The 72,089-nt window shown below is 48.7% G+C and overlaps 1 protein-coding gene across 1 annotated transcript; it reads right to left on the bottom strand.

Moving 5' to 3' along the window:
* Positions 1-12,511: 12,511 nt before the first annotated feature.
* On the bottom strand, positions 12,512-54,227 carry LOC123484171 (integral membrane protein 2A-like). The gene is made up of 6 exons (XM_045214181.1): positions 54,002-54,227; positions 53,337-53,480; positions 53,046-53,231; positions 52,193-52,303; positions 18,780-18,924; positions 12,512-12,725 (listed from the first exon to the last, which is right to left on the bottom strand). Exons 1-6 carry the CDS (start codon positions 54,077-54,079, stop codon positions 12,631-12,633), a joined length of 759 nt encoding a protein of 252 aa, XP_045070116.1. The 5' UTR covers positions 54,080-54,227; the 3' UTR covers positions 12,512-12,630.
* Positions 54,228-72,089: the final 17,862 nt, after the last annotated feature.

The raw sequence follows: 72,089 nt of genomic DNA, 5'->3' as shown, positions 1-72,089 counted from the left end.
AATGACCAGTGAGATATACCTGCTGGAGCGCAGACTACGGGTGGGTGCTGCTATGGTGACCAATGAGCTAAGATAAGGCGGGGATTTGCCTAGCAGTGATTTATAGATGGCCTGGAGCCAGTGGGTTTGACTGACCGAACATGTAGTGAGGACCAGCCAACAAGAGCGTACAGGTCACAGTGGTGGGTAGTGTATGGGGCTTTGGAGACAAAACGGATGGCACTGTGATAGACTACATCCAATTTGCTGAGTAGAGTGTTGGAGGCTATTTTATAAATGACATCGCCGAAGTCAAGGATCGGTAGGATAGTCAGTTTTACGAGGGCATGTTTGGCAGCATGAGTGAAGGAGGCTTTGTTGCGAAATAGGAAGCCGATTCTAGATTTAACTTTGGATTGGAGATTCTTTATGTGAGTCTGGAAGTTGAGTTTACAGTCTAACCAGACACCTAGATATTTGTAGTTGTCCACATACTCTAGGTCAGACCCGTCGAGAGTGGTGATTCTAGTCGGGTGGGCGGGTGCTAGCAGCGTTCGATTGAAAAGCATGCATTTAGTTTTACTAGTGTTTAAGAGCAGTTGAAGGCTACTGAAGGATTGTTGTATGGCATTGAAGCTCGTTTGGAGGTTTGTTAACACAGTGTCCAATGAAGGGCCAGATGTATACAAAATGGTGTCGTCTGCGTAGAGGTGGATCTGAGAGTCACCAGCAGCAAGAGCGACATCATTGATATACACGGAGAAAAGTGTCGGCCCAAGAATTGAACCCTGTGGCACCCCCATAGAGACTGCCATAGGTCCAGACAACAGGCCCTCCGATTTGACACACTGAACTCTATCTGAGAAGTAGTTGGTGAACCAGGCGAGGCAGTCATTTGAGAAACCAAGGCTATTTAGTCTGCCAATAAGAATGCGGTGGTTGACAGAGTCGAAAGCCTTGGCCAGGTCGATGAAGACGGCTGCACAGTACTGTCTATTATCAATCGCGGTTATAATATCGTTTAGGACCTTGAGCGTGGCTGAAGTGCACCCGTGACCAGCTCGGAAACCGGATTGCATAGCGGAGAAGGTACGGTGGTATTCGAAATGGTCGATGATCTGTTTATTAACTTGGCTTTCGAATACTTTCGAAAGGCAGGGCAGGATGGATATAGGTCTGTAGCAGTTTGGATCTAGAGTGTCACCCCCTTTGAAGAGGGGGATGACCGCGGCAGCTTTCCAATCTCTGGGGATCTCAGACGTTATGAAAGAGAGGTTGAACAGACTAGTAATAGGGGGTTGCGACAATTTCGGCGGCTAGTTTTAGGAAGAAAGGGTCCAGATTGTCTAGCCCAGCTGATTTGTAGGGGTCCAGATTTTGCAGCGCTTTCAAAACATCAGCTGTCTGAATTTGTGTGAAGGAGAAGCGGGGGGCATGGGCAAGTTGCAGCAGAGGGTGCAGAGTTGGTGGCCGGGTTAGTGGTAGCCAGATGGAAAGCATGGCCAGCTGTAGCAAAATGCTTGTTGAAATTCTCGATTATTGTAGATTTATCGGTGGTGATAGTGTTTCCTAGCCTCAGTGCAGTGGGCAGCTGGGAGGAAGTGCTCTTATTCTCCATGGACTTTACAGTGTCCCAAAACTTTTTGGAGTTAGTGCTACAGGATGCAAATTTCTGTTTGAAAAAGTTAGCCTTTGCTTTCCTGACTGCTTGTGTATATTGGTTCCTAACTTCCCTGAAAAGTTGCATATCGCGGGGGCTATTTGATGCTAATGCTGTACGCCACAGGATGTTTTTGTGCTGGTCAAGGGCAGTCAAGTCTGAGGAGAACCAGGGGCTATATCGGTTCTTAGTTCTGTATTTTTGAATGGGGCATGTTTATTTAAGATTGAGAGGAAATTACTTTTAAGGAACAACCAGGCATCCTCTACTGACGGAATGAGATCTATATCCATCCAGGATACCTGGGCCAGGTCAATTAGGAAGGCCTCCTCGCTAAAGTGTTTTAGGGAGCGTTTGACAGTGATGAGGGGTGGTTGTTTGACCGCGGACCCGTTACGGACGCAGGCAATAAGGCAGTGATCGCTGAGATCCTGGTTGAAGACAGCTGAGGTGTATTTAGAGGGTATGTTAGTCAGGATGATATCTATGAGGGTACCCATGTTTAAGGATTTAGGGTTGTACCTGGTAGGTTCTGTCAGCTTCCTGCCTCCTGTTTGTCTCCGGGCCTCTAGAGGTCATCTGTGTTCCCCTCTGCCTTAGTTCTTCCTCGTGTGTCCTTATTAGCTTGATCCAGGTCACCTGTGCCTTGTTTCACCTAGAGTATTTTAGCTGTGTTTTTTCCCCTGTTCCTCACTTGGTTTTTGAGTCCTGGCTATGTGTCTCCTGCTTTGTCCCACCGTGTCTTTCCAAGTAAGCTTTTCTAAGTTATCTTTAGTTTGTTTTTCTCCCCTCGTGGAGTTATTTTGTTTTGCCTCCTGTTTTGTTACTCTACCTCTGTTAATATACCTCTTTCTGAGAAGAACTTTTGTTGGACTATTTTTGAAGTGCAAAGAACCTTTTTGTTACATTAAATCTACTTACCTGGAGCATTGCCTTGGGTGTTTCATTTGGGTCCAACTATACCTCCTCTGTGGCTAAGGGGTAGAACCCCCAGCTCCCCACATCTGAGACCGGAGTTCTAGCCCAGCTTGTGACAGGTTCGTTGATAATTTGCGTGAGGTTGAGGGCATCTAGCTTGGATTGTAGGATGGCTGGGGTATTAAGCATATCCCAATTTAGGTCACCAAGCAGTACAAACTCAGAGGATAAATGGGGGGCAATCAATTCACATATGGTGTCCAGGGCACAGCTGGGGGCTGAGGGGGGTCTGTAGCAAGCGGCAACAGTGAGAGACTTATTTCTGGAAAGGTGGATTTTTAGAAGTAGAAGCTCAAACTGTTTGGGCACAGACCTGGATAGTATGATAGAACTCTGCAGGCTATCTCTACAGTAGATTGCAACTCCACCCCCTTTGGCAGTTCTATCTAGACGGAAAATGTTATAGTTGGGGATGGAAATTTCAGAATCCTGAGCCAGGATTCAGACACTGCTAGAACATCAGGGTTGGAAGAGTGTGCTAACGCAGTGAATAACTCAAACTTAGGAAGTAGACTTCTGATATTTATGTGCAAGAAACCAAGACTTTTGCGATTACAGAAGTCAACAAATGATAGCTCCTGGGGAGTAGGAGTGATACTGGGGGCTACAGGGCCTGGGTTAGCCTCTACATCACCAGAGGAACAGAGGAGGACTAGAATAAGGATACGGCTAAAGGCTTTAAGAACTGGTCTTCTAGTGCGTTGGGTACATAGAATAAAGGGGGCAGATTTCCGGGTGTTATAGAAAAGATTCAGGGCATTATGTACAGACAAGGATATGGAAGGATATGAGTAAAGTGGAGGTAAACCTAAGCGTTGGGTAACACTGAAAGAGATAGTATCTCTAGAGGCATCAATTGAGTCGGTCTCTGAGTGTATGGGTGGAGGGACAAAGGAGCTAACTAAGGCAGGTTTAGCTAGGCTGGGGGGTCTACAGTGATATAGTACAATTAGAAATAACCGAAACAACAATAAACTAACCATGTTTGGGCTGAGGCTAAACATAAACAGGATGTAGTACCGTAAAAAGGAACAGTCCAGCAGATATCAGCTGTATAGCTGAGTTATCATAAGGTCCGGTGGTGAAGTGCTAGTGAGTAAGAGGCCACGGCTAGCGTGTGCTACGTCCGTTTTGTTGTAGCCAGCTGGTAGCGAAGAATCCGGAGTTAAAGGTCCAGTGATTCCGGCGGAAAAACTGATATGTTCTGGGTCGATAACGCGCAGTGCTGACTGGCGAATATCCGGTGATCAAAGTCCAGTGATTAAAATTAATCCCGCGGAAAAAAATCAAATGTTCTGGGTGAAACACTGCTAGCTGTGGCTAATAGCAAGTAGCTAGTCCAGTAGCTAGTTCAGTTTAGTGAGTAAGCGTGTGCTAACGGGCCAGGGCTAGCAGATGGATGGAATCTTCGTGGTTACGTCGTAACCACATCAGACGATTTCGTCGGCAGACCAGTCGTGTAGGATCGGCGGGGCTCCGTGTCAATACTATGTGGTCCCGTCCGGTTGATAGAGAGGTAGATAGCCGGAGATGGGCCTAGCTCAGGTTGATTAGCCAGACCACAGCGTCCGTTTTGTTGTAGCCAGCTGGTAGCGATGAATCCGAGTTAAAGTTCCAGTGAATCAGTGATTCCGCGGAAAAACTGATATGTTCTGGGTCGATAACGCGCTGTGCAGACTGGCCGAATATCCGGTGATCAATGTCCAGTGATTAAAATTAATCCTGCGGAAAAAATCCAATGTTCTGGGTGAAAACACCGCTAGCTGTGGCTAATAGCAGATAGCAAGTAGCTAGTTAGCTGGCTAGCTAGTTTCAACTGGAGATTCTAGATTCTAGATAAAGGTAAGTCAATAATAGAATCCGTTCCACATTGAGTGAGGCGGGTTGCAGGAAAGTATATCTTGTAGAAGGATGAAAAGTCTGATAGGGAAATATGTACGAAAAATGTACGAAAATAGGGTATTTACAGGCTATTTACAGACAGACGATAAAAACACAACTGCACTACTTCGCCATCTTGGTTAAAATGCTGGGGCAGCCAGCAGAAAATACGGAGCATAGGGGTTGGTAATGTTCTCTAGTTGCGACGTGATTGGCTGTGTTCTGTCACTCATGTGGACACTATGTCACCGCAAAATCTACGGGTAGAGCTTGGGTGCTGCCATAGATTTACATTAGAAGTGCCCATCCAAGAAGGCTCAAGGTCATTGGCCACAGATAAAATTACATCAAATCACGTTATATCTACCGTTGCTTTGATAGGACTGATCATGTCAACATCATACTTTCGAAATCTTAGCTAGCAAGCTAGACAAGCAATCATCATCATGAATGAAGTCGACAATCTACTGGCAAATACTTTTAAATCCTTGTCATATGAAGAGAAATTATAGATAAAACGTGTCTGTGCTCATCGGCCATTGGACATAAACATGAGTGGTTTGGAAGGAATCAGTGGCTAACTGCAAGCGTTGCAAAGCAATAACCAGCCTGTTATTCAGTGGAGTGGCTGTGTGGTCCAAGTCTGGGTTTAAGGGTCTCTTTTCCAAGCTCTAAAGGATAAACATTAACATGCAACACCACGGGCCAGAAAAGGTGGAATACATTGGCCATGCTGTTAATCCAGCATGACTTCTGCCGCATTCAAAACAACTGGAAACTCCGAACTGGGAAATCTCCGATTTATTGATGTAGTTTATAGGCTCATCAGAAATGTCCAGATCCTTACATTGGCAAAACTAGAAACTGTTCTCCATGGCTCATGACCAGGGGCGCAACTTTGGTTTTAGAAATTATTATTATATATCAGATAAACACTCCAAACAGCCGACCGCTCGGAAGCGTCCACATGGTCCTAAAGCGTCCACATGGTCCTAAAGCGTCCACATGGTCCTAAAGCGTCCACATGGTCCTAAAGCGTCCACGTGGTCCTAAAGCGTCCACATGGTCCTAAAGCGTCCACATGGTCCTAAAGCGTCCACATGGTCCTAAAGCGTCCACATGGTCCTAAAGCGTCCACATGGTCCTAAAGCGTCCACATGGTCCTAAAGCGTCCACATGGTCCTAAAGCACGCGTCCACATGGTCCTAAAGCGTCCACATGGTCCTAAAGCGTCCACGTGGTCCTAAAGCGTCCCACATGGTCCTAAAGCGTCCACATGGTCCTAAAGCGTCCACATGGTCCTAAAGCGTCCACATGGTCCTAAAGCGTCCACGTGGTCCTAAAGCGTCCACATGGTCCTAAAGCGTCCACATGGTCCTAAAGCGTCCACATGGTCCTAAAGCACGCGTCCACATGGTCCTAAAGCGTCCACATGGTCCTAAAGCGTCCACATGGTCCTAAAGCGTCCACATGGTCCTAAAGCGTCCACATGGTCCTAAAGCGTCCACATGGTCCTAAAGCGTCCACATGGTCCTAAAGCGTCCACATGGTCCTAAAGCGTCCACGTGGTCCTAAAGCGTCCACGTGGTCCTAAAGCGTCCACATGGTCCTAAAGCGTCCACATGGTCCTAAAGCACAATGATAAAACTATAATGGAATATCAAATGACATTCATGCTTTCCTGTAAAATCGAGTGGTTGTTGTCTAAGCTAATAGGCACTGAAGCTTGTTGTGGTCAGTTGCATGTTATTGAGCCTATCCACAATTATATAGACTACAGGTTAAAGTGCTTAAGGTTGTAAAAGTTGTGGAAGTGGAGGTTTCACTGACCTAGGCCAATTTGGACTCAGGACCCACTACAATGACTGTCAATCATCAAATCATTGGAATGAGAAACAAAAGAAAATCTATAAATAACATTTGTTTATTCATTACTTCATATGTAAGATCAAAAACATGAAGAATGACCCATTTATCATTTTCTGTGTCGTCAGGAAGCGACAACAATTAATTGGCCGAAAGGTTAGTTAGTACACAGGTTGGACCAGAACTGATTATTAAAAACACAACATTTGAATAATCAAATAATTATTCTGTTTCTCGTTATTTAATATTTCCTTTAGACAAAAACAAAACCGTTTGTGTGGTTTGATTTCAGATTCAAATTAAATAAACGACGAACAACCCTTTTTTTTATCTTGTCATCTAATAGGAAATATTAATTGGCCAAAAAGTACAGACCCAAAAAGAACATGGACCTAAAGCGACCACTAACCCTAACCCTTAACCCTTAACCCCTAACCCTAACCCTAACCCTAAACCCTTAACCCTTAACCCCTAACCCCTAACCCTAAACCCCTGACCCTTAACCCTAACCCTTAACCCCTAACCCCTAACCCTTAACCCCTAACCCCTAACCCTTAACCCCTAACCCTAAAGCGACCACTAACCCTAAACCTTAACCCCTAACCCCTAACCCTTAACCCCTAACCCTTAACCCCTAACCCCTAACCCTTAACCCTAACCCTAACCCTAAAGCGACCACTAACCCTAACCCTAACCCTTAACCCCTAACCCCTAACCCCTAACCCTTAACCCCTAACCCTTAACCCCTAACCCTTAACCCCTAACCCTTAACCCCTAACCCCTAACCCCTAACCCTAACCCTAAAGCGACCACTAACCCTAACCCTAACCCTTAACCCCTAACCCTTAACCCCTAACCCCTAACCCTAACCCCTAACCCGAGCATCAAGTCTCCTGAGTGGCGCAGTGGTCTAAGGCACTGCATCGCAGTGCTAGCTGTGCCACTAGAGATCCTGGTTCGAATCCAGGCTCTGTCGTAGCCGGCCGTGACCGGGAGACCCATGGGGGCGGCGCGCAATTGGCCCAGCGTCGTCCAGGGTAGGGGAGGGAATGGCCGGCAGGGATGTAGCTCAGTTGATAGAGCATGGCGTTTGCAACGCCAGGGTTGTGGGTTCGATTCCCACAGGGGGTATGAAAAATAATAATAATGTAAGTCGCTCTGGATAAGAGCGTCTGCTAAATGACGTAAATGTAAATGTAAGATACAGACAAACATTTTTCACTAACAATGTTCCCTGCACAGGAGGTTGGTGACACCTTAATTGGGGAGGACGGGCTCGTGGTAATGGCTGGAGCGCAATAGGTGGAATGGTATCAAATACATCAAACACATGGTTTCTGATAATGCCATTTAGCAGACGCTTTTATCCAAAGCGACTTACAGTCATGTGTGCATACATTTTTGTGTATGGGTGGTCCCGGGGATCGAGCCCACTACCTTGGCGTTACAAGCGCCGTGCTCTACCAGCTGAGCTACAGAGGACCACACTGTAATTTATCATTATTATGAACCGTCCTCCCCTCAGCAGCCTCCACTGGTTCCCTGTAATGTTTTCAGCACTGAGCAAATTTCAGGTCTGCTGAGCTCAAACTTGAACGTTGTGAAGATTCTGTGCAACTTCCGGCGTGCGTTTACTGTGAACACTGAGGCTGTAACCGCTTTCAGTTACCATTTTAATGTTTTATTTGATCATAATGTAGGCCAACCAGAGTGGCCTACCATCAAAAACAATGGAGAAAAACGCATCCCATAACATTTTAACATTTTAACATGGAAATAGCTGTTCTATCGTTCAGCCTACAGTAGCAGCCAATGTGTGGTGTTCAGTGTAGGCCTACATTCCATGAGACTTTTGAGAAGAAAATAAACAGGCCAGGCTTGACATTACAATACAATACAATATACAATGTGCCATTTAGCAGACGCTTTTATCCAAAGTGACTTACAGTCCAAGTTAATATGTACAGTGCTGAAAACTGATTTCAGTGGGAATTCCTTCACTGTGTCAACAGAAAAAAAGTGAATTCTGAAGATCATGCTCTGCTCCGATCTTTGTAAAGTAATAAATAAATATAATTAACCTGTTTATCCACTTGTCCTTCCGACAAGGAGGGGACTGAAAATGTTGTGGTTGATGCAATATACCACTTTACAAAATAAAATGCATTATTATCCCCATACCATTATTACAGACAATGAGACAAATGATGCTACGCTCTGCCTATTGGCTACTTAGCTTATTCAAGACAGTCTCAAAATACAACACTGCCCCTTTAACACATTAAAAAGCTTTTTACCTGACTGGTTTATAGAAGACGGCTAGGAATGCACATGTTGTGCTCTTGTTGAAAGCAATCACTCCCCAATTGTTGACTAGAAATTAGCTATAACTGGGCTAATAACTCACTAACTAGCAAAGGATATGAACTAAATGATCTATAACGGGGCTAATAACTCGCTAACTAGCAAAGGATATGAACAAATGTGCACAGGTGGCTACATGCAGCTTCCACTTTGATCTCAAAACAAGCGCATCTACTGACCCCTCATCCTGTACCCTAAACAAGTCCAAATGGCCTTCATCCTGTAGCCTAAACAAGTCCAAATGGCCTTCATCCTGTACCCTAAACAAGTCCAAATGGCCTTCATCCTGTACCCTAAACAAGTCCAAATGGCCTTCATCCTGTAGCCTAAACAAGTCCAAATGGCCTTCATCCTGTAGCCTAAACAAGTCCAAATGGCCTTCATCCTGTACCCTAAACAAGTCCAAATAGCACAGAACCATATTTGGCATTGGCTATTTGCATATAGACCTACTGCAGCTCTGATTGGTTATGCTGCACCAGTCCGTGTACGGCCTGAATCGTCATTCTCCAATGCGCTCTGCCTCCAGGAAAACATCTTGCAGTTAGTTTTGCATACTAAATCAGTTGGTTTCGCTTCGGTATGTTACAATTTAAAGTGGTTAATGTTGGGTTGATTCGATCACAATTCCCACAGTAGAGCGAAACGTTGATAGTGTTAACTAAAGGGGAAAACTGTTGAGTGAAGTTCAATTTCATGCTTCTCTGCGCAGCAGTCTGAGGGGAGCTGCCCGCCCTCACAGTTTAGAGGGAATGTTGCGCCATGTTGATTTTGTACACCCACACTAGACGCGATCAGGACACTAACATTTCTAAAATGCTTTGTCATTATGGGATATTGTGTGTAGATTGATGAGGAAAAAACTATTTAATCAATTTTAGAATAAGGCTGTAACCTAACAAAATGTGGAAAAAGTCAAGGGGTCTGAATTCTTTCCGAATGCACTGTATGTCTAAAAGATACATCTGGATTCAGAACATCATGATAATGTTGACGACCTAACCACCTCCGTCACCGGCTTCATAAAGAAATGCATCAGCGATGTTGTCCCCACAGTGAAGGTTTGCTGCTTCCCCAATCAAAAGACCTGGATTAACATTGAGGTTGGCACTAAACCAAAGGATAGGGCTACCGCACACAGGGCCATCGCAGACAACCCTGTGGCTACGGCCTCCGCAGAATCATCAAACAAGCAAAAGGACATTATAGGAATAAGGTGGAATCATATTACATGGCTTTGGGGGGGGTCGAGAGCTTCAAGTTCCTCGTGTCCAAATCACTCGTGCACAGTCACAAAGTTGAAAAGGCTTGTCATGGGCCCTCAAGAGGGCACGACAACACCTTTTCCCCCTCAGGACACTGAAAAGATTTGGCATGGGTCCCCAGATCCTCAAAAGGTTTTAAAGCTGCACCATTGAGAGCATCTTGACTGTCTGTATCACTGCTTGGTATGGCAATAGCACCACCCCTCGATCGCATGGCGCTACAGAGGGTGGTGCAGACAGCTGGGCCAAGCTCCCTGACATCCAGGACATCAGGCGGAGTAAGGAAGGCCCGGAAAATCGATAAAGACTCCAGCCACCCAAGATATAGACTGTTCTCTCTGCTACCACACGGTAAAGCGGTACCAGAGAGCCAAGTCTGACACCAGCAGGCTCCTGAACAGCTTCTATCCCCAAGTCATAAGACTCTAAATAGCTAACAGAACGGCTACACAGACTATCTGACTTGACCCTTGTATTTTGTTTTAATTTTTGCACTGTCTCTATGGACACTAACAGGACTCTAAACACTCACACACACTGACATTCGCGGGTTTATATTTCTTCTGCGCAGCAGTCTGAGCTGCGCGCCCTTACAGTTTAGAGGGAATGTTGCGCCATGTTGATTTTGTACACCCACACTAGACGCGATCAGGTCACTAAGGTTGAAATTTCAAAAAAACTCTGAACCAACTATATTAATTTGGGGACAGGTCGAAAAGCATTAAACATTGGGTTGTTATTTTACCTGAAATGCACAAGGTCCTCTACTCCGACAATGAATCCACAGACAAAAGGGTAAACATAGTTAGTTTCTAATAATCTCTCCTCCTTCAGTCTTCTTCTTCTTCTGACTTTATATGGCGGTTGGCAGCAACTTTATGGTGCATCACCAACTGGACTGGAGTGTGGACCTCAGTTCATCTTTCAATCACCCACGTGGGTATATGCTCCTAAAAACTAATGAGGAGATGGGAGAGGAGGGATTTGCAGCGCTTGCAATGATTGAATAACATGTGTGTGTACATTTATTTTGTTAACCCAACCCAAACTTATCACACACATCACCAGTCAACAACAACATCAGACGGACAACACTGTGTCATGTGTTCATCCCTTCCTCAAACCATACATCACTAAATTATACCATTTATGTAAAGGTTACCCATAGGTAAAGACATGGATCTTTATTGGACAACAAACAGAAGGTGAATTTTATTCAACACAAAGTCTAACATTCTAATATTTCTGAAAAACATCAACCCAGCATTTTCAAGTGCTTGTGTTCTGTAAAACACAGACACAGGCACGTGCACAGAGGTGTAAAGGAACTACACAGGCACAGACACAGGCACAGGCTTTAATCCAGAGGTGTAAAGGAACTAAGTAAAAATACTTTGAAGTACTTAAATAGTTTTGGGGGGGTATCTGTACTTTACTATTTATATTTCTTTACAACTTTTACTTTTAATCCACTACATTCCTAAAGAAAATAATGTACTTTTTACTCCTTACATTTTCCCTGAGACCCAAAAGTACTCGTTGAATTTCTAATGCTTAGCAGGACAGGGAAATGGTCCTATTCACGCACGTATCAAGAGAACATGCCCTACTGCCTCTGATCTGGCGGACTCACTAAACACAAATGCTTTCTTTGTAAATGATGTCTGAGTGTCGGTGTGTGCCCCTGGCTATCTGTACGTTTAAAATACAAGAACATCATGCTGTCTGCTTTGATTAAGGAACTTGATGTAGAGCATTTACTTTTACTTTGGATACTAAAACCTGTAGGGGTTAGGGTTGGGTCTGTTAGGGGTTAGGGTTGGGTCTGTAGGGTTGACCTCTAGGTCTCAGGGTTTCAGGCTTGTGGTTAGGGCTGGCCGGCTCTAGGTCAGAGGTTAGCGACCCTACAGCAGGGTAACATACTGGACATGGGTCAGACATGTTGTGGTATCCATGGTAACCACTAGGTGTCATCAGGAAAAGGAGAAACAGTGTCAGACCTCTAAGGCTGTGTTCACACAAGCAGCCCAATTCTGATATTTTTTCCACTAATTTGTCTTTTAACAAATCACATCAGATCTTTTTCAGAGCTGATCTGATTGGTCAAAATACCAATTAGTGAAAATAGATCAGAATTGGTCTGCCTGTGTGAATGCAGCCTAACAGTCAGCAGGCCAGACGAGGACAGCTAGCACAACCAGGTTATGGACTAGCTGAGGATGGGTTCTGTAGACTGGGGTCAGAGGGTAAAGGTTAATGGTGACATAGTGGAGGGGTTAACACTATAATCATAGAAACAAAACAGATCATTGGAAGTCTTCAGTGGGATGAAGCAGGGAAACATTACATTTAGGGTTTCATATAAAATTCTCTCTACTACCACATTCACTCCCTCCTTATATCTCTATCCCTCTCTCTCCCTCTATCCCTCACTCTCCCTCTATGCCTCACTCTCCCTCTATGCCTCACTCTCCCTCTATGCCTCACTCTCCTTCTATGCCTCACTCTCCCTCTATGCCTCACTCTCCCTCTATGCCTCACTCTCCCTCTATGCCTCACTCTCCCTCTATGCCTCACTCTCCCTCTATGCCTCACTCTCCCTCTATGCCTCACTCAATGTGTTTGGGTGTTCTCCCATTAGGCCTTGCAGATCTTGGTCTCGGTGACGAAGGTGTTCTCAAAGTGACGGATGGTGAAACACTCCTCTACCGAACGCTTATGAATCCCTCCTCCTAGAGAGAGAGACAGAGAGCGAGAGAGAGAGAGAGAGAGAGAGAGAATGAGAGAGAGAGAGGGAGAGAGTGAGAGTGAGAGAGAGAGACAGAGAGAGAGAGAGAGAGAGAGAGAGAGAGACAGAGAGAGAGAGAGAGAGTGAGAGAGTGAGAGAGAGAGACAGAGAGTGAGAGAGAGAGACAGAGAGAGACAGAGAGACAGAGAGAGACAGAGAGAGACAGAGAGAGACAGAGAGAGACAGAGAGACAGAGAGAGACAGAGAGAGAGAGAGAGAGAGAGAGACAGAGAGAGACAGAGAGAGACAGAGAGAGACAGAGAGAGACAGAGAGAGAGACAGAGAGAGACAGAGAGAGACAGAGAGAGAGACAGAGAGAGAGACAGAGAGAGAGACAGAGACAGAGACAGAGACAGAGACAGAGACAGAGACAGAGACAGAGACAGAGAGACAGAGAGACAGAGAGACAGAGAGACAGAGAGACAGAGAGACAGAGAGACAGAGAGACAGAGAGACAGAGAGAGAGAGAGAGAGAGAGAGAGAGAGAGAGAGAGAGAGAGAGAGAGAGAGAGAGAATAGCGAGGGAGAGAGGGCGAGAGAAAAGAGAGAGAGAGATTAGACCAACAAGAACAGGTCCAAGTACAACAACAATCTATACACACACAGGTTAGGGATGTGTAGTTAATCTATGGCTGACCCCAATTAGTCGACTGGTCAATTGTTAGGTCGATGGGCTGTTGGTCGATAGACTGTTGGTCGACCCAGATTTCTTTAGTCGAGCAGTAGCAAACAAAAATACATGTTCATGGTGTACAAGACACCTGTCTGATTGGAGCCTGTCTGAGTGGACTGATCCATTGTGGAGGCCGTGGGGATGGCACAGTCCATCACTAAGACATCTGCTACTGAAATTGTACATGGTTAAGGACAATGGTGCAACACTAATACAAATAATATTATTTTATAACAAATGCGCTTTCTCCAGGTTTGATAGCGGTCGCTGTCTGTGGTTCTGAAACATCAGTGCGCTGTCTAATTGGCGCCTTTTCCTAGACCATGTTGCTATGTGCATAATAGCAAAGTTAACCAGCATATTGGTGTTGAGAACAATGCAGAAAGAGACGGGAAAACAGCCCTTATTGTCTAAGAAAAGTGAGGAGAGAGGAAACCCAACTTACATTTTAGTCATTTAGCAGACGCTCTTCTCCAGAGCGACTTACAGTTAGTGAGTGCATTATTTTTTATTTTTTTCATACTGGCCCCCCGTGGGAATCGAACCCACAACCCTGGCATTGGTCTACCAACTGAGATGCATCCCTGCCGGCCATTCCCTCCCCTACCCTGGACGACGCTGGGCCAATTGTGCGCCGCCCCATGGGTCTCCCGGTCACGGCCAGCTACGACAGAGCCTGGATTCGAACCAGGATCTCTAGTGGCACAGCTAGCACTGCGATGCAGTGCCTTAGACCACTGCGCCACTCGGGAGACTTAATCATCAAGGATCTCTCTGTACTTTGCTCCGTTCATCTTTCCCTTGATCCTGACTAGTCTCCCAGTCCCTGCCACTGAATATTTATTGATGTGGTTATGATATGCTATAGGTCAGGCCCTATCGGTCACGTGCATGTGATGCATACATGTTTCACGTAAAGAAAGCAATGGTTGAGGGAATAGGGAATGTTTTTTCTAAACAAATGAGGGATTTCGGTAACATAACTTTTCAGTCAGAAATGGCTGTAATTATGTTGCAGCTTCAGCAACACGGACAGCGCGATAAACACTGTTGATGTTCTGTGTTACTGTTGATGTTCTGTGTTACTGTTGATGTTCTGTGTTACTGTTGATGTTCTGTGTTACTGTTCTGTGTTACTGTTGATGTTATGTGTTACTGTTCTGTGTTACTGTTGATGTTCTGTGTTACTGTTGATGTTCTGTGTTACTGTTCTGTGTTACTGTTCTGTGTTACTGTTCTGTGTTACTGTTGATGTTCTGTGTTACTGTTGATGTTCTGTGTTACTGTTGATGTTCTGTGTTACTGTTGATGTTCTGTGTTACTGTTGATGTTCTGTGTTACTGTTGATGTTCTGTGGTTATGTTGATGTTCTGTGGTTATGTTGATGTTATGTGTTACTGTTGATGTTCTGTGGTTATGTTGATGTTCTGTGTTACTGTTGATGTTCTGTGTTACTGTTGATGTTCTGTGGTTATGTTGATGTTCTGTGTTACTGTTGATGTTCTGTGGTTATGTTGATGTTCTGTGTTACTGTTGATGTTCTGTGTTACTGTTGATGTTCTGTGGTTATGTTGATGTTCTGTGTTACTGTTGATGTTATGTGTTACTGTTGATGTTCTGTGGTTATGTTGATGTTCTGTGGTTATGTTGATGTTATGTGTTACTGTGATGTTCTGTGTTACTGTTGATGTTCTGTGGTTATGTTGATGTTATGTGTTACTGTTGATGTTATGTGTTACTGTTGATGTTCTGTGGTTATGTTGATGTTCTGTGGTTATGTTGATATGTTGATGTTCTGTGGTTATGTTGATGTTCTGTTTTACTGTTGATGTTCTGTGGTTATGTTGATGTTATGTGTTACTGTTGATGTTCTGTGTTACTGTTGATGTTATGTGTTACTGTTGATGTTCTGTGGTTATGTTGATGTTCTGTGGTTATGTTGATATGTTGATGTTATGTTGATGTTCTGTGTTACTGTTGATGTTATGTGGTTATGTTGATGTTCTGTGTTACTGTTGATGTTCTGTGGTTATGTTGATGTTATGTGTTACTGTTGATGTTCTGTGGTTGTTGATGTTCTGTGTTACTGTTGATGTTCTGTGTTACTGTTGATGTTCTGTGTTACTGTTGATGTTCTGTGTTACTGTTGATGTTCTGTGGTTATGTTGATGTTCTGTGTTACTGTTGATGTTATGTGTTACTGTTGATGTTCTGTGTTACTGTTGATGTTCTGTGTTACTGTTGATGTTATGTGTTACTGTTGATGTTCTGTGGTTGTTGATGTTCTGTGTTACTGTTGATGTTCTGTGTTACTGTTGATGTTCTGCGTTACTGTTGATGTTCTGTGTTACTGTTGATGTTATGTGTTACTGTTGATGTTATGTGTTACTGTTGATGTTATGTGTTACTGTTGATGTTCTGGGTTACTGTTGATGTTCTGTGGTTATGTTGATGTTCTGTGGTTATGTTGATGTTCTGTGTTACTGTTGATGTTCTGTGTTACTGTTGATGTTCTGTGTTACTGTTCTGTGTTACTGTTGATGTTCTGTGTTACTGTTGATGTTCTGTGTTACTGTTCTGTGTTACTGTTGATGTTCTGTGTTACTGTTCTGTGTTACTGTTGATGTTCTGTGTTACTGTTCTGTGTTACTGTTGATGTTCTGTGTTACTGTTGATGTTCTGTGTTACTGTTGATGTTATGTGTTACTGTTGATGTTCTGTGTTACTGTTGATGTTCTGTGGTTATGTTGATGTTATGTGTTACTGTTGATGTTCTGTGGTTATGTTGATGTTCTGTGTTACTGTTGATGTTCTGTGTTACTGTTGATGTTCTGTGTTACTGTTGATGTTCTGTGGTTATGTTGATGTTCTGTGTTACTGTTGATGTTATGTGTTACTGTTGATGTTCTGTGGTTATGTTGATGTTCTGTGGTTATGTTGATGTTATGTGTTACTGTTGATGTTCTGTGTTACTGTTGATGTTCTGTGGTTATGTTGATGTTCTGTGTTACTGTTCTGTGTTACTGTTGATGTTATGTGTTACTGTTGATGTTATGTGTTACTGTTGATGTTCTGTGGTTATGTTGATGTTCTGTGTTACTGTTCTGTGTTACTGTTGATGTTATGTGTTACTGTTGATGTTCTGTGGTTATGTTGATGTTCTGTGGTTATGTTGATATGTTGATGTTCTGTGGTTATGTTGATGTTCTGTTTTACTGTTGATGTTCTGTGGTTATGTTGATGTTATGTGTTACTGTTGATGTTCTGTGGTTATGTTGATATGTTGATGTTCTGTGGTTATGTTGATGTTCTGTTTTACTGTTGATGTTCTGTGTTACTGTTGATGTTATGTGTTACTGTTGATGTTCTGTGGTTATGTTGATATGTTGATGTTATGTTGATGTTCTGTGTTACTGTTGATGTTATGTGGTTATGTTGATGTTCTGTGTTACTGTTGATGTTCTGTGTTACTGTTGATGTTCTGTGTTACTGTTGATGTTCTGTGTTACTGTTGATGTTCTGTGTTACTGTTGATGTTCTGTGTTACTGTTGATGTTCTGTGTTACTGTTGATGTTCTGTGTTACTGTTGATGTTCTGTGTTACTGTTGATGTTATGTGTTACTGTTGGGGGGGCCAGTATGAAAAATGTATTGTAAGTCGCTCTGGATAAGAGCGTCTGCTAAATGACTAAAATGTCAATTGGATCACTAAAAAATGTTGTGGCGGTCGCTGCAGCAGGGAGGAGATAGAGAAAAAGGGTGCTAGTCAGTCACTCGCTGTCATATTGATTTTTTTCACAGTGCAGCAAGTCTGAGCCCGGCCTGGCCCAATCAAATCAATTGCGGTTGGACTGCCTCTAGTCATTTGTGTGTCTTAATTATTTAATCAAACAGTGCCCTGAAAGCATCAGACCAGCTCAGTGAAATAGTTGATTTGATTAAAACACACAGGATGAGTCTATACTGTGGTTGATTAAAACACACAGGATGAGTCTATACTGTAGTTGATTAAAACACACAGGATGAGTCTATACTGTAGTTGATTAAAACACACAGGATGAGTCTATACTGTAGTTGATTAAAACACACAGGATGAGTCTATACTGTAGTTGATTAAAACACACAGGATGCGTCTATACTGTGGTTGATTAAAACACACAGGATGAGTCTATACTGTAGTTGATTAAAACACACAGGATGCGTCTATACTGTGGTTGATTAAAACACACAGGATGAGTCTATACTGTAGTTGATTAAAACACACAGGATGAGTCTATACTGTGGTTGATTAAAACACACAGGATGAGTCTATACTGGGGTGGATTAAAACACACAGGATGAGTCTATACTGTAGTTGATTAAAACACACAGTATGAGTCTATACTGTAGTTGATTAAAACACACAGGATGAGTCTATACTGTAGTTGATTAAAACACACAGGATGAGTCTATACTGTGGTGGATTGAAACACACAGGATGAGTCTATACTGTGGTGGATTAAAACACACAGGATGAGTCTATACTGTAGTTGATTAAAACACACAGGATGAGTCTATACTGTAGTTGATTAAAACACACAGGATGAGTCTATACTGTAGTTGATTAAAACACACAGGATGAGTCTATACTGTATACTGTAATTGATTAAATTAAAACACACAGGATGAGTCTATACTGTAGTTGATTAAAACACACAGGATGTGTCTATACTGTAGTTGATTAAAACACACAGGATGAGTCTATACTGTAGTTGATTAAAACACACAGGATGAGTCTATACTGTAGTTGATTAAAACACACAGGATGTGTGTATACTGTAGTTGATTAAAACACACAGGATGAGTCTATACTGTAGTTGATTAAAACACAGGGTGAGTCTATACTGTAGTTGATTAAAACACACAGGATGTGTCTATACTGTATACTGTAATTGATTAAATTAAAACACACAGGATGTGTCTATACTGTATATTGTTGTTGATTAAATTAACACACATATGATGAGCCTATACTGTAGTTGATTAAAACACATGATGAGTCTATACTGTATACTGTAGTTGATTACAACACACAGGATGAGTCTATACTGTAGTTGATTAAAACACAGGATGAGTCTATACTGTAGTTGATTAAAACACACAGGATAGAACAGACGACTCTCGGTCGATCAATATTTTTTTTTTGTCGGGGTCAACCCTATAACACACACAGACACACACACAGTAACACACACGCTTTCAACACACACACACATACACACACACAGTAACACACACGCTTTCAACACACACACACACACACACTTGTAACACACACAAACCCACCTGTGAGGTCACTGCGGCGCTGCATCCTATAGGTGTCCTTCCCCTCACACAGCCGCCGGATATAGAAGCCCATCTCTGTGACATCATCAACACGCTCCGTCACGACCAGGTCCTCCTGCACCAGGTAGCTACGGAACGACCCCGACTACACACACACATTAACATAGTGAATCATTCATCTGATACTTTAGCAGACAACTAATCAACAACAATTTGTTCATCTGTTTAAACACAATAAGACAACCCCTTTACCTAGTCTGTACCCCTTACCCAGTCTGTACCCCCTTACCCAGTCTCCACCCTTCCAGCCCACCACAGTCTCCACCCCCAGTCTCTACCCCTCTATCCCAGTCTCCACCCCCAGTCGCTACCCCTCTATTCCAGTCTCCACCCCCAGTCGCTACCCCTCTATTCCAGTCTCCACCCCCAGTCGCTACCCCTCTATCCCAGTCTCCACCCCAGTCGCTACCCCCTCTATCCCAGTCTCCACCCCCAGTCGCTACCCCTCTATCCCAGTCTCCACCCCAGTCTCTACCCCTCTATCCCAGTCTCCACCCCCAGTCGCTACCCCTCTATCCAGTCTCCACCCCAGTCGCTACCCCTCTATCCCAGTCTCCACGCCCAGTCTCTACCCTCATCCCCAGTCTCCACCACCAGTCTCTACCCCTCTATCCCAGTCTCCACCCCCAGTCTCGCTACCCCTCACCCCCAGTCTCCACCCCCAGTCGCTACCCCTCTATCCCAGTCTCCACCCCCAGTCTCTACCCCTCTATCCCAGTCTCCACCCCCAAGTCGCTACCCTCTATCCCAGTCTCCACCCCCAAGTCTCTACCCCTCTATCCCAGTCTCCACGCCCAGTCTCTACCCCTCACCCCAGTCTCCCACCCCACAGTCTCTACCCCTCTACCCAGTCTCCACCCCCTAGTCTCTACCCCCACCACACAGTCTCTACCCCTCCACACAGTCTCTACACTCTACCACAGTCTCTACCCCTCTACACAGTCTCTATACCTGCACCCCACCACACAGTCTCTACCCCTCTACACAGTCTCTACCCCTCTACACAGTCTCTACCCCTCTACACAGTCTCTACCCCTCTACACAGTCTCTCCTGCACCCACCACACAGTCTCTACCCCTCTACACAGTCTCTACCCCTCTACACAGTCTCTACCCCTCTACACAGTCTCTATACCTGCACCCCACCACCCAGTCTCTATACCTGCACCCCACCACCCAGTCTCTACCCCTCTACACAGTCTCTATACCTGCACCCCACCACCCAGTCTCTATACCTGCACCCCACCACAGTCTCTACCCCTCTACACAGTCTCTATACCTGCACCCCACCACAGTCTCTACCCATCTACACAGTCTCTACCCCTATACAAAGTCTCTATACCTGCACCCCACCACAGTCTCTACCCCTCCACACAGTCTCTATACATGCACCCCACCACAGTCTCTACCCCACTACACAGTCTCTACCCCTCCACACAGTCTCTATACCTGCACCCCACCACACAGTCTCTACCCCTCTACACAGTCTCTATACCTGCACCCCACCACAGTCTCTACCCCACTACACAGTCTCTATATCTGCACCCCAACACAGTCTCTACCCCTCTACACAGTCTCTATACCTGCACCCCACCACACAGTCTCTATATCTGCACCCCACCACACAGTCTCTACCCCTCTACACAGTCTCTACACCTGCACCCCACCACAGTCTCTACCCATCTACACAGTCTCTACCCCTATACAAAGTCTCTATACCTGCACCCCACCACACAGTCTCTACCCCTCTACACAGTCTCTACCCCTCTACACAGTCTCTATATCTGCACCCCACCACACAGTCTCTACCCCTCTACACAGTCGCTATATCTGCAACCCACAGTCTCTACCCCACCACACAGTCTCTACCCCTCTACACAGTCTCTATACCTGCACCCCACCACACAGTCTCTACCCCACCACCCAGTCTCTACCCCTCTACACAGTCTCTATACCTGCACCCCACAACAGTCTCTACCCCACCATACAGTCTCTACCCCACCACACAGTCTCTACCCCTCTACACAGTCTCTACCCCTCTACACAGTCTCTATATCTGCACCCCTCCACCCAGTCTCTACCCCTCCACCCAGTCTCTATATCTGCACCCCACCACACAGTCTCTACCCCACCACACAGTCTCTACCCCTCTACACAGTCTCTATACTGCACCCCACCACACAGTCTCTACCCTCTACACAGTCTCTATATCTGCACCCCACCACAGTCTCTACCCCTCCACACAGTCTCTATATCTGCACCCCACCACACAGTCTCTACCCTCCACACAGTCTCTATACCTGCACCCCACCACACAGTCTCTACCCCTCTACACAGTCTCTATACCTGCACCCCACCACAGTCTCTACCCCTCCACACAGTCTCTATATCTGCACCCCACCACGGTCTCTACCCCTCCACACAGTCTCTATACCTGCACCCCACCACAGAGTCTCTACCCCTCTACACAGTCTCTATACCTGCACCCCACCACAGTCTCTACCCCTCTACCCAGTCTCTAAATCTGCACCCCACCACACAGTCTCTACCCCTCTACACAGTCTCTACCCCTCTACACAGTCTCTATACCTGCACCCCACCACATTCTCTACCCCTCCACACAGTCTCTACCCCTCTACACAGTCTCTACACCTCCACCCCACCACAGTCTCTACCCCTCTACACAGTCTCTACCCCTCTACACAGTCTCTATATCTGCACCCCACCACAGTCTCTACCCCTCTACACAGTCTCTATACCTGCACCCCACCACACAGTCTCTACCCCTCTACACAGTCTCTACCCCTCTACACAGTCTCTATAACTGCACCCCACCACACAGTCTCTACCCCTCCACACAGTCTCTATACCTGCACCCCACCACACAGTCTCTACCCCACCACACATTCTCTATACCTGCACCCCACCACACAGTATCTACCCCACCACACAGTATCTACCCCACCACACAGTCTCTACCCCACTACACAGTCTCTATATCTGCACCCCACCACACAGTCTCTACCCCTCCACATAGTCTCTATATCTGCACCCCACCACACAGTCTCTACCCCACCACACAGTCTCTACCCCTCTACACAGTCTCTACCCCTCTACACAGTCTCTACCACTCCACCCAACCACACAGTCTCTACCCCACCACACAGTCTCTACCCATCCACACAGTCTCTATATCTGCACCCCACCACACAGTCTCTACCCCTCTACACAGTCTCTACCCCACCACAGTCTCTACCCCTCTACACGGTCTCTATATCTGCACCCCACCACAGTCTCTACCCCTCTACACAGTCTCTATACCTGCACCCCACCACAAAGTCTCTACCCCACCACACAGTCTCTATATCTGCACCCCACCACACAGTCTCTACCCCTCCACCCAGTCTCTATACCTGCACCCCACCACACAGTCTCTACCCCTCTACACAGTCTCTACCCCTCCACACAGTCTCTATATCTGCACCCCGCCACACAGTCTCTACCCCACCACACAGTCTCTACCCCTCTACACAGTCTCTACCCCTCCACACAGTCTCTATATCTGCACCCCGCCACACAGTCTCTACCCCTCTACACAGTCTCTACCCCTCCACCCAGTCTCTATACCTGCACCCCACCACACAGTCTCTACCCCTCTACACAGTCTCTATATCTGCACCCCCACCACAGTCTCTACCCCTCTACAGTCTCTACCCCTCTACAGTCTCTATATCTGCACCCCACCACACAGTCTCTACCACTCCACACAGTCTCTACCCCTCTACACAGTCTCTACCACTCCACCCCACCACACAGTCTCTACCCCCACCACACAGTCTCTACCCCTCTACACAGTCTCTATATCTGCACCCCACCACACAGTCTCTACCCCACCACAGAGTCTCTACCCCTCTACACAGTCTCTACCCCTCTACACAGTCTCTACCCCACCACACAGTCTCTATATCTGCACCCCTCCACCCAGTCTCTACCCCTCCACCCAGTCTCTATATCTGCACCCCACCACACAGTCTCTACCCCACCACACAGTCTCTACCCCTCTACACAGTCTCTATATCTGCACCCCACCACACAGTCTCTACCCCTCTACACAGTCTCTATATCTGCACCCCACCACAGTCTCTACCCCTCCACACAGTCTCTATATCTGCACCCCACCACACAGTCTCTACCCTCCACACAGTCTCTATACCTGCACCCCACCACACAGTCTCTACCCCTCTACACAGTCTCTATATCTGCACCCCACCACACAGTCTCTACCCCTCCACCCAGTCTCTATACCTGCACCCCACCACAGTCTCTACCCCTCTACACAGTCTCTACCCCTCTACACAGTCTCTATATCTGCACCCCACCACAGTCTCTACCCCTCTACACAGTCTCTATATCTGCACCCCACCACAGTCTCTACCCCACCACACAGTCTCTATACCTGCACCCCACCACACAGTCTCTACCCCTCTACACAGTCTCTATACCTGCACCCCACCACACAGTCTCTACCCTCCACCCAGTCTCTATACCTGCACCCCACCACCCAGTCTCTACTCCTCTACACAGTCTCTATACCTGCACCCCACCACAGTCTCTACCCCTCCACACAGTCTCTATATCTGCACCCCACCACAGTCTCTACCCCTCCACACAGTCTCTATACCTGCACCCCACCACAGAGTCTCTACCCCTCTACACAGTCTCTATACCTGCACCCCACCACAGTCTCTACCCCTCTACCCAGTCTCTAAATCTGCACCCCACCACACAGTCTCCACCCCTCTACACAGTCTCTACCCCTCTACACAGTCTCTATACCTGCACCCCACCACAGTCTCTACCCCTCCACACAGTCTCTACCCCTCTACACAGTCTCTACACCTCCACCCCACCACAGTCTCTACCCCTCTACACAGTCTCTACCCCTCTACACAGTCTCTATATCTGCACCCCACCACAGTCTCTACCCCTCTACACAGTCTCTATACCTGCACCCCACCACACAGTCTCTACCCCTCTACACAGTCTCTACCCCTCTACACAGTCTCTATATCTGCACCCCACCACACAGTCTCTACCCCTCCACACAGTCTCTATACCTGCACCCCACCACACAGTCTCTACCCCACCACACATTCTCTATACCTGCACCCCACCACACAGTATCTACCCCACCACACAGTATCTACCCCACCACACAGTCTCTACCCCACTACACAGTCTCTATATCTGCACCCCACCACACAGTCTCTACCCCTCCACACAGTCTCTATATCTGCACCCCACCACACAGTCTCTACCCCACCACACAGTCTCTACCCCTCCACACAGTCTCTACCCCTCCACACAGTCTCTACCCCTCTACACAGTCTCTACCCCTCTACACAGTCTCTACCACTCCACCCAACCACACAGTCTCTACCCCACCACACAGTCTCTACCCCTCCACACAGTCTCTATATCTGCACCCCACCACACAGTCTCTACCCCTCTACACAGTCTCTACCCCTCTACACGGTCTCTATATCTGCACCCCACCACAGTCTCTACCCCTCTACACAGTCTCTATACCTGCACCCCACCACACAGTCTCTACCCCACCACACAGTCTCTATACCTGCACCCCACCACAAAGTCTCTACCCCACCACACAGTCTCTATATCTGCACCCCACCACACAGTCTCTACCCCTCCACCCAGTCTCTATACCTGCACCCCCACCACACAGTCTCTACCCCTCTACACAGTCTCTACCCCTCCACACAGTCTCTATATCTGCACCCCGCCACACAGTCTCTACCCCACCACACAGTCTCTACCCCTCTACACAGTCTCTACCCCTCCACACAGTCTCTATATCTGCACCCCGCCACACAGTCTCTACCCCTCTACACAGTCTCTACCCCTCCACCCAGTCTCTATACCTGCACCCCACCACACAGTCTCTACCCCTCTACACAGTCTCTATATCTGCACCCCACCACAGTCTCTACCCCTCTACACAGTCTCTACCCCTCTACACAGTCTCTATATCTGCACCCCACCACACAGTCTCTACCACTCCACACAGTCTCTACCCCTCTACACAGTCTCTACCACTCCACCCCACCACACAGTCTCTACCCCACCACACAGTCTCTACCCCTCTACACAGTCTCTATATCTGCACCCCACCACACAGTCTCTACCCCACCACACAGTCTCTATACCTGCACCCCACCACAGTCTCTACCCCTCCACACAGTCTCTATATCTGCACCCCACCACACAGTCTCTACCCCTCCACCCAGTCTCTATTCTGCCCCCACCACACAGTCTCTACCCCTCCTACACAGTCTCTACCACTCCACCCCACCACACAGTCTCTACCCCACCACACAGTCTCTACCCCTCCACCCAGTCTCTATACCTGCACCCCACCACACAGTCTCTACCCCTCCACCCAGTCTCTACCCCTCTACACAGTCTCTATATCTGCACCCCACCACACAGTCTCTACCCCACCACACAGTCTCTACCCCTCCAGTCTCTACCACTCTACACAGTCTCTATACCTGCACCCCACCACCCAGTCTCTACCCCTCTACACAGTCTCTACCCCTCTACACAGTCTCTATACCTGCACCCCACCACACAGTCTCTACCCCTCTACACAGTCTCTATACCTGCACCCCACCACACAGTCTCTACCCCTCTACACAGTCTCTATATCTGCACCCCACCACACAGTCTCTACCCCTCCACACAGTCTCTACCCCTCCACACAGTCTCTACCCCTCTACACAGTCTCTACCCCTATACACAGTCTCTATACCTGCACCCCACCACCCAGTCTCTACCCCTCCACACAGTCTCTATATCTGCACCCCACCACACAGTCTCTACCCCTCTACACAGTCTCTACCCCTCTACACAGTCTCTATATCTGCACCCCACCACACAGTCTGTACCCCTCTACACAGTCTCTACCCCTCTACACAGTCTCTATCTGCACCCCACCACAGTCTCTACCCCTCTACACAGTCTCTATATCTGCACCCCTCACACAGTCTCTACCCCACCACACAGTCTCTACCCCTCTACACAGTCTCTATACCTGCACCCCACCACAGTCTCTACCCCTCTATACAGTCTCTATATTTGCACCCCACCACACAGTCTCTACCCCACCACCCAGTCTCTATACCTGCACCCCACCACACAGTCTCTACCCCTCTACACAGTCTCTACCCCTCCACACAGTCTCTATATCTGCACCCCGCCACACAGTCTCTACCCCTCTACACAGTCTCTACCCCTCCACCCAGTCTCTATACCTGCACCCCACCACAGTCTCTACCCCTCTACACAGTCTCTATATCTGCACCCCACCACAGTCTCTACCCCTCTACACAGTCTCTACCCCTCTACACAGTCTCTATATCTGCACCCCACCACACAGTCTCTACCACTCCACACAGTCTCTACCCCTCTACACAGTCTCTACCACTCCACCCCACCACACAGTCTCTACCCCACCACACAGTCTCTACCCCTCTACACAGTCTCTATATCTGCACCCCACCACACAGTCTCTACCCCACCACACAGTCTCTATACCTGCACCCCACCACACAGTCTCTACCCCTCCACACAGTCTCTATATCTGCACCCCACCACACAGTCTCTACCCCTCCACCCAGTCTCTATATCTGCACCCCGCCACACAGTCTCTACCCCTCTACACAGTCTCTACCACTCCACCCCACCACACAGTCTCTACCCCACCACACAGTCTCTACCCCTCCACCCAGTCTCTATACCTGCACCCCACCACAGTCTCTACCCCTCCACCCAGTCTCTACCCCTCTACACAGTCTCTATATCTGCACCCCACCACACAGTCTCTACCCCACCACACAGTCTCTACCCCTCCAGTCTCTACCACTCTACACAGTCTCTATACCTGCACCCCACCACCCAGTCTCTACCCCTCTACACAGTCTCTACCCCTCTACACAGTCTCTACCCTCCACACAGTCTCTATACCTGCACCCCGCCCACAGTCTCTACCCTCACAGTCTCTACCCCCCTCCACCCAGTCTCTATACCTGCACCCCACCACAGTCTCTACCCCTCTACACAGTCTCTATATCTGCACCCCACCACAGTCTCTACCCCTACAGTCTCTCCACCCCTCTACAGTCTCTATATCTGCACCCCACCACAGTCTCTACTACTCCACAGTCTCTACCCTCTACACAGTCTCTACCACTCTACCCCTCTCACAGTCTCACTCCACCACACAGTCTCTACCCCTCTACACAGTCTCTATATCTGCACCCCACCACACAGTCTCTACCCCCCACCAGTCTCTATACCTGCACCCACCACACAGTCTCTACCCCTCCATAGTCTCTATTCTCCACCCACCACAGTCTCTACCCCTCACCCAGTCTCTATATCTGCACCCCGCCACACGTCTCTACCCCTCTACACAGTCTCTACCACTCCACACCACACAGTCTCTACCCCACCACACAGTTCTCCCCTCCACCCAGTCTCTATACTCTCACCCCTACCACACAGTCTCTACCCCCCACCCAGTCTCTACCCTCTACTAGTCTCTATACCTGCACCCCCACCACAGTCTCTACCCCACTACACAGTCTCTACTCCAGTCTCTACCACCTCACAGTCTCTATACCTGCACCCCACCACCCAGTTCCCCTCTCTACACAGTCTCTACCCTCTACACAGTCTCTATACTCTGCACCCCACTACACAGTCTCTACCACTCTACACAGTCTCTATACCTGCACCCCACCACCACAGTCTCTAGCCCTCTACACAGTCTCTATATCTGCCCCCCACCACACAGTCTCTACCCCCCTCCACACAGTCTCCACCCCTCCACACAGTCTCATACCCACTCTACAGTCTCTACCCCTATACACAGTCTCTATACCTGCACCCCACACCACCCAGTCTCTACCCTCCACACAGTCTCTATATCTGCACCCCACCACACAGTCTCTACCCCTCTACACAGTCTCTACCCCTCTACACAGTCTCTATTCTGGCACCCCCACCACAGTCTGTAAACTCTACACAGTCTCTCTACCCTCTACACAGTCTCTATCTGCACCCCCACCACACAGTCTCTACCCTCTACACAGTCTCTATATCTGCACCCTCCACACAGTCTCTACCCCACCACACAGTCTCTACCCCTCTACACAGTCTCTATACCTGCACCCCACCACAGTCTCTACCCCTCTACACAGTCTCTATATTTGCACCCACCACACAGTCTCTACCCCACCACCCAGTCTCTATACCTGCACCCCACCACACAGTCTCTCCAGTCTCACCCTCTCACAGTCTCTACCTGCACCCACACACAGTCTCTACCCCTCCACACGTCTCTACACTTCTACACAGTCTCTATACCTGCACCCCACCACCCAGTCTCTACCCTCTACACAGTCTCTATTCTGCCCCTCTACACAGTCTCTGACCCCTCTACACAGTCTCTACCCCTCTACACAGTCTCTATCTGCACCCCACCACAGTCTCTACCACTCCACACAGTCTCTACCCCCTCTACACAGTCTCTACTCTCATCTACCCCACCCACAGTCTCTACCCCACTACACAGTCTCTACCTTCACCCACACAGTCTCTACCCCTGCACAGTCTCTATCACCCCACCACACAGTCTCTACCCCACCACACAGTCTCTATACCTGCACCCCACCACAGTCTCTACCCCTCTATACAGTCTCTATATCTGCACCCTACTCTCTACCCCTCACACGGTCTCTACCCTCTACCCAGTCTCTATACCTGCACCCCACCTCCCAGTCTCTACCCCTCTACACAGTCTCTATATCTGCACCCCCACCACACAGTCTCTGACCCTCCACACGTCTCTACTTCCTACACCCCAGTCCACTTTAGTCTCTGCACCCCCCACCACATCTCTAGTCTGCACCCCACCACCCAGTCTCTACCTCTACACAGTTCTCTATACCTGCACCCCACCACAGTCTCTACCCCTCTACCACAGTCTCTACTTTTCCCCCCTCCCCACAGTCTCTACCCCACCCACTAGTCTCTATACCTGCACCCCACCACAGTCTCTCTCCCCTCCCCCTCTCTACCCCTCTACAAGTCTCTACCCCTCCACGAGTCTCTGTCTTTACCTGCACTTCCCTCTACACAGTCTCTATCCTGCCCCTCCACACAGTCTCTTCCCTCTATCTCTTGCACCTCACCACCACAAGTCTCTCTCCTCTACACAGTCTCTATACACTGCACCCCACCACAGTCTCTACCCCTCCACAGTCTCTACCCCTCCACCCTCCACTGTCTCTACCCTCCACACAGTCTCTACCCTCTCATCTCTCCCTATACACAGTCTCTATCCTGCACTCCCAGCCACCCGTCTCTACCCTCCCACAGTCTCTATCTGTACCCCACCACACAGTCTCTACCCTCTACACAGTCTCTACCCCCTCTACACAGTCTCTATATCTACCCCACCACACAGTCTGTACTCTACAGTCTCTGCACCCTCTACACAGTCTCTATATCTGCCCCACCACACAGTCTCTACCCCTCTACACAGTCTCTATCTGCCCCTCACACAGTCTCTACCCCCACCACACAGTCTCTACCCCTCTACACAGTCTCTATACCTGCCCCACCACGTCTCTACCCCTCTACACAGTCTCTACTATTTGCACCCACCACACAGTCTCTACCCCACCACCCAGTCTCTACCTCCTGCACCCCACCACAGTCTCTACCCCTCTACACAGTCTCTACATCTGCACCCCACCACAGTCTCTACCCCTCCACACAGTCTCTACCCCTCTACACAGTCTCTATACCTGCACCCCACCACCCAGTCTACCCCTCTACACAGTCTCTACCCCTCTACACAGTCTCTATATCTGCACCCCACCACAGTCTGTCCTCACATCTCTCCCCTCTACACAGTCTCTCTTCTCCCCACCACACTCTCTCCTTTCCCTTATCTGCACTCCACCATCTCTCCTCACGTCTCTGCCCCTCTACAAGTCCTACCTCACCCCCCACAGTCTCTCCTCCTCTACTTCTCTTATTCCCCACCCACAGTCTCTACCCCACCACCCAGTCTCTATCATTACCCACCCCCAATCTCTGCCCTCCTCCAGTCTCTATCAACCTCTGCACCCACCACGGTCTCTGCCCCTCCCACTTAGTCTCTACCCCTCTACACAGTCTCTATACCTGCACCCCCACCTCCCAGTCTCTACCCCTCTACCCAGTCTCTCTATCTGCACCCCACCACATCTCTACCCCTCACCCAGTCTCTATACCTCCCCACACACAGTCTCTCCCCACCACACAGTCTCTATCTCCCCCACCCCAGTCTCTGCCCTCTCCGTTCTACCTGCACCCCACCACAGTCCTCTGCCCTCTACACAGTCTCTATATTTGCCCCCCTCCACTTGAGTCTCTGCCCCCACACACATCTCTTCCACCTCTCTCTCCTCCACCCAGTCTCTACTCTGCATCTCTCCCTTCATCTCTTACTGCCCCCACCCGGTCTCTGCCTACACTCACTCTCTATCCTGCCCTTCCCCACCACACAGTCTCTGCCCTCCCCCCAGTCTCTATCCTCCCCCTCAGTCTCTGCTCCACTCTACACAGTCTCTATACCTGCACCCCACCACCAATCCTCTTCCCATCTCATATCTCACCCACCACAGTCTCCTCTCCCGTCTCCTACCTCACCCCCTCTCTCCCTCTCACGTCTCTGTCTCTCACCCCACCCGTCTCTGCCCTCTCCCGTCTCTATATCTCCCCCCTCTCATCTCTGCCCTCCACATCTCTACCTCCCCCCACACGGTCTCTGCCCCTCACACAGTCTCTCCCCTCTGCACAGTCTCTGACACCTCCACCCCCACCTCATCCTACTCTCACAGTCTCTGCATTTGCCCCTCCACAGTCTTCATCTGCCCCACCCCAGTCTCTGCCTCTCCGTCTCTGTCTTGCACCCACCACCCAGTCTCTCCCCTCTCGCAGTCTCTGCCCCTCTGCACACGTCTCTATCCTCCACCCCCACCACACCCAGTCTCTGCCCCTCCCACAGTCTCTGTATGCTGCACCCACCACACAGTCTCTACCCCCCACATGATCTCTATACCTCCCCACCACTCACCCCATCTCCCACAGTCTCTACCCACCACTCAGTCTCTTATCTCCCCCACCTATGCACAGTCTCTACTCCCTCCACACAGATCTCTATATCTGCACCACCACAGTCTCTCCACCACATCTCTACCCCTCCCAGTCTCTCCTCCCCAGTCTCACCCTGCCCTCTGCAGTCTCTACCCCTCCCCCCCCCCCACCCTGCAGTCTCTGCCCCTCCACCCGGTCTCTATATCTGCACCCCACCACACAGTCTCTGCCCTCTACACCTTCCCCCACCACTCTCTCCTTTCTTATCCCACCACCCTCTCTCCCTCTTACCTCACCCCCACCAAGTCTCTCCCCCCCCACACGTCTCTATCTCCCCCCACCCCACCAGTCTCTTCCCCGCCCCATCTCTCCCCTCTCACCCCCACATCTCATTATCTGCCCCGCCACCCAGTCTCTACCCCACCCATCTGCTCTCTACACCCTCTACATTTCTCTCCCCTCCACACATCTCTACTCCCCACCTCTCTCGCCTCCCACCCAGTCTCTGCCCATCTACACAATCTCTACCCCCTCTACACATCTCTACCTTCTGCACCCACCCCACATCTCTACCCCTCTACCACATCTCATACCTCCCCCCACCCATAGTCTCTCCCCCCATCTCTATTCCTGCCCCACCACCTATCTCTCTCCCTCTACGTCTCTACATTCTGCACCCCACACCGTCTCTGCCCCTCCCATCTCTATACCTGCACCCCACCCAATCTCTGCCCCTCTGCACTCTCTATGCTGCCTCCCCACAGTCTCTCCCCTTTCTCTGCCCCTCCCCTATCTCTACCTCCGTCTCTCTCCTGCGTCCTCTCCCTCCTCTTCCCACCACATCCTACTTAGTCTCTGCCCTCTACACACAGTCTCTACATATCCACCCACCACATCTCTCCTATCCCCTCTCACGGTCTCTGCCCCTCTCACGTCTCTATATCTGCACCCCACCACATCTCTACCCTCTCACTCTCTTCCTCCCCCACCCCCCGCTCTCTATCTCTACCTACACTCTCTTTCTCCCACGTCTCTCCCCTCCCACACAGTCTCTATCACCTGCACCCCACCACATTCTCTGCCCTCCACACCCTTCTCTATCCTGCCCCACCGCGGAAATCTGCCCCTCACTCCAGTCTCTACTCCCCTCTCCTGCAGTCTCTGTCTATCTTCCCCACCTCATCTCTCCCCCTCCACACAGTCTCTATATTGTTCCCCACAAGTCTCTGCCTCCACCACACAGTCTCTCCCTCACATGTTCTCTATTACACAATCTCTACCCCTCTCCCCCCTCCAGTCTCTACCCTCTCACGTCTCTACCCCTCTACCCACTCTTCCCTCCCACCCCACCCGTCTCTCCCCCCTCACAGTCTCTATATCTTCACCCCATGCATCCTCTACCCTCTACACATCTCTACCCTCCTCTCCACAGTCTCTATATCACCCCCACCCACACAGTCTCTACCCCTCTCCCGTTCTCTATATCAGCCCCCACATCTCTCCCTCTACAGTCTCTGTTCTCCCCACCACTCAGTCTCTGCCCCCCACCTGATCCTATCTGCCCCCCCACCTCAGCGTCTCTACCCACCACTCGTCTCTTATCTCCATCCCTCCACCCCTGATCTCTCCTCACCCATCCTCTATACTCCCCCCACCCACAGTCTCTCCTTACCGTCTCTACCTCCACACATCTCTATATCTGCCCCTTGCAGTCCTCTGCCCCCCCACCACAGTCTCTGCCCCTCTACACAGTCTCTGCCCCTCCACACGCTCTCTATATCTTCCCCGCCTCACACTCTGCCCCTCTGCACGGTCTCTGCCCCTCCACCGAGTCTCTTCCTGCACCCACACCACACAGTCTCTACCTCTAACCTATCTGCCCCACCTCAGTCTCTCCCCTCTACACTCTCTACCCCTCTACACTTCTCTATAAATCTCCCACCACACAATCTCTCCACTCCCACAGTCTCTGCCCCTCTGCTACAGTCTCTACCTCCACCCCACCACACAGTCTCTACCTACCACACAGTCTCTCCCCTCTAATCTCTTATCTGCCCCACCACACATCTCTACCACCCTCTCTGCTCTGCCCCACCACTGCAATCTCTCCCCCCCCCCTCCCAGTCTCTCATATCTGCCGCCACACATCTCTCCCCCATCCTCTCCACCCCTTACCTCTCCTGATTCTCTGCCCACCCCACAGAGGTCTCTGCCCTCCACCCAGTCTCTCCCCTCTGCACTCTCTCCTCAACCTCGCACCAGGTCTCTGCCCATCTCCACAGTCTCTCCCCAAGTCTCTATCTCTGCACCCCACCCTGCAGATCTGTGCCCCTCTACACGGTCTCTGCCCCTCTGCACAGTCTCTTATCTACCCCCCCACCTATCTCTCTGCCCTCTGCCCAGTCTCTATATCTGCCCCTCACACACGGTCTCTACCCCACCACTCAGTCTCTGCCCTCTCACAGTCTCATTGCCTGCACCCCAGTCTCTACCCCTCTACATCTCTATTTTGCACCCCACCACAGTCTCTACCCACCCCCAGTCTCTATACTCACCCTTACCACGGTCTCTGCCCTCTCACAGTCTTGATCTCCCTCCCACAATTCTGCCCCCCACACAGTCCTCTCCCCTCTACATCTCATCCCTGCCACCTCCAGTCTCTACCTTCTTTCATTCACCCTCCCCACCACACAGTCTCTCCCCTCCACACAGTCTCTAACCTCACCACCACACGTCTCTCCCCACCACACATCTCTTATCTCACCCCACCACAGTCTCTACCCCACCAAGTCTCTTATCTGCCCCCATCCACAGTCTCTACGCCTCCACCCAGTCTCTACCCCTCTGCACAGTCTTTGCCCCTCTACACAGTCTCTATACCTGCACCCACCACACAATCTACCCCCCCTCTACACAGTCTCTATACCTGCACCCCACCACATCTCTACCCTCCACCCAGTCTCTATAACCTGCCCCACCACCCAGTCTCTGCTCCTCCTACACGTCTCTATCCTGCCCCACCACATCTCTCCTCCCCAGTCTTATCTCCCCCACTCTCACCCCTCCACACAGTCTCTTCTCACCCCCCCAACAAGTCTCTACCCCTCTCACTATCTCTATGCCTGCACCCCCACCACAGTCTCTACCCTCTCACCCCACTCTCTAAATCTCCCCCCACCACACAGTCTCCACCCTCTACACAGTCTCTCCCCTCACATCTCTCCCTCTCAATCTCTTCACCTGCACCCCACCCCCTCCCCTCCACAGTCTCTCCCTCTACCCACGTCTCTCACCTCCCCCCACCACAGTCTCTGCCTCTCACACAGTCTCCACCCTCTACACTCTCTATCTCTGCTTCCCCACCACGGTCTCTACCCTCTGCACAGTCTCTTACCTGCACCCCACCCCACAGTCTCTCCCCTCTACACAGTCTCTACCCTCTACACAGTCTCTATATCTGCCCCACCACGCGTCTCTACCCCTCCACACAGTCTCTGTACCTGCACCCACCACACGTCTCTACCCCACACATTCTCTATACCCTGCACCCACCACAGTATCTACCCACCACAGTATCTACCCCACCACACAGTCTCTCCCCACTCTACACAGTCTCTATATCTGCACCCCACCACACAGTCTCTACCCTCCATGTCTCTATATCTGCACCCCACCACTAGTCTCTACCCCACCACACAGTCTCTACCCCTCCACACAGTCTCTACCCTCCACACAGTCTCTGCCCCTCTACACAGTCTCCTACCCTCTCACAGTCTCTACCCCCTCTACACAGTCTCTACCACTCCACCCCACACGCCAGTCTCTACCCCACCACACAGATCTCTATATCTGCCCCACCACACAGTCTCTACCCCCCTCTCACAGTCTCTACCCCTCCACAGTCTCTCTATCTGCACCCCCACCACACAGTCTCTCCACTCTACACAGTCTCTCCCTCTACCACGGTCTCTATATCTGCACCCCACCACAGTCTCTACCCCTCTACAGTCTCTGTACCTGCACCCCACCACACAGTCTCTACCCCACCACACAGTCTCTATACCTGCACCCCACCACAAAGTCTCTACCCCATGTGACGTCACGAGAGGCTACACAGCTTTCAGCGGGATTGCTCAAGTAGTGCAAGGAGACTGGGGAGAGGGTTCAAACAAAACAAAGGATTTTCATTAAAGGTCTAAATTACGAAAATATAACAAAGTTCTGTTCTCTTGTGGCTCTTTCAAGGTTAACAGTTCCAGATGTCTCTTCTTCCCATCCAAAATCACTAATTCTCACTCGCTCAGATAACTTCTCCCCAGCCTTACTGTAGTCCACGTTGCAGCTAGTGGCCAAACCCAGCAAAAAAGTCCTTCAAATGTCTCTCCGTATTTCACAGGCGAAATATATCCAAAGGTGAGTATTTCCCAAAGGTAAGTATCTCCAAATCCCTATATTCCTTTGCGGAAGTGGACGCAGCACTCTTGTCCTCCAGAGAGCCCAGGTTGAGAGACTGTGTCTCTTCCTTCCCAAACCTTCCAGCTCATTCAGCTCTCATTTGTTTCCCAGCTGCGTGGGAAGATTGGCCATAGAGGGGTGGGGAGTTCCCGACCATACCAGCAGATGGAGCCATGCTGTCTGGGTTTCAGCCACCTCAGGGGGATGTAACGTCCCTCCAAGACACAGCCTCTCGTGACATCACACATCCCCCTCCTCGGGACCGACGTCCTCGTCGGTAAAGGAATAGAGAAAGGCATCACGCCGGGAGAGGGCGCCTCCGTATTGCCGTGGTGCTTCCCAGACTGCTCTCTCTTCAACTCCTCCAACTCTAGGACCAGGGACTCAGCCTCCTGTTGTCTCTCCTTGAGTTTCTTACTGACATCATCAGCCTTGGTTTTATAGCAGAGTTTAGCTTCTGTTGAGCAGCTTTCAGTTCCTTCTCTCTCTCTCTGCCTCCGCATTCTTCATCTTGTTCTCACAACACCTTGTACTTCTCCTCTGCCTTCTTCTGGACCTCCTTACTACTGCGGGTCTCCTCACACTCCTCGCGGGTCCTCGCGCGAGCCTCTCCAGCTCCTCCTGTTGCTTAGGGAAGGAGCTCTGTTGGAGTTTAGCTCGGGGGATATCTAACTCTTCTGTCTTCATGTCTAACTGTTGCTTTAACAAACGATACCTCTCAGCGGTCCCCCTTCAGACCAGGCAGTTCTTTGTCCGAGGTTCTGTAGCTCCGTCTCTGTGTCGGTCTGGGCACCTGCCATCCCTATCGGAGCCCAGGGAGTGTGAGTAACTCGGAGGATTGCACCGGGCCTTCCCAGGGATGAGTCTTGCCTCTCCGTTTCCGCGGTACTCGGGTTATCCTCTCCTGAGACTCTCTCCAGAGTGGGTAAAAGGCTGGGCAGTCTCGTCCAATTAGGGACAGGATGGCGAGGGGAATCAACCACCCCACTCGTGTGTATGGATCCCCGTGTGCTGGTCATTGTAAGTTCAGTATGGGGTATTCTCTGATGTCCCCATGGACACAGGAAAACTGGGAGGACTTTCCCCGGGTCAGACACGTTGGGCCCACCAAATCCTCACACAAAGTGTGGCCGGCTGCAGAATCCAGTAAGGCCTCCACATCATGGTGATTCACAGTTACCGGGCAGGTGTTCGATCTGGGCCGCCATCTACGACTCCCAAGAGCGGGCAAGACGTTGTGTGGGTGCTGAGCTGGAGGACTCCCAGTGGGCATAGGTTCATCGGCTGGTTTCCCACACTGCCAGGAGATATGTCCCATCTCCCCACACACGGTAACACTGTCAGTTTCCCCCTCCTGGTGTACTCTTCTTGGACCCGCCTGGTTTCTGGCTCCCTGGAGCCGGATAAGTCCTGACGTGGCTGGGTTCGACCTTGGGGTCCTTTGGAATGGGTTCTTCCCATTTGTGGTGGGGCCGCACTTCTTCGGGTCTTTTCGGGAAGCATTCAGCATCTCCGCTGTGGCCTGGTACTTTTCCTCCCACAGCTTCCACGCGTCAGATCAGCCGTGGTCAAGGCCTGTTGACTGATGAACCTTTTGCCTCATAAGGCAGGGGGCGCGTGATTAACGATCCACCACAACGGCCTCACCACCGCCGTGCTGTATTCCTCTCTTGGATCCAGCCATTTCCTGCTGATTCGGACAAGTTCATGCATCTGCGTTCGGAGAGGTTGGTCTGGTTGGAAGCGTCCAGCTGTGAAAGCTGGGCCATACCAAACTTTGTGAGTCCATATCTGCTGAGGATCTCCAGACTTCAGGGGCATCATAAGTCAGTACCTGGTCAGCCCAGGTCCCGGACGTATTCAGCGATTCCCCGGTTAGGGCTAACAGACCAACCCACTGTTGCTTGGGCCAGGCTTCCCTAGTGGCCGTGGCCTCAAATGCATGCGGGTATGCCTCAATGTCATCGGTAGCTCCCATCTTAGATATAAAGTCACTTGCCTTTATTGGGCGGGTATTTTTGGACCACCCTCTGTCTCTGCAACTGCAATTCCTCTGCCTTCAGAAGGTTGGCTTTCTTTTGCTCCTCCAAGAGAGCCACGCTTTGCTTCTGCATCTGGGCTTGCTGGCCAGCAACAAGGGGCTTTCAATATGTCCTCCATTTCAGTCGAGCGGGAGCCTACGGCCAACTTGGAAAACTGGGTGATCAAACCTTTCGGTATCCTCCTCTGACATGTACTATTAACGCTGAGCGTGCCCGTATTCTCCACCATCTGTGACGTCACGAGAGGCTACACAGCTTTCAGCGGATTGCTCAAGTAGTGCAAGGAGACAAGGTTCAAACAAAACAAGGATTTATTAAAGGTCTTGGGAAATTAACGAAAATATAACAAAGTTCTGTTCTCTTGTGGCTCTTTAAGGGTTAACAGTTCAGGGATGTCTCTTCCACATCCAAAATCATAATTCTCACTCAGCTCAGATAACTTCTCCCCAGCCTTACTGTAGTCCACGTTGCAGCTGGTGGCCAACCCAGCAAAGTCCTTCCAAATGTCTCTCACGTATTTCCACAGGCTGAATATATCCAAAGGTGAGTATTTCCCCAAAGGTAAGTATCTCCAAATCCTTATATTCCTTGTGGAAGTGGACGTGCAGCACTCTTGATCCTCAGAGAGCCCAGGTTGGAGACTGTGTCTCTTCCCTTCCCAAACCTTCAGCTCATCAGCTCCTCATTTGTTTCAGCTGCGTGGGAAGATTATCCATAGAGGGTGGAGTTCCCGACCATACCAGCAGATGGAGCCATAGCTGTCTGGGTTTGCAGCCACCTCAGGGGGATGTAACGTCCCTCCAAGACACAGCCTCTCGTGACATCACACCCACCACACAGTCTCTATATCTGCACCCCACCACACAGTCTCTACCCCTCCACCCAGTCTCTATACCTGCACCCCACCACACAGTCTCTACCCCTCTACAGTCTCTACCCCTCCACACAGTCTCTATATCTGCACCCCGCCACACAGTCTCTACCCCACCACACAGTCTCTTACCCTCTACACAGTCTCTGCCCCTCCACACAGTCTCTATATCTGCACCCCCCACACAGTCTCTCCTCTACACAGTCTCTACCCTCCCACCGAGTCTCTATACCTGCACCCCACCACACAGTCTCTACCCTCTACACAGTCTCTATATCTGCACCCCACCACCAGTCTCTACCCCTCTACACAGTCTCTACCCCTCTACACAGTCTCTATATCTGCACCCCACCACACAGTCTCTACCACTCCACACAGTCTCTACCCCTCTACACAGTCTCTACCACTCCACCCCACCACACAGTCTCTACCCCACCACACAGTCTCTACCCTCTACACAGTCTCTATATCTGCACCCCACCACACAGTCTCTACCCCACCACACAGTCTCTATATCTGCACCCCACCACACAGTCTCTACCCCTCCACCCAGTCTCTATATCTGCACCCCGCCACACAGTCTCTACCCCTCTACACAGTCTCTACCACTCCACCCCACCACACAGTCTCTACCCCACCACACAGTCTCTACCCCTCCACCCAGTCTCTACCCCTCTACACAGTCTCTATACCTGCAACCCACTACCCAGTCTCTACCCCTCTACACAGTCTCTACCCCTCTACACAGTCTCTATATCTGCACCCCACCACACAGTCTGTACCCCTCTACACAGTCTCTACCCCTCTACACAGTCTCTATATCTGCACCCCACCACACAGTCTCTACCCCTCTACACAGTCTCTATATCTGCACCCCTCCACACAGTCTCTACCCCACCACACAGTCTCTACCCCTCTACACAGTCTCTATACCTGCACCCCACCACAGTCTCTACCCCTCTACACAGTCTATATTTGCACCCCACCACACAGTCTCTACCCCACCACCCAGTCTCTATACCTGCACCCCACCACAGTCTCTACCCCTCTACACAGTCTCTATATCTGCACCCCACCACAGTCTCTACCCCTCCACACAGTCTCTACCCCTCTACACAGTCTCTATACCTGCACCCCACCTCCCAGTCTCTACCCCTCTACACAGTCTCTATATCTGCACCCCACCACACAGTCTCTACCCCTCCACACAGTCTCTATACCTGCACCCCACCACACAGTCTCTACCCCACCACACAGTCTCTATATCTGCACCCCACCACACAGTCTCTACCCCTCCACACAGTCTCTATACCTGCACCCCACCACAGTCTCTACCCCTCTACACAGTCTCTATATTTGCACCCCTCCACACAGTCTCTACCCCACCACAGTCTCTATATCTGCACCCCACCACAGTCTCTACGCCTCACACAGTCTCTACCCCTCTACACAGTCTCTATACCTGCACCCCCACCACCCAGTCTCTACCCCTCTACACAGTCTCTATATCTGCACCCCACCACACAGTCTCTACCCCTCCACCCAGTCTCTACCCCTCTACACAGTCTCTATATCTGCACCCCACCACACAGTCTCTACCCCTCTACACAGTCTCTATACCTGCACCCCACCAGTCTCTACCCCTCCACACAGTCTCTGCCCCCACCACACAGTCTCTACCCTCTACACAGTCTCTACCCCTCTACACAGTCTCTATACCTGCACCCCACCACAGTCTCTACCCCTCTACAGTCTCTATATCTGCACCCCACCACAGTCTCTACCCCTCTACACAGTCTCAATACCTGCACCCCACCACAGTCTCTACCCACTCCACACAGTCTCTACCCCTCTACCCAGTCTCTATATCTGCACCCCACCAGTCTCTACCCCACCACACAGTCTCTACCCCTCTACACAGTCTCTACCCCTCTACACAGTCTCTATACCTGCACCCCACCACAGTCTCTACCCCTCTACAGTCTCTATATCTGCACCCCACCACAGTCTCTACCCCTCTACACAGTCTCAATACCTGCACCCCACCACAGTCTCTACCCCACCACACAGTCTCTACCCCTCTACACGGTCTCTATATCTGCACCCCACCACACAGTCTCTACTCCTCTACACAGTCTCTACCCCTCTACACAGTCTCTATATCTGCACCCCACCACACAGTCTCTACCCTCTACACAGTCTCTACCCCTCTACACAGTCTCTATACCTGCACCCCACCACAGTCTCTACCCCTCTACACAGTCTCTATACCTGCACCCCACCACAGTCTCTACCCCTCTACACAGTCTCTATACCTGCACTCCACCACAGTCTCTACCCCTCCACACAGTCTCTACCCCTCTACCCAGTCTCTATATCTGCACCCCACCACACAGTCTCTACCCCTCTACACAGTCTCTACCCCACCACACAGTCTCTATATCTGCACCCCACCACACACAGTCTCTACCCCTCCACACAGTCTCTACCCCTCCACACAGTCTCTATACCTGCACCCCACCACACAGTCTCTACCCCTCTACACAGTCTCTATACCTGCACCCCACCACAGTCTCTACCCCTCTACACAGTCTCTACCCCTATACAAAGTCTCTATATCTGCACCCCACCACACAGTCTCTACCCCTCTACACAGTCTCTATATCTGCACCCCACCACACAGTCTCTACCCCACCACACAGTCTCTACCCCTCTACACAGTCTCTATATCTGCACCCCACCACACAGTCTCTACCCCTCCAGTCTCTACCACTCTACACAGTCTCTATACCTGCACCCCACCACCCAGTCTCTACCCCTCTACACAGTCTCTACCCCTCTACACAGTCTCTATACCTGCACCCCACCACACAGTCTCTACCCCTCTACACAGTCTCTATATCTGCACCCCACCACACAGTCTCTACCCTCTACACAGTCTCTATATCTGCACCCCCTCCACACAGTCTCTACCCCACCACACAGTCTCTACCCTCTACACAGTCTCTATACCTGCACCCCACCACAGTCTCTACCCCTCTACACAGTCTCTATATCTGCACCCCACCACACAGTCTCTACCCCTCCACACAGTCTCTACCCCTCCACACAGTCTCTACCCCTCTACACAGTCTCTACCCCTATACACAGTCTCTATACCTGCACCCCACCACCCAGTCTCTACCCCTCCACACAGTCTCTATATCTGCACCCCACCACACAGTCTCTACCCCTCCACACAGTCTCTACCCCTCCACACAGTCTCTATATCTGCACCCCACCACACAGTCTCTACCCCTCTACACAGTCTCTACCCCTCTACACAGTCTCTATATCTGCACCCCACCACACAGTCTGTACCCCTCTACACAGTCTCTACCCCTCTACACAGTCTCTATATCTGCACCCCACCACACAGTCTCTACCCCTCTACACAGTCTCTATATCTGCACCCCTCCACACAGTCTCTACCCCACCACACAGTCTCTACCCCTCTACACAGTCTCTATACCTGCACCCCACCACAGTCTCTACCCCTCTACACAGTCTCTATATTTGCACCCCACCACACAGTCTCTACCCCACCACCCAGTCTCTATACCTGCACCCCACCACAGTCTCTACCCCTCTACACAGTCTCTATATCTGCACCCCACCACAGTCTCTACCCCTCCACACAGTCTCTACCCCTCTACACAGTCTCTATACCTGCACCCCACCACCCAGTCTCTACCCTCTACACAGTCTCTATCTGCACCCCACCACACAGTCTCTACCCCTCCACACAGTCTCTATACCTGCACCCCACCACACAGTCTCTACCCCACCACACAGTCTCTATATCTGCACCCCACCACACAGTCTCTACCCCTCCACACAGTCTCTATACCTGCACCCCACCACAGTCTCTATATTTGCACCCCTCCACACAGTCTCTACCCCACCACACAGTCTCTATATCTGCACCCCACCACAGTCTCTACGCCTCCACACAGTCTCTACCCCTCTACACAGTCTCTATACCTGCACCCCACCACCCAGTCTCTACCCCTCTACACAGTCTCTATATCTGCACCCCACCACACAGTCTCTACCCCTCCACCCAGTCTCTACCCCTCTACACAGTCTCTATATCTGCACCCCACCACACAGTCTCTACCCCTCTACAGTCTCTATACCTGCACCCCACCAGTCTCTACCCCTCCACACAGTCTCTACCCCACCACACAGTCTCTACCCCTCTACACAGTCTCTACCCCTCTACACAGTCTCTATACCTGCACCCCACCACAGTCTCTACCCCTCTACAGTCTCTATATCTGCACCCCACCACAGTCTCTACCCCTCTACACAGTCTCAATACCTGCACCCCACCACAGTCTCTACCCCTCCACACAGTCTCTACCCCTCTACCCAGTCTCTATATCTGCACCCCACCAGTCTCTACCCCACCACACAGTCTCTACCCCTCTACACAGTCTCTACCCCTCTACACAGTCTCTATACCTGCACCCCACCACAGTCTCTACCCCTCTACAGTCTCTATATCTGCACCCCACCACAGTCTCTACCCTCTACACAGTCTCAATACCTGCACCCCACCACAGTCTCTACCCCACCACACAGTCTCTACCCCTCTACACGGTCTCTATATCTGCACCCCACCACACAGTCTCTACCCCTCTACACAGTCTCTACCCCTCTACACAGTCTCTATATCTGCACCCCACCACACAGTCTCTACCCTCTACACAGTCTCTACCCCTCTACACAGTCTCTATACCTGCACCCCACCACAGTCTCTACCCCTCTACACAGTCTCTATACCTGCACCCCACCACAGTCTCTACCCTCCACACAGTCTCTACCCCTCTACCCAGTCTCTATATCTGCACCCCCACCACACAGTCTCTACCCCTCTACACAGTCTCTACCCCACCACACAGTCTCTATATCTGCACCCCACCACACAGTCTCTACCCCTCCACACAGTCTCTATATCTGCACCCCACCACACAGTCTCTACCTCTACACAGTCTCTACCCCTCTACACAGTCTCTACCCCTCTACACAGTCTCTATATCTGCACCCCACCACAGTCTCTACCCCTCTACCCAGTCTCTATACCTGCACCCCACCACAGTCTCTACCCCCACCACACAGTCTCTACCCTCTACACAGTCTCTACCCTCTACACAGTCTCTACCTCTACACAGTCTCTATATCTGCACCCCACCACAGTCTCTACCCCTCTACACAGTCTCTATATCTGCACCCCCCACCACAGTCTCTACCCCTCCACACAGTCTCTACCCCTCTACACAGTCTCTACCCCTCTACACAGTCTCTATATCTGCACCCCACCACACAGTCTCTACCCCTCTACACAGTCTCTATATCTGCACCCCACCACACAGTCTCTACCCCCTCTACACAGTCTCTATATCTGCACCCCACCACACAGTCTCTACCCCCACCACACAGTCTCTACCCCTCTCACAGTCTCTACCCCTCTACACAGTCTCTATACCTGCACCCCACCACAGTCTCTACCCCTCTACACAGTCTCTATATCTGCACCCCACCACACAGTCTCTACCCCTCTACACAGTCTCTACCCTCTACACAGTCTCTACCCCTCTACACAGTCTCTATATCTGCACCCCACCACAGTCTCTACCCCTCTACCCAGTCTCTATACCTGCACCCCACCACCCAGTCTCTACCCCTCTACAAAGTCTCTATATCTGCACCCCACCACACAGTCTCTACCCCTCTACACAGTCTCTACCCCTCCAAACAGTCTCTACCCCTCTACACAGTCTCTATACCTGCACCCCACCACACAGTCTCTACCCCACCACACAGTCTCTATATCTGCACCCCACCACACAGTCTCTACCCCTCCACACAGTCTCTATACCTGCACCCCACCACAGTCTCTACCCCTCTACACAGTCTCTATATTTGCACCCCACCACACAGTCTCTACCCCTCTACACAGTCTCTATATCTGCACCCCTCCACACAGTCTCTACCCCACCACACAGTCTCTATATCTGCACCCCACCACAGTCTCTACGCCTCCACACAGTCTCTACCCCTCTACACAGTCTCTATACCTGCACCCCACCACCCAGTCTCTACCCCTCTACACAGTCTCTATATCTGCACCCCACCACACAGTCTCTACCCCTCCACCCAGATTCTACCCCTCTACACAGTCTCTATATCTGCACCCCACCACACAGTCTCTACCCCTCTACACAGTCTCTATACCTGCACCCCACCAGTCTCTACCCCTCCACACAGTCTCTACCCCACCACACAGTCTCTACCCCTCTACACAGTCTCTACCTCTACACAGTCTCTATACCTGCACCCCACCACAGTCTCTACCCCTCTACAGTCTGTATATCTGCACCCCACCACAGTCTCTACCCTCTACACAGTCTCAATACCTGCACCCCACCACAGTCTCTACCCCCTCCACACAGTCTCTACCCTCTACCCAGTCTCTATATCTGCACCCCCACCAGTCTCTACCCCACCACACAGTCTCTACCCCCACCACACAGTCTCTACCCCTCTACACAGTCTCTACCCCTCTACACAGTCTCTATATCTGCACCCCACCACAGTCTCTACCCCTCTACACAGTCTCAATACCTGCACCCCACCACAGTCTCTACCCCTCCACACAGTCTCTACCCCTCTACCCAGTCTCTATACCTGCACCCCACCACCCAGTCTCTACCCCTCTACACAGTCTCTATATCTGCACCCCACCACACAGTCTCTACCCCTCCACCCAGTCTCTACCCCTCTACACAGTCTCTATATCTGCACCCCACCACACAGTCTCTACCCCTCCACACAGTCTCTACCCCACCACACAGTCTCTACCCCTCTACACAGTCTCTACCCCTCTACACAGTCTCTATACCTGCACCCCCACCACAGTCTCTACCCCTCTACAGTCTCTATATCTGCACCCCACCACAGTCTCTACCCCTCTACACAGTCTCAATACCTGCACCCCACCACACAGTCTCTACCCCTCTACACAGTCTCTATACCTGCATCCCACCAGTCTCTACCCCTCCACACAGTCTCTACCCCACCACACAGTCTCTACCCCTCTACACAGTCTCTATACCTGCACCCCACCACACAGTCTCTACCCCTCTACACGGTCTCTATATCTGCACCCCACCACACAGTCTCTACCCCTCTACACAGTCTCTACCCCTCTACACAGTCTCTATATCTGCACCCCACCACACAGTCTCTACCCTCTACACAGTCTCTACCCCTCTACACAGTCTCTATACCTGCACCCCACCACAGTCTCTACCCCTCTACACAGTCTCTATACCTGCACCCCCACCACAGTCTTTACCCCTCTACACAGTCTCTATACCTGCACCCCACCACAGTCTCTACCCCTCCACACAGTCTCTACCCCTCTACCCAGTCTCTATATCTGCACCCCACCACACAGTCTCTACCCCTCTACACAGTCTCTACCCCACCACACAGTCTCTATATCTGCACCCCACCACACAGTCTCTACCCCTCCACACAGTCTCTACCCCTCCACACAGTCTCTATACCTGCACCCCCACCACACAGTCTCTACCCCTCTACACAGTCTCTATACCTGCACCCCACCACAGTCTCTACCCCTCTACACAGTCTCTACCCCTATACAAAGTCTCTATATCTGCACCCCACCACACAGTCTCTACCCCTCTACACAGTCTCTATATCTGCACCCCACCACACAGTCTCTACCCCACCACACAGTCTCTACCCCTCTACACAGTCTCTACCCCTCTACACAGTCTCTATATCTGCACCCCACCACAGTCTCTACCCCTCTACACAGTCTCTATATCTGCACCCCACCACAGTCTCTACCCCTCCACACAGTCTCTACCCCTCTACACAGTCTCTACCCCTCTACACAGTCTCTACCCCTCTACACAGTCTCTATATCTGCACCCCACCACACAGTCTCTACCCCTCTACACAGTCTCTATATCTGCACCCCACCACACAGTCTCTACCCCTCTACACAGTCTCTATATCTGCACCCCACCACACAGTCTCTACCCCACCACACAGTCTCTACCCCTCTACACAGTCTCTATACCTGCACCCCACCACAGTCTCTACCCCTCTACACAGTCTCTATATCTGCACCCCACCACACAGTCTCTACCCCTCTACACAGTCTCTACCCCTCTACACAGTCTCTACCCTCTACACAGTCTCTATATCTGCACCCCACCACAGTCTCTACCCCTCTACCCAGTCTCTATACCTGCACCCCACCACCCAGTCTCTACCCCCTCTACAAAGTCTCTACCCCTCCACACAGTCTCTACCCCTCTACACAGTCTCTATACCTGCACCCCACCACACAGTCTCTAACACACCACACAGTCTCTACCCCACCACACAGTCTCTATATCTGCACCCCACCACACAGTCTCTACCCCTCTACACAGTCTCTATATCTGCACCCCACCACACAGTCTCTACCCCTCTACACAGTCTCTACCCCTCTACACAGTCTCTATACCTGCACCCCCACCACAGTCTCTACCCCTCTACAGTCTCTATATCTGCACCCCACCACAGTCTCTACCCCTCTACACAGTCTCAATACCTGCACCCCACCACAGTCTCTACCCCTCCACACAGTCTCTACCCCTCTACCCAGTCTCTATATCTGCACCCCACCAGTCTCTACCCCACCACACAGTCTCTACCCCACCACACAGTCTCTACCCCTCTACACAGTCTCTACCCCTCTACACAGTCTCTATATCTGCACCCCACCACAGTCTCTACCCCTCTACACAGTCTCAATACCTGCACCCCACCACAGTCTCTACCCCTCCACACAGTCTCTACCCCTCTACCCAGTCTCTATACCTGCACACCACCACCCAGTCTCTACCCCTCTACACAGTCTCTATATCTGCACCCCACCACACAGTCTCTACCCCTCCACCCAGTCTCTACCCCTCTACACAGTCTCTATATCTGCACCCCACCACACAGTCTCTACCCCTCCACACAGTCTCTACCCCACCACACAGTCTCTACCCCTCTACACAGTCTCTACCCCTCTACACAGTCTCTATACCTGCACCCCCACCACAGTCTCTACCCCTCTACAGTCTCTATATCTGCACCCCACCACAGTCTCTACCCCTCTACACAGTCTCAATACCTGCACCCCACCACACAGTCTCTACCCCTCTACACAGTCTCTATACCTGCATCCCACCAGTCTCTACCCCTCCACACAGTCTCTACCCCACCACACAGTCTCTACCCCTCTACACAGTCTCTATACCTGCACCCCACCACACAGTCTCTACCCCTCTACACGGTCTCTATATCTGCACCCCACCACACAGTCTCTACCCCTCTACACAGTCTCTACCCCTCTACACAGTCTCTATATCTGCACCCCACCACACAGTCTCTACCCTCTACACAGTCTCTACCCCTCTACACAGTCTCTATACCTGCACCCCACCACAGTCTCTACCCCTCTACACAGTCTCTATACCTGCACCCCACCACAGTCTTTACCCCTCTACACAGTCTCTATACCTGCACCCCACCACAGTCTCTACCCCTCCACACAGTCTCTACCCCTCTACCCAGTCTCTATATCTGCACCCCACCACACAGTCTCTACCCCTCTACACAGTCTCTACCCCACCACACAGTCTCTATATCTGCACCCCACCACACAGTCTCTACCCCTCCACACAGTCTCTACCCCTCCACACAGTCTCTATACCTGCACCCCACCACACAGTCTCTACCCCTCTACACAGTCTCTATACCTGCACCCCACCACAGTCCTCTACCCTCTACACAGTCTCTCTACCCCTATACAAAGTCTCTATATCTGCACCCCACCACACAGTCTCTACCCCTCTACACAGTCTCTCATATCTGCACCCCACCACACAGTCTCTACCCCACCACACAGTCTCTACCCTCTACACAGTCTCTACCCTCTACACAGTCTCTATATCTGCACCCCACCACAGTCTCTACCCCTCTCACAGTCTCTATATCTGCACCCCACCACAGTCTCTACCCCTCCACACAGTCTCTACCCCTCTACACAGTCTCTACCCCTCTACACAGTCTCTATATCTGCACCCCACCACACAGTCTCTACCCCTCTACACAGTCTCTATATCTGCACCCCACCACACAGTCTCTACCCCTCTACACAGTCTCTATATCTGCACCCCACCACACAGTCTCTACCCCACCACACAGTATCTACCCCTCTACACAGTCTCTATACCTGCACCCCACCACAGTCTCTACCCCTCTACACAGTCTCTATATCTGCACCCCACCACACAGTCTCTACCCCTCTACACAGTCTCTACCCCTCTACACAGTCTCTACCCCTCTACACAGTCTCTATATCTGCACCCCACCACAGTCTCTACCCCTCTACCCAGTCTCTATACCTGCACCCCACCACCCAGTCTCTACCCCTCTACAAAGTCTCTACCCCTCCACACAGTCTCTACCCCTCTACACAGTCTCTATACCTGCACCCCACCACACAGTCTCTAACACACCACACAGTCTCTACCCCACCACACAGTCTCTATATCTGCACCCCCACCACACAGTCTCTACCCCTCTACACGGTCTCTATATCTGCACCCCACCACACAGTCTCTACCCTCTACACAGTCTCTACCCCTCTACACAGTCTCTATATCTGCACCCCCACCACACAGTCTCTACCCCTCCACACAGTCTCTATATCTGCACCCCTCTACACAGTCTCTACCCCTCCACACAGTCTCTACCCCTCCACACGGTCTCTATATCTGCACCCCACCACACAGTCTCTACCCCTCTACACAGTCTCTATATCTGCACCCCACCACACAGTCTCTACCCCACCACACAGTCTCTACCCCTCTACACAGTCTCTATACCTGCACCCCACCAAAGTCTCTACCCCTCTACACAGTCTCTATATCTGCACCCCACCACAAAGTCTCTACCCCTCTACACAGTCTCTATACCTGCACCCCACCACACAGTCTCTACCCCTCCACACAGTCTCTACCCCTCCACACAGTCTCTATACCTCCACCCCACCACACAGTCTCTACCCCTCTACACAGTCTCTATATCTGCACCACACCACACAGTCTCTACCCCACCACACAGTCTCTATATCTGCACCCCACCACACAGTCTCTACCCCTCCACACAGTCTCTACCCCTCCACACAGTCTCTATACCTCCACCCCACCACACAGTCTCTACCCCTCTACACAGTCTCTATATCTGCACCACACCACACAGTCTCTACCCCACCACACAGTCTCTATATCCGCACCCCTCCACACAGTCTCTACCACTCCACCCCACCACACAGTCTCTACCCCACCACACAGTCTCTATACCTGCACCCCACCACACAGTCTCTACCCCACCACACAGTCTCTACCCCACCACACAGTCTCTACCCCTCCACACAGTCTCTATACCTGCACCCCACCACACAGTCTCTACCCCTCTACACAGTCTCTATATCTGCACCCCACCACACAGTCTCTACCCCTCTACACAGTCTCTATATCTGCACCCCACCACACAGTCTCTACCCCACCACACAGTCTCTATACCTGCACCCCACCACACAGTCTCTACCCCACCACACAGTCTCTACCCCACCACACAGTCTCTATACCTGCACCCCACCACACAGTCTCTACCCCACCACACAGTCTCTACCCCTCTACACAGTCTCTATACCTGCACCCCACCACACAGTCTCTACCCCACCACACAGTCTCTATATCTGCACCCCACCACACAGTCTCTACCCCACCACCCAGTCTCTACCCCCCTCCACCCCACCACACAGTCTCTACCCCTCTACACAGTCTCTACCCCTCTACACAGTCTCTATATCTGCACCCCACCACCCAGTCTCTACCCCACCACCCAGTCTCTACCCCTCCACCCCACCACACAGTCTCTACCCCTCTACACAGTCTCTACCCCTCTACACAGTCTCTATATCTGCACCCCACCACAGTCTCTACCCCTCTACACAGCCTCTACACCTCCAGTCTCTACCCCACTACACAGTCTCCACCCAGTCTCTAGCCCTCCACCCAGTCTCCACCCCTCCACCCAGTCTCCACCCCACCACCCAGTCTCCACCCCACCACCCCACCACCCAGTCTCCACCCCTCCACCCCACCACCCAGTCTCCACCCCTCCACCCCACCACCCAGTCTCCACCCCACCACCCAGTCTCCACCCCACCACCCAGTCTCCACCCCACCACCCAGTCTCCACCCCACCACACAGTCTCCACCCCACCACCCAGTCTCCACCCCTCCACCCAGTCTCTAGCCCTCCACCCAGTCTCTAGCCCTCCACCCAGTCTCCACCCCTCCACCCAGTCTCCACCCCTCCACCCAGTCTCTACCCTCCACCCCACCACCCAGTCTCCACCCCTCCACCCCACCACCCAGTCTCTAGCCCTCCACCCAGTCTCTAGCCCTCCACCCAGTCTCTACCCCTCCACCCAGTCTCTATATCTCCACCCCACCACCCAGTCTCTACCCCTCCACCCAGTCTCTATATCTCCACCCCTACCACCCAGTCTCCACCCCTCCACCCAGTCTCCACCCCCTCCACCCAGTCTCTACCCCTCCACCCAGTCTCTACCCCTCCACCCAGTCTCTATATCTGCACCCCTCCACACAGTCTCTACCCCTCCACCCAGTCTCTATATCTCCACCCCACCACCCAGTCTCCACCCCTCCACCCAGTCTCCACCCCTCCACCCAGTCTCCACCCCTCCACCCAGTCTCTATATCTCCACCCCACCACCCAGTCTCTACCCCTCCACCCAGTCTCTATATCTCCACCCCACCACCCAGTCTCCACCCCTCCACCCAGTCTCCACCCCTCCACCCAGTCTCTACCCCTCCACCCCACCACCCAGTCTCCACCCCACCACCCAGTCTCCACCCCTCCACCCCACCATCCAGTCTCCACCCCTCCACCCAGTCTCTACCCCTCCACCCCACCACCCAGTCTCCACCCCACCACCCCACCACCCAGTCTCCACCCCACCACCCAGTCTCTACCCCTCCACCCAGTCTCTACCCCTCCACCCCACCACCCAGTCTCTACCCCTCCACCCCACCACCCAGTCTCTAGCCCTCCACAGTCTCCACCCCACCACCCAGTCTCCACCCAGTCTCCACCCCACCACCCAGTCTCCACCCCTCCACCCAGTCTCCACCCCTCCACCCAGTCTCTACTCACAGTCTCAGGTCTGTTCTCACCATGAGACTGTGTTAGCCTGCAGAGCTAAAGTTCTAACCATGAGACTGTGTTAGCCTGCAGAGCTAAAGTTCTAACCATGAGACTGTGTTAGCCTGCTGAGCTAAGGGTCTGTTCTCACCATGAGACTGTGTTAGCCTGCAGAGCTAAGGGTCTGTTCTCACCATGAGACTGTGTTAGCCTGCTGAGCTAAGGGTCTGTTCTCACCATGAGACTGTGTTAGCCTGCTGAGCTAAGGGTCTGTTCTCACCATGAGACTGTGTTAGCCTGCAGAGCTAAAGTTCTAACCATGAGACTGTGTTAGCCTGCAGAGCTAAAGTTCTAACCATGAGACTGTGTTAGCTTGCTGAGCTAAGGGTTTGTTCTCACCATTAACTGCATGAAGAGGTCCATGAGGTCTTGAGGAGGCAGAACCACCGAGGTGTTCAGGGGAATCACAAAACATGTCCTCAGAGTCAGGTCCAGATATGCCGTCAGCTTCTACACACACACACCAGAAATATGTCAGAAAACTCTCACTTATGTCTGCCATCATCCATCACAACAACAAAACAGCCGGGTTTCATGTAATGGAATGTTTGTGTAGTTGTATTTAGGCCGTATGTTTGTGTGTGTGTGTGTGTGTACGTTTGGGGGGGCTGTACCCCCGGAGGTCGAGCCCCCTTGACAGCATATAAACTATAAACACGTCATAAGCTATGATTTTTAAAAATTATTATTACAGGAAATTACCTTTAAAACTGCAAAGTTCTCTCTCAGCCTCATGGCAAAATGTGTCGAATAGCAAGAAATTAGCTCAGGGATTCTTGAAAGTCAATCCTTGACCGGCAGGGAAACGTTATTTTAATTGTTTAAAAAATGGATTTTGCTGCATTATTTGAGCTTAAAATGTACATTTAGGGGAAAATATTTGTTTTGGGAATTTTCTAAATAATTTCAATATAATTCAATTTCATGTCGTCTCTATGCCTAATTCAATTCCTTGTCTGGAGCAAAGGATCCCAATTTCAACACTCTCCAAAAAAGTGTTAACAATTCTAAAAATGGTCAATAATGGATATTAACTGAATAATTATGTTATGTAGCCCTCTGTGACATTAAAGAATATTTATATCAAAACTGTGATTCCTAAAAGATGTGTCTGGAGATTTGGTCAACTCTGTCAGATTTGTTTAAAATCCTAAATTAAATCAGGAATCAGTGTGTGTCTAGGTGTGTGTACCCTTTGGAAGTCGTGCAGGATATATGCGGGGTCTCCCTGGGCAAAGCGAGGGGGTGAGACACTGATGGTGGCCATGCTGTCAGAGATCTCTACTTCCTCCTCAACGCGGGGAAGATAGTAGGGCTGGCTCTCTACCGCCGCCCCGCTGGACACCTCACTGAACTGCATTGCCCCGTGGTACAGCCTCTACAGAGGAAGAACAGCAGGGGGGCAATCAAAATGTAATGCCCCAAGAGAGAAATTTGGTTTGCAAGCAGGGGTAACATGATAAAAATACAAAAGATTCAGTACCTTGGGTGTGTAGTATCGGTAGAGGCAGGCTGCTCCTACTATGGCCCCAGTCAGGATGAATGCTAGTCCCAGTAGAGTGAGGACACATCTCCCTGTAGAGCCTTGATTACTGCTGCTAAGGTTACCCACAGCTGCCTCAGGGTCCTACACACACACACACAGTGAAATGTAGCAACATGTAAACCCATCAATTGGGTATTCTAAAACAGTACAGTGCAACAATGTTTCAAATAGAAAAAAACCGTGTCAAATTGTGCAACGTTTAATGCAGTAACATAATAAGCTACATTGTCTTATATGTATATTATTTAATAAGGACAGCGCAACCATTTTTCAATCTGACGGAAACTTCACCATTAACTGACAGCTGTCGAAATTCTAAAATGGGCGGTCCCAAATCATGGCGCATCTCAGAACAAACGGAGCTTAGCATCTATTCTACTTCAGCGATGGAACCACAGTATCGGTGCTCTACAGACCTCTAACGCACACATACTGCTTCATTCTGCTATGTGCTTCTAGCTTTTATGACCACTGCACCGCCGGCGGGCTCCAGTGTGTCTAGTCTACCGGGTCTCTGAGTGGTGTTGTGGCCGGGGGAAGGCCTCTTCTGTCCCGCTGCAGCGCCATCAGACCACCGCTAATGTCAAGACAGAGAAACTTACTTTCTCCGACACCAGCCCAGCCTCCTTCCCTTGCAGGGCTTTCTGCGCCAGAGCAGAGTTGAATGCTATCTTCACCATGTTACGACAGTAGTTTGACGATTATTTATCCCCGGGTATAATAGCGCGCACTAGCTCTCCTGTGAACCGCGTGATTCTGTGACGCACTTTGAATAAACCGAGAGGGGGCTTGATCTCGGTGTGTTCCGGACCGATCACATGTTTGCAGATGTCATTTGGGATTAAAGGGAGGCACAAATAATGTGGATAGAGCTTCAACTACTGGGCTACACTGCAGCTATGAAGCGATAGTCAGAAGAAAATGGCATTAAATAATATATATTGTAAATTGTGCATTCCTTGTTTGGCGGTCAGATTTCAGGACCGAGGTCGAACCACATTATTCTAGAATGACCAGCAGGACATGTGGATTGACTGGTTGTGGATGAGGGAGAGAAACCAATGGGAGAGCGACTGCCCCTCTCTTTGAAGCAACGGAAGCTCAAAGCCGACCGAGGTACAGCAGGCATTGTTAGCAGAAAACAGGACCCCCCCATTATAGGAATGGAAAAATGGCATTCTTATTGGTCACTCGTCGTGTAAATTAAAATATGTTAAAACGACAATCACCTGATGTAGGAAAAAATCGCACACAGAATAATTTATAAGGATAATTTAGCCTGCAATACCCCGTTCGGCCTTCAATTTGAGTTAATCAATGAGAGGGGGCAGCACTGAGCTAGCCTGCAATGTCCCTTCCATGAGTACTTCAAACTGTGCATGTTGTCTCGTTGAAACGCCATCATAACCGACTTTATTTGTCTTCAATGCGCTATAGAAAGCAATAGTAATGGCGTCTTTTTGTAGCCACTAACTTGCCGTGGTTCTTCTTCTTTGAGTTTCTATTGGCTGATCGCAACCAACTGACAGGGGCAAACACCACCACCTACTGTACTAGAGTGTGAGGCCGGTGACAACCTGTCTATTCCACTATATTCTCTTAATTAAACCTTCATTTCGAACAAAATAAAACAATTCCTTACAAACCTCACCACTCCCATCACCCCCACCCAAAATACCACCTACTGCTAAACACACCTTTTCTATTCATATACTGTCCATACTGTCTATACACACCATCATATGCATATACTTTATCTAGGTACTGGAGGACAAATGGGGTAATAATGTGTGTATATGTACAGTGAGGGAAAAAAGTATTTGATCCCCTGCTGATTTTGTACGTTTGCCCACTGACAAAGACATGATCAGTCTATAATTGTAATGGTAGGTTTATTTGAACAGTGAGAGACAGAAAAACGCATGTCAAAAATGTTATAAATTGATTTGCATTTTAATGAGGGAAATAAGTATTTGACCCCTCTGCAAAACATGACTTAGTTCTTGGTGGCATAACCCTTTTTGGCAATCACAGAGGTCAGACGTTTCTTGTAGTTGGCCACCAGGTTTGCACACATCTCAGGAGGGATTTTGTCCCAGTCCTCTTTGCAGATCTTCTCCAAGTCATTAAGGTTTCAAGGCTGACGTTTGGCAACTCAAACCTTCAGCTCCCTCCACAGATTTTCTATGGGATTAAGGTTTGGAGACTGGCTAGGCCACTCCAGGACCTTAAAGTGCTTCTTCTTGAGCCACTCCTTTGTTGCTTTGGCCGTGTGTTTTGGGTCATTGTCATGCTGGAATACCCATCCACGACCCATTTTCAATGCCCTGGCTGAGGGAAGGAGGTTCTCACCCAAGATTTGACGGTACATGGCGCCGTCCATCATCCCTTTGATGCGGTGAAGTTGTCCTGTCCCCTTAGCAGAAAAACACCCCCAAAGCATAATGTTTCCACCTCCATTTTTGACAGTGGGGATGGTGTTCTTGGGGTCATAGGCAGCATTCCTCCTCCTCCAAACACGGTGAGTTGAGTTGATGCCAAAGAGCTCGATTTTGGTCTCATCTGACCACAACACTTTCACCCAGTTCTCCTCTGAATCATTCAGATGTTCATTGGCAAACTTCAGACGGGCCTGTATATGTGCTTTCTTGAGCAGGGGGACCTTGCGGGCGCTGCAGGATTTCAGTCCTTCACGGCGTAGTTTGTTACCAATTGTTTTCTTGGTGACGATGGTCCCAGCTGCCTTGCGATCATTGACAAGATCCTCCCGTGTAGTTCTGGGCTGATTCCTCACCATACTCATGATCATTGCAACTCCACAAGGTGAGATCTTGCATGGAGCCCCAGGCCGAGGGAGATTGACAGTTATTTTGTGTTTCTTCCATTTGCGAATAATCGCACCAACTGTTGTCACCTTCTCACCAAACTGCTTGCCGATGGTCTTGTAGTCCATTCCAGCCTTGTGTAGGTCTACAATCTTGTCCCTGACATCCTTGGAGAGCTCTTTGGTCTTGGCCATGGTGGAGAGTTTGGAATCTGATTGATTGATTGCTTCTGTGGACAGGTGTCTTTTATACAGGTAACATGCTGAGATTAGGAGCACTCCTTTTAAGAGTGTGTTCCTAATCTCAGCTCGTTACCTGTATAAAAGACAGCTGGGAGCCAGAAATCTTTCTGATTGAGAGGGGGTCAAATACTTATTTCCCTCATTAAAATGCAAATCAATTTATAACATTTTTGACATGCGTTTTTCTGGATTTTTTTTTGTTATTCTGTCTCTCACTGTTCAAATAAACCTACCATTAATATTATAGACTGATCATTTCTTTGTCAGTGGGCAAACATACAAAATCAGCAGGGGATCAAATACTTATTTCCCTCACTGTATCTAGGTACTGGAGGACAGATGGGGTAATAATATGTCAGGGCGGCACACTGCCCACAAATGAGTTGGAAACTGAGCTGCACTTCCTAAACTCCTGCCAAATGTATAACCATATATGTTATGATGAGTTTCTAGTATTGAGATGAGGATGCAATAATTTACTTAGACATTCTGTGGAGATGTTATACCAAGTATTTATTGGATCACGAGCTCGTGGTTTCATCTAACAAACGGACATAGCCTTGCCCCATTGTCAGTTGAACTGCCGCATACACAAATCTCACGCTTTTATACTCTTGGTTATCCTTCCTTTCACATACAGTGGGGAAAAAAAGTATTTAGTCAGCCACCAATTGTGCAAGTTCTCCCACTTAAAAAGATGAGAGAGGCCTGTAATTTTCATCATAGGTACACGTCAACTATGACAGACAAATTGAGATTTTTTTTCTCCAGAAAATCACATTGTAGGATTTTTAATTAATTTATTTGCAAATTATGGTGGAAAATAAGTATTTGGTCACCTAAAAACAAGCAAGATTTCTGGCTCTCACAGACCTGTAACTTCTTCTTTAAGAGGCTCCTCTGTCCTCCACTCGTTACCTGTATTAATGGCACCTGTTTGAACTTGTTATCAGTATAAAAGACACCTGTCCACAACCTCAAACAGTCACACTCCAAACTCCACTATGGCCAAGACCAAAGAGCTGTCAAAGGACACCAGAAACAACATTGTAGACCTGCACCAGGCTGGGAAGACTGAATCTGCAATAGGTAAGCAGCTTGGTTTGAAGAAATCAACTGTGGGAGCAATTATTAGGAAATGGAAGACATACAAGACCACTGATAATCTCCCTCGATCTGGGGCTCCACGCAAGATCTCACCTCGTGGGGTCAAAATGATCACAAGAACAGTGAGCAAATATCCCAGAACCACACGGGGTGAGATCTTGCGTGGAGCCCCAGATCGAGGGAGATTATCAGTGGTCTTGTATGTCTTCCATTTCCTAATAATTTAGTGTGTGCTGCCACGGATCCAGTCCAATCAAGGCCAGTACTGTTCTGTTCACAAAACGTACCTTCCCATACAGGATATTGTGTGTGCCTAGCATATTTCATGTTGTGACAATTTGACAGGGACTTGGCAACAGACTGATCAATTGATGTAATTAAGAATTGCACATTGGAGTTTTTTGTGCATGAGTTGGTTTGATTAGAGTTGTGTTGGAAATCCAGCACTGACATTATTCTGTAAAATTAAGGTAATTGGGTGATTATTAAGCAATTGGTTTGTGAGTGCTGTAGTGTTGCTGGATTACAGGTCTTTCTTTTTTGGATTGCTCTGAAGTTGACTGCTTTCATTTACTTTTCCTGATCGGATGTGGTAAGATTGCCACTAATCAATAATTTGGTAAAATAAAAAATTAAATAAAAATAAAAAATAAAAAAATATATATATAATGATTAATTAATTAATTAATTTAAAATAAAAAGAAAAGGGAGGGAAACATAAGCTACATACTCTAAAGTATTTTTGATTTACACATTAATTGGTTTAAAATAATAATAATAATAAAATAATTCACAATAAAGGAATATAAAAGAGTTGTTACAATGGGGAAAAAGGACATAAAACTATGAAAGTAATTACTCCTGTTGATGTAGTAGAAAATAGTAATCCTCTAGTTAATGGTATTGCAAGGTTATATGGAAAATGGAATAAACGTTGGCCTGACATTGAACATTCTTAAGCTGTTTGAAAATGAAGGACAAAAACTGATAACAGATACCAATGATAAAAGAAACAGAGGTATAGAGAAAATGGCAAAAGAGGTGAAGGTGACAGAAAAACTAATGGCAGAAGTCAATACACCTTTCTCACATACGGATTCAGCAAAAAGACCCCACCTTACGAGAAAGAAGTAGAGATTAAGGACGTCTATCGTCAGCTTCCAATGATCATTCAGGAGGGTGATTATTGCATCAGAGATGAAGATGAACGAATAATAGAGAGAGGACAAGCAGAAACGACCATAAAGATGAATCCAAACTCCAAAAGTAAGAAGAAAACGAGATGTCTGGAAACTAAGGGTGGAGTGAGGTTCAGGAGGATGGAACTTGAAGATGATGATGATGATGATCAGAGTGATTCAAAAGAGATCATGGGTGGATATGACCCTGTGATCAGACGGAGGTTGGCCAGAGCGGAAAGAAGGGGTGATGGATGTTGGAAGAAGAAGAATACAAGAGATTCGAGTTCTGATGAAAGTGAAGATGAAGACAGCAATAAAGATTTTGAGATTAAAGGTGCTTCATATTCAAGAGGATTTTATCCTACAATGATTAGCACAGAAGAAATAGAAATAGATATAGACCGATGCGTATCATGCCTGGATAAGGCGAATAATTTAGAAGAAGTAAGAGAACTGGAAGAACAACTCGAGAAGCAGAAGATACAGAAGAAAAAACTGCTGAGAAAAGGATCCCAAGAATTGGAGAAGAAGTATACATTGAGGCCAAGGAAAGAGAGCACAAGCAAGAAGATGATGCCAGTGATAAATCGAGGACAGAGCCTGGAGTATAAGCCTTTGCAGAATACCGATATGTCAGATATATTTGAGAAGCTGCCTACTCTTCAAGATGGAGCATATCCTTGGATTTCAAAATTGGAAGAAATTACGGTGGGAACAGTCTGCCATAGGAGACATTAAGATACTTTTGGCTAATCTCCTTGGGATTCCAGATATGGAAGACATTTTTCAGAGAGCTGGACTTAATAGATATGTGGGGACTGCGGTGAATGATCCTGAATTGTTGGCTGTATGTAGAAATCGGCTGTGGAGAGCACTGAAAGATACGTTTCCAACAAATGTGCATCCTGACAACATTCTGATTGACCCACTTGGACAACAAGAAAATCCAAGAGCCTATGTGTCAAGAGTTCATCAAGTGTGGAGAAATATTACCGGAAATGATCCAGATGTGAGTCAAATTGAGCAGTCAATTTTGAGAGCTAAACTGCAGATGGGACTGCCCTCACCAGTAAGGAGCAAACTGGCAGAGGTGGTTGGACTTGGAAGCATGACAAAAGGTGTCTATACAGATCATATAGCCCATCAAGTGGATCTGTACAGGAAAAAGGAACACAACCAGAAAGAACAGGACCACGAAACTCTCAGAAAACTCAATCAAATACAACTGGTGGAGAATAAGAAGGAGAAGAAACAAGCTTTGGTTATGCAGAATCAGTGTGCACCAAATCAACAATCACTGCCACAGCTTCAACCGGACCAGTTCCAACCACAAGTGTACCAGCAACCAATAGTGGTACCAGTTGTTTCATATCCACAGCCAGTCTCTGGACAGACACAGAATTGGAGAGGAAGAGGACGAGAAGGCTTAGGAAGAGGAAGAGGAGGAAGATTTAAGCCATAATTCCAGCAATCTTCAGAAGTGTGTTATAATTGTGGACAGGTTGGTCACTTTGCCCGTGAGTGTAATGGGCCAGGAGGAAACACCAGAGGGAATTTCAGAGGAAGATACAGGGGCCAGTCAAGATCATTTGGAGGACCGGTGAACCCTTATAGGGGCCCGGAGCAAGGATTCTAGGGGTGCCCAGAAGATCCGAAAGGGGGGTGTCAGCTGGTAGCATCAGGACCAGAAAAATATCCTACAATTGAGGTGAAAATAAACAACCGACCATTGGAAGTGATGGCGGATAGCGGAGCTGCTTTTACCTGTGTTCGGCCTGAAGATGCTACACATCTCAATATGTCCAATCAACTAATTAGGATAATTGGATTTGAGGGAGTGAAACAGTTGATTCCTCTTACGGAACCAATTGAGCTCTGCTATAAAAATCAGAAAATTACAATACCCATACTGGTATCAGAACATACACCTATTGCATTGTTGGGAAGAGATGCATTGTGTAAGTTGAACTGTACAATAAAATGTACACCAGACGGCTGTCTGGTAGAAGTGCCAAAGGAAAAGGTTTACCAATTGTTGATGATGACAGAGATGGATTCTTCTTCAGTATTCTGGATTGGAAATCTCAGTGAAGATTTTTTGAAGCAGGCTAAGATATGGGAGAAATGTATTGTGGCAAATATGCCAGATGCGAGGCTTCCGGAATATCAATTTCATTGTACGCTCAAGTATTTCAAGAATGCTGCCAAATCGAACTCAGAGGAATGGTTGAGTCATCAACCAAAGAAAGTTCAACTCAGCTCATGTTGCATTATTTTAGGACCACAAGGAGCAGCTATGAAGATAAACACAGACGATTATCTGGATAAAGAATTGGAGATTGAGAAGAGTGTGCCACATGTGACCTTGTTGGTTTCTGAAGGCTATGAGCAGAAGCAAATAGGAGAAATTATGACAGAAGCAGAGAAAGCTGTTTTCGTACCGATGAAAGAGAATTTGGCGATTTGGAGGAGTGAAGATCAGCGATTTCTCAACATAATATGATTTCGGCTCAAGGACAAGGAGAGCCACAAGCTGTACGGAAGACACATGAATCTATTTGCAGTGTGAAGATGGATTCAGACCCTATGAAAGAGGAGATGTTGCAACAAGTTCAAGAATGTTTGTGGTCTCAACACAGTACCGATATTGGACTTGTGAAATCAGCCCAACCGGTGAAAGTTTAACTTCGACCAGGAGCCAGACCTCCTTGGAAGAATCAGTATCCATTGAAAGTTGAAGCAATCCAAGGGATTGAACCACAAATTAAAGGACTTTCGAAAGCAGGTGTTTTAAGGACAACAAAAGAATCCTCAGAGTAGCAATCCTTTGTTGTCTTTGGAGAAACCATGAGGGGTTGATAGTAGTGCCTCTAGACCTATTAGGTCTGATGATTCAGGAAGCACATGGGTTAGCTAATGTTGCAAGGGGGGAGGTTAGGAGAAAGATCACAAAGGAGTATGGTTTTTGGGAACCATATTTGCTTGAACAGGTTGACTATGTCATAGGCAGGTGCACAATCTGTCTGAAAAATAATGTTCGCAGGGGTGTGACTGTTATTCTTGGTTACATTCCTACACCAAGAGGTGCATAATATGTCCAACCAAGCGAAAATATGCTCAATCGGTTGCCAAGTTCTTGTGTAAAGAAGTCATAAGCAGGTGGGGACTACCCGATCGAATATCCTCAGATAATGGGAAGGAATTTGTGGATAAATCAGTGAAATTGATGTTGCAAAAATTGGGAATTAAGCAACGTCTTGGAGCAGTTTATCACCCACAAAGTCAAGGGATTTGTGAAAAAATGAACGGTGTCTTGAAAAATCGCATTGTCAAAATTTGTCAGCACACGGGTCTAAACTGGATAGCGGCGCTTCCTTTAGCATTAATGGTGTGTCGCTCAAGTGAGTTGCGTGATCTACGTATGACACCCCATGAACTGGACACAGGAAGAAGGATGCCTACGCCTTGTTTGCGAACAAGCGGAAAGGGTCCAAGCTTGGCTCTTTTGGAAGATGTAATGAGAGCGTACGTTACATATATGGCCAATTTTCATTAAAAGTTGTCCACATATGTTTCTGACAGGCAAAGATAAGAAGAGGTGCAGGAGAAGCTTGATGAGCAAAAAAGGAGTACAGTGCAACCTGGGGACAAGGTGTTCGTGAAGGTATTTAGAAGGAAGTGGTATAACGAACGTCGTGAGGGACCATTTGAAGTTGTTCGTAGTACTGGAACAGCTGTCCAGGTTAAAGGGTCTCCAACGTGGTATCATTTGTCACATTGTGTTAAAGCGCCTGGAGAAGAGGTGCCACGCGCATAGAGACAGGATGTTGAAGGCTCAAGAGAGCAGGATGAAGATAGGGGAGAACAGGCAGAAGGAGGGGTGCATGACAATATCCAGAGTGAAAACCCAGAAGGAGAGATTGTCCATGTTGTGGACAACATTGATGATAATGTTTACACTTCTGATGATGCCAGAGATGACTCTGCAATGGATGGAAAGGAAAGGAGATTTGGGGAAATTGATTTTCAATACGTCCCAGAAACAACAGGGAATATTTCAGTGGAATGTGAAGCAGCGGAGATCACCAAGGGCAACTCTGTTACAGGAGAAGCTGGTGATTCGGTTAGACAAAGTAGGCCCAGACCAGTTAGGAGAAAAGTCAGACCAAAACGTTACGAAAACTAGGGTTGAAGTAACTCTAGGACAGTCAGCTCAGCTTCCATGTCAGTGCACGAGAGAGAACAGTGGTGAAGGGAAATTTAGAGTTCAGTGGGAAGATAGATATGGCAGGAGTTTAGATCTGTTAGGAGCAGTTGCATTGAGAAAGTATGCGTTGCTGAATGATAAGAGAAGACTGAAGATTGAGGGTGATTGTAGTCTCTATGTGTACAATTCCCAGCAGGAGGATCAAGGTGATTATAAATGTATTTTTTATAATCCACAGTTTGAAAGTGAGGGATTAGAGTTGGGACTGAGAGTTAATGTAGTGACACTAGTGGTGATAGATGGAAATATAAGTAAAGAGCTCCAAGCTGTAGGGAAAATAGATGAATCAACAACAATGACATCAACACTTCAGCCTAATACTACAACAGTGAGAAGCAATTCAACTCTTTCAACATTGACAGTTATTAAAGCTATAAATGTATCACATTTGATTACAAGGGAGCCAATCGCTCCAGCACCAATTTTAGAGGAAAAGACTGTCATTAGGGTTAGGATGGGTGGTACAGCTCATCTTCCTTGTAGATGTGAGAGATGTGGGGGTGGTGACATTCCTCCCACGTGGAGAGATAATTGTTCACGTCTTTACATATTATTGTGATATTTAGTATTTTCTTATGAATCAAAGGGGGGAAATGGAATGTGATTCATTTTGTATATCATTTTTATATTTTTGTTGATATTGATGTTTTAATTTGCATGTGTTGTTTTGCAAAAGATACTGGTTGGTGTTTTCTTTTCTTCCAGAAGCATATGGGGGAATGTGTAGAGGGGATTCAAATACTCAAACATGGACAATATGAATGGACTGGAGGAAGTTGAACAAGGAAGGTGTGGAAATGTTCAGATTCCATCATCGACGTTGCATTAAAAGTCGACACTGCTGAGGAGATGCAGTGTAGTGGACTACATTCCAGTGTCTGCAATGATATATAGACATATTTGCATGTGTAATACATAATTTGTGTCATATTCTTTCTGTATTAATTTTTGAAGAATGATATTTTCTGTTGTTGGGTACATGTGGGGACCTCAGATGTTTTAGTTTTTTCGTGGATGCTTAGGGATATTGGGTCTAGGCAGGGACAGAGAGAATCCACAGGAGGGTCCGATGGGTCGACCAGCCTGAATGTGGACAAGTTTGATTGTATTTTGTTTGCTGAGGCTTTCATGTGTATTTAATGGCATCATAGTTTCAAATGCATTGATAAAGATTTATGAATTGATCTGGAGTACTTAGGTGGTCGCCTGGGGCAGAGGGGCCATGAGAGAATTTTACTGTCTTGATTGATGGATGGATATTTGGAAAGAAAGCTGCCAGACAGGTTTTTCGCTCTCACACTCCATAGAGATTTGTTCATATTTCATAGAAATGTATTTACACTCCATAGAAAAATGTGTTTTTGGTTTATTGTTAAAGATACTCAATAAGAGAAATTGTTATTTGTCATAATCCTATTCTTTTTGTTTTCGAGACTTAATTAGTCTCGAAGGGGGGAAATATGTAGTATCTAAACAGTTTATGACTTTGCTGACGTTTGCAAATGGTGTGTTAGAGGAAGTTGACTCAGCTTGTGGAAGCATCTGGAAAGCATTACTATAGAGGCCCCCTAAAACAGAGGAGAGTCTGTTATGTGAAGGCCAGGGATTGGTCTAATGGAGAACCACCCATATCATGTTACAGATTATAAATACCATGGTTGGAACAAAGGACGGGGAGGAACAACATATTAGAGATTGGGTCAGTTGTTCTACAGATGTCTGCAGGAGTCTGTAAATTTACGCTGAAATCTTTGATGTAATAAACTATTATAATCAAGGACAGTGTCAGCGGATTTCTTATCATCACAGCATAATTAGCATCGTTATTTCGATACCACACAAGCAACACGTAGCATGCAGACAGACAGAGAAACAAAGACAAGCAACACGTAGCAGACAGACAGAGAAACATAGGACAAGCAACACGTAGCATGCAGACAGAGAACATAGGACAAGCAACACGTAGCAGGCAGACAGAGAACATTGAACAAGCAACACGTAGCATGCAGACAGACAGAGAAACATAGGACAAGCTTCACATAGCAGACAGACAGAGAAACATAGGACAAGCAACACGTAGCATGCAGACAGAGAACATAGGACAAGCAACACGTAGCAGACAGACAAAGCAACATAGGACAAGCAACACGTAGCATGCAGACAGAGAACATAGGACAAGCAACACGTAGCAGACAGACAGAGCAACATAGGATAAGCAACACGTAGCACGCAGACAGACAGAGAAACATAGAACAAGCAACACGTAGCATGCAGACAGACAGAGAAACATAGGACAAGCAACACGTAGCATGCAGACAGACAGAGAAACATAGAACAAGCAACACGTAGCATGCAGACAGAGAACATAGGACAAGCAACACGTAGCATGCAGACAGAGAAACATCGGACAAGCAACACGTAGCACACAGACAGAGAAACATAGAACAAGCAACACGTAGCACGCAGACAGAGAAACATAGAAAAGCCACACATGGCACGCAGACAAACAGAGCAACATAGAACAAGCAACATGTAGCTTGCAGACAGACAGAACAACATAGGACAAGCAACACGTAGCACGCAGACAGACAGAGGAACATAGGACAAGCAACACGTAGCACGCAGACAGATAGAGCAACATAGGACAAGCAACACTTAGCACACAGACAGACAGAGCAACATAGGACAAGAAACACGTAGCACGCAAACAGACAGAGAAACATAGGACAAGCAACACGTAGCACACAGACAGACAGAGCAACATAGGACAAGCAACACGTAGCAATCAGACAGACAGAACAACATAGGACAAGCAACACGTAGCACACAGACAGAGAGAGCAACATAGGACAAGCAACATGTAGCACGCAGACAGACAGAGCAACATAGGACAAGCAACACGTAGCACACAGACAGACAGAGCAACATAGGACAAGCAACACGTAGCACACAGACAGACAGAGAAACAAAGCCAAGCAACATGTAGCACGCAGACAAACAGAGCAACATAGAACAAGCAACACATAGCACGCAGACAGACAGAGAAACATAGAACAAGCAAAACGTATCACACAGACAGAGCAACATTGGACAAGCAACACTTAGCACGCAGACAAACAGAGAAACATAGGACAAGCAACACGTAGCACGCAGACAGACAGAGAAGCATAGAACAAGCAACACGTAGCACACAGACAGAGCAACATTGGACAAGCAACACTTAGCACGCAGACAGACAGAGCAACATAGGACAAGCAACACGTAGCATGCAGACAGAGAAACATAGGACAAGCAACACGTAGCACGCAGACAGACAGAGAAGCATAGAACAAGCAACACGTAGCACACAGTCAGGGCAACATAGAACAAGCAACACGTAGCACGCAGACAGACAGAGCAACAAAGAACAAGCAACACGTAGCACGCAGACAGACAGAGCAACATAGAACAAGCTAAATGTAGCACGCAGACAAACACAGCAACATAGAACAAGCAACACGTAGCATGCAGACAGACAGACAGAGAAACAGAGGACAAGCAACATGTAGCACGCAGACAGACAGAGAAACATAGAACAAGCAACACGTAGCATGCAGACAGACAGAGAAACATAGGACAAGCAACACGTAGCACGCAGACAGACAGAGCAACATAGGACAAGCAACACGTAGCATTCAGACAGACAGAACAACATAGGTAAAATAACACGTAGCACATAGACAGACAGAGCAACATAGGACAAGCAACACGTAGCACACAGACAGACAGAGCAACATAGGACAAGCAACACGTAGCACGCAGACAGACAGAGCAACATAGGACAAACAACACGTAGCAGACAGACAGACAGAGCAACATAGGACAAGCAACACGTAGCATGCAGACAAACAGAGAAACATAGGACAAGCAACACGTAGCACGCAGACAGACAGAGCAACATAGGACAAGCAACACGTAGCACGCAGACAGACAGAGCAACATAGGACAAGCAACACGTAGCACGCAGACAGACAGAGCAACATAGGACAAACAACACGTAGCACACAGACAGACAGAGCAACATAGGACAATCAACACGTAGCACGCAGGCAGACAGAGAAACAAAGACAAGCAACACGTAGCACGCAGACAAACAGAGCAACATAGAACAAGCAACACGTAGCACGCAGACAGACAGAGAAACATAGAACAATCAACACTTAGCATGCAGACAGACAGAGCAACATCGGACAAGCAACACTTAGCACGCAGACAGACAGAGCAACATAAGACAAGCAACAGGTAGCATGCAGACAAACAGAGAAACATAGGACAAGCAACACGTAGAACGCAGACAGACAGAGAAGCATAGAACAAGCAACATGTAGCACACAGTCAGAGCAACATAGAACAAGCAACACGTAGCACGCAGACAGACAGAGCAGCATAGAACAAGCAACACGTAGCACGCAGACAAACAGAGCAACATAGAACAAGCAACACGTAGCATGCAGACAGACAGAGAAACATAGGACAAGCAACACGTAGCACGCAGACAGACAGAGAAACATAGAACAAGCAACACATAGCATGCAGACAGACAGAGAAACATAGGACAAGCAACACGTAGCACGCATACAGACAGAGAAACATAGGACAAGCAACATGTAGCACGCAGACAGACAGAGCAACATAGGACAAGCAACACGTAGCATGCAGACAGACAGAACAACATAGAACAAGCAACACGTAGCATGCAGACAAACAGAGAAACAAAGAACAAGCAACACGTAGCACGCAGACAGACAGAGAAACATAGGACAAGCAACATGTAGCACGCAGACAGACAGATTAACATAGTACAAGCAACACGTAGCATGCAGACAGACAGAACAACAGAGAACAAGCAACACGTAGCATGCAGAAAAACAGAGAAACATAGAACAAGCAACACGTAGCACACAGACAGACAGAGAAACATAGAACAAGCAACACGTAGCATGCAGACAGACAGAGAAACATAGAACAAGCAACACGTAGCATGCAGACAGACAGAGAAACATAGGACAAGCAGCACGTAGCATGCAGACAGACAGAACAACATAGACAAGCAACACGTAGCATGCAGACAAACAGAGAAACAAAGAACAAGCAACACATAGCACGCAGACAGACAGAGAAACATAGGACAAGCAACATGTAGCACGCAGACAGACAGAGCAACATAGTACAAGCAACACGTAGCATGCAGACAGACAGAACAACATAGAACAAGCAACACGCAGCATGCAGAAAAACAGAGAAACATAGAACAAGCAACACGTAGAACACAGACAGACAGAGAAACATAGAACAAGCAACACGTAGCATGCAGACAGACAGATAAACATAGAACAAGCAACACGTAGCATGCAGACAGACAGAGAAACATAGGACAAGCAACACATAGCACGCAGACAGATAAAGAAACATAGGACAAGCAACACGTAGCACTCAGCCAGACAGATAAACATAGAACAAGCAACACGCAGCACGCAGACAAACAGAGAAACAAATACAAGCAACACGTAGCACGCAGACAAACAGAGCAACATAGAACAAGCAACACGTAGCACGCAGACAGACAGAGAAACATAGAACAAGCAACACGTAGCATGCAGACAGACAGAGAAACATAGAACAAGCAACACGTAGCATGCAGACAGACAGAGAAACAAAGACAAGCAACACGTAGCACGCAGACAGACAGAGCAACATAGGAGAAGCAACACGTAGCACGCAGACAGACAGAGCAACATAGGACAAGCAACACGTAGCATGCAGACAGACAGAACAACATAGGACAAGCAACACGTAACATGCAGACAGACAGAACAACATGGGACAAGCAACACGTAGCATGCAGACAGACAGAACAACATAGGACAAGCAACACGTAGCATGCAGACAGACAGAGAAACATAGGACAAGCAACATGTAGCACGCAGACAGACAGAGAAACATAGGACAAGCAACACGTAGCATGCAGACAGACAGAGCAACATAGAACAAGCAACATGTAGCACGCAGACAGAGAACATAGGACAAGCAACACGTAGCACACAGACAGAGCTACATAGGACAAGCAACACGTAGCACGCAGACAGAGAACATAGGACAAGCAACACGTAGCACTCAGACAGAGCTACATAGGACAAGCAACACGTAGCACGCAGACAGAGAACATAGGACAAGCAACACGTAGCACGCAGAAGTCTGATTGGCCTTCAGCCATGTCTTTATGTTCACTGTTCTGATTGGCCTTCAGCCATGTCTTTATGTTCACTGGTCTGATTGGCCTTCAGCCATGTCTTTATGTTCACTGGTCTGATTGGCCTTCAGCCATGTCTTTATGTTCACTGGTCTGATTGGCCTTCAGCCATGTCTTTATGTTCACTGGTCTGATTGGCCTTCAGCCATGTATTTATGTTCACTGGTCTGATTGGCCTTCAGTCATGTCTTTATGATCACTGGTCTGATTGGCCTTCAGCCTTGTCTTTATGTTATTTGTGAAGGTGTGATAGGTGGGGCAGTTGTGTGTGTCTGATGGCAGTGTGTTCCAGATAGGGGAAGCTCTCACAGAGAAAGCAGATTGACTAAAGGTGCTTTTCCTTAAGGGAACTATACAGTCACCTCTCATGGCAGACCTTGTGGATCTGCTGCCATGGGTTTGGGTTTTCTGTTTGACTAAAGTACTAAGTGGAGGGGGAGGAGCCAGGCCAATTAGGATCTTGAACACAAGACATGCGTCGGAGTATTACGTGCTGCACAGAGTGGTTCAGAAAGGTTTTGGTAGCTCCTTGGAAGGTGATGATCAATGTGACAGGGTGAATTAGCCTGTGCTGGATCTCTGCCTCACGTAGGTGATATTATTAAACAGGGCTCTCTTTCTGGTCGTTTCAGCAGTCATGTCGGGAAAGATCTTAATGACTTAGAAATAAAATCGCCGGCATCCAGAAAAGCAGCCTCTGGATATACTTTTTCCTTCTTGGTTTTAGCCTCGTACAGTTTCTTAAGCGCCAGCTTGTTATTTTTCTTGTCCTGAGGTGGAATGTATATAACAGTCACAATAACAGCTGAAAACTCCCTTGGGAGGTAAAGGGTTGGCATTTGACCATCAGGTATTCAAAAACAGTTCCACCGCGCTCGAGTCAGCACACCAGTTGTTGTTGATGAAGAGGCAAACCCCTCCCCTCCTCGATTTCCCTGACTACACTGTCCTGTCCACGCGGTGAATGGAGAATCCATCGAGTTGGATAGCCATGGGGGGTACCTTGTCCGAGAGCCATGTTTCTGAAAAGCAGAGAATATTGCAGAGTCCCGTTGGTAGCAAATCCGTGATCGGAGGTCATCAGCCAGTAGAATAGAGGAAAGAGGTGGCCGGTTCTCCCTTCGCCGTAATCTCCTAAGGATCCCCCCTCTTGCCTCTGTAACGCCGGCGTTTCCTCTTGGGTTGGAATTACAGAAAGTTCCCAGGGCAGATGAGTCGAAGTCGAAGCTGGAACTGGGGTCAGTAACTGCCGATCTGATGTTCAAGAATTCCTGTCGGTTGTAAGAAATAAAAGGATACATTTCGTGAAAATAAAGTACAAATAAATGACAAAATAATCACAAAATAGCTAAATTGGGTCGGAGCTCGCAGAACGGCAGCCATCCAATATGGCGCCATCTTCCTTAAATAGGAGAGATTGACATGCATATTATTAATGTTAGCTCTCTGTGTACATCCAAGGGCCAGCCGTGCTGCCCTGTTCTGGGCCAATTGTAATTTTTTTAAGCCCCTCTTTGTGGCACCTGACCACACGACAGAACAGTAGTCCAGGTGCGACAAAACTAGGGCCTGTAGGACCTGCCTTGTTGATAGTGTTGTTAAGAAGGCAGAGCAGCGCTTTATTATGGACAGACTTCTCCCCATCTTAGCTACTGTTGTATCAATATGTTTTGACCATGACAGTTTACAATCCAGGGTTACTCCAAGCAGTTTAGTATCCTCAACTTGCTCAATTTACACATTATTTATTAAAATATTTAGTTGAGGTTTAGGGTTTATTGAATGATTTGTACCAAAAACAATGCTTTAGTTTTTGAAACGTTTAGGACTAACTTATTTATTGCCATCCATTCTGAAACTAAATGCATCTCTTTATTAAGTGTTGCAATGATTTCACTTGCTGTGGTAGCTGGTGTGTTTAATGTTGAGTCATCAACATGTCCATAATAAAGCGCTGCTCTGCCTTCTTAACAACACTATCAACAAGGCAGGTCCTACAGGCCCTAGTTTTGTCGCACCTGGACTACTGTTCAGTAGTGTGGTCAGGTGCCACCAGGAGGGACTTGGGAAAATTACAGTTCGCTCAGAACAGGGCAGCACGACTGGCCCTTAAAAGTAAACGGAGAGCTAACATTAATGACATGCATGTCAATCTCTCCTGGCTTAGAGTGGAAGAGAGATTGACTTCATCACTGCTTGTTTTTTTAAGAGGTGTTGACAAGCTGAATGTACCGAGCTGTCTGTTTGGAATGCTGGCACACAGCTCGGACACCCATGCATACCCCACGAGACATGCCACCAGAGGTCTCTTCACAGTCCCCAAGTCCAGAACAGACTACGGGAAACGCACAGTACTACATAGAGCCATGACTACATGGAACTCTATTCCACATCAGGTAACTCAGTCAAGCAGTAATATCAGATTTTAAAAAACAGATAAAACTACACTTTATGGAACAGCGGGGACTGTGAAGAGACACACACACACAGCATTCGCAAACACATGCTAACACCCGCACTCTACACACACACATTTTAATATTGTTATTTTGCTGTATTGTTGATGTTGTATTGTAAATATGTTATGGTAGAGTAGTGTCTAATAAGGTGTTGTGTTATGTGTTGTTTTATTGTATGTAAATTGTGGTTGGACCCCAGGAAGAGTAGCTGCTGCCTTGGCAGCCACTAATGGGGATCCGTAATAAATACAAAATACAAAAGTGTGTTCATGAGAAGAGGGATTGACAGGGCCAGCACACACACACTGGAGGGAGCAGGG

This window comes from Coregonus clupeaformis, unplaced genomic scaffold (genome assembly GCF_020615455.1).
Source record: "Coregonus clupeaformis isolate EN_2021a unplaced genomic scaffold, ASM2061545v1 scaf0210, whole genome shotgun sequence".
Taxonomy (NCBI): Eukaryota; Metazoa; Chordata; class Actinopteri; order Salmoniformes; family Salmonidae; genus Coregonus; species Coregonus clupeaformis.
The sequence above is the reverse complement of the archived record's forward strand: the minus strand, read 5'-3'. Positions and strand labels throughout refer to the sequence as shown.

Excerpts from the sequence above, each read along its gene's own strand:
- LOC123484171 (XM_045214181.1), bottom strand. The coding sequence starts at position 54,079 with ATGGTGAAGATAGCATTCAACTCTGCTCTGGCGCAGAAAGCCCTGCAA. Across the intron at positions 53,481-54,001 it reads CTGGGCTGGTGTCGGAGAAA|GACCCTGAGGCAGCTGTGGG; the intron begins GTAAGTTTCTCT and ends GTGTGTGTGTAG. Across the intron at positions 18,925-52,192 it reads ACCTCTTCATGCAGTTAATG|TCGGGGTCGTTCCGTAGCTA; the intron begins GTGAGAACAAAC and ends GTGTGTGTGTAG.